Source organism: Chelmon rostratus, chromosome 3 (assembly GCF_017976325.1).
Source record: "Chelmon rostratus isolate fCheRos1 chromosome 3, fCheRos1.pri, whole genome shotgun sequence".
In the NCBI taxonomy this organism is placed as follows: Eukaryota; Metazoa; Chordata; class Actinopteri; order Chaetodontiformes; family Chaetodontidae; genus Chelmon; species Chelmon rostratus.
The window spans coordinates 16,884,262-16,946,204 of record NC_055660.1 but is presented as its reverse complement, the minus strand read 5'-3'; the positions used below and the strand labels follow the sequence as shown (position 1 = coordinate 16,946,204).

The following is a 61,943-nucleotide window of genomic DNA, read 5'->3' as shown; positions in this document are numbered from 1 at the left end:
TCACACATCATCAGCGAGATTGCCATGGATGTGGAGTTCGCCGCTGCAACAAGTGGCCCTGTCAGCTCAAGAAAAAAAAAAAAACGCACCGTGATTCCTCCACATGCACTGCCCTAACAGGATTTTCCCCTCTCACCACATCTCTCTATTCTGGCCGCTCAGCAAGACTCAGCCCTCTGGGCTTCCTCGCGCTGCTAATTTACACTAGCCTGCAGGCTACCTTCACAGTCAGAACAGTGCAATTGTATTTTCAGGCTCATTAAGCAATAGCACAGAAAAGGGGAGCTCTTACCCCCCATCTACTTTCCCGTCCACGCTCTCTTCAGCAGGAGAGAAAGGGGAGTACAGAACAGATGAAAGGTGGGATAAAGAAACGGAGCAAAGTGCTGAATTATAGTCGTGAGGCTCTATCAGGTTGTTTGTGTTTACTTCATCAGTTCATTTGGGAGGAGGAGGAAGGAGGAGGAGGAGGAGGAGGAGAGCCTGCACAGTTGCTGCTCTCGATCTTCTGAGAACCAATCCGGCTGCTCGGTAGCAACCCTATTCAGGATCAACCCATGCTTGTTTATCTGAAAGAGACCCCGCTTTTTCAACTTCCCACCCACCCCATTGTTCGCCTTCTCATGGGGAGGACTTTGAAATTGTAATCTCAGGATATTCAAACACACACATTTGTTCTGACCTTTGGTGCCTGCAATAACATTATTACTATCAGACAGGCATCGCCAATTTGGATCTACGCTGCATTCGGCCGCTCTGACTTCACACTTTGGTTGATTTGTAAAAGATTTCTACGACAAGTTGCATTAAGAAAGCGACAGACATCTGTTTTTTTGTCATTAAAAAATTGCAATTAAAAATGATTGAAGTTGTGGTTTCAGCAAATTAAAATGTTTCTATTTGTCCTTCCCAAAAGTCAGGAGTCCAGCAACAAACGTGGAGAAACATCAGTTTAAACCAGAAATGATCAGCTGCTGCCAGTTAAGATTCAGTTTGTTTTTCATCACTTGATTTTATGATGCAGTGATAATAAATGCTGGTAACTAGAAAAAAGAAAACACTATTAATTGCCACACATTTAGACATGTGAGATCAGGATTTTTCAAATATAAAACTTAGAAAAATATGTGGCACCTTTTTGACAACTGCTCTTATCGTTTTCTGTTATTATCGGTGGATGATTGTTTTCATTTCACTTCTGGATCAATACTGGAATGTGACTGTAAATTAACAAGCATTCAAATCTAAAGAGTGAGTGATCGTCTCAGTGAAAAGAAACAAAAAGAAGAAAACTGGTTGCAACAAATTTCAGATTTTTTTTCTCACATGGTTTGAATAGCAGCTAATGCATTTTTATGACCTGCAAAAGAAAAGATTTCATACAATATATTCCCAATCACTGTCATTTATACAATAGTTGCTGGTTTTGGCCTCACTGGGAGCAGTGAAAGAGAAAATTGATGCTGCTGCTTTGGGTTTTTTTTTTTTCTTCTCAACTCTACTGCATCACAGCTTTGGCTGCTAAGAGCGTATGAGATTGTGGTGACATTCTTCGGTTTGTGAATGAGACCACAGAGTAGCCACACAAAGTTCCTCGTCCCCAGTCCTCAACCTAACTCGCCCACTCGCATTGTCTCTAGACTTTCCTCAAGAATGTGGATTTCTATGGCCGACGGCAAGCCAGACAAAATTGCCAATTGCATTGTCACCTCTTGCGGTTTTTCTCCTTAACAATCTGTATTGGCAGAGCTCAGGAGGAACCCTCTCAACGAAAACATCTGCTTTTGAAGATGCTAGAGAGGGAAGCAGCATTAAAGATGTTATTCAAAAACACAGCCATCGGTATAAGTGCAAATATTAATTTCAGCTTGAGTTCAAAATGCAAATTCCACCACCGCAGTCATAAGAAATAAACCCCGTTGTGTTTAGGTTTGGGTTCAAAACAGCAACTGGAACAGGACGCTTCGTCCCCTGATTGCTTTTTTACAGTCCAAAAAAGAAGCCATGATGAAGGCAATTTGCTTCCTTCGCTCAAGCACGGAAAGAATATTTCCCTCGTTACCCTGCATTCAAACACAGGGCACCCAGATGCCACAAGAGGAAGTGGCTTTGGCAGAAAATGCCAAACCAGCATTTAAGTGCAGGATTGAAGCCGGTCTGATGTGGATTGGATCAACTTGTTAAGTCAAATGAAAGGTCAAGATATTTTTCCACAGCGTTGAGCAACCCCAAGAACAGCTATTTAAACTGCTGTGAAATGGAGAGTGCCATGCTGGTCACCTCCTGTGAGGGAGGCACACAAGTTGAGGTGTTGACAGACGCAGAGAGCTAAAATAATACATAGAAAGACAGATAGTTACCTCTCGCTTTCATTCAGAAATGTTCCTTTCCTACATCTCACACATGACCACTTGAGGCAAACGACTTCGTGCAACTCCAGCAGGTACCCCCCCCCTCTGCTGCCTTCAGCCAGGAGAAGTGCGAGCAGAGTGAGAGCGACGTGTCGGGCCGTCATGTCAGCGAAGTGTCCATCTCGCAGAGGTCTTTGTGCCACTGTCGACACATCTCACAGGGATTGGGTTCCGCGGTTGCTCGCTCCTCTAAATGATCTGTTTGTTTGTCAGAGGGCCTTCGCCACAGCAGGGAATTCACACATTGTTGACGGGGGACAGACACCAGCTCGCCTGGACTCCCACAGACCATCAGCCACCAGTGCACCTGACCAGTCCAGCCTTGATTAGATCGTCTTTTGGCGGAGAAAACAAAATATGAGAATCACGTTATAAAGTCGATCTCTCGCTTGGCTGTCTGAACTGGCTAAGTGGTTTCACCGAAGCATGAGAGTACTGAAAGCGACCCCCGCACGTACATGTGAAAAAGTTTTCATTTCTGGTGCCGGCTGAGGGGAAAGCGCTTCCCATTGAGCTCGCACCGACCTTGAAGGACAGATCTGCTTTCAAACTCACTAACACCTTCTGACACAGTTCACTCGCCTGCATGCTGTTACAGAAATGTCTTTTGGGGTAGGGGAGAGGGGGCCCGAAGCTAAATACACTGGACCAAACACCAGGGGAGCAGAGGTAAGTGTACTTCTAGTGTAGATTTATCTCTGGGTGTACCTGTATCAGATGAATCTCTGTATGGGCCCGTGTGCTCCGCGGGCCCGCTCTCATCCCCCTTCTTGCACGACACCGTGGAGATGAGATAGAGGGAAGGGTACACGGTTGCTGGGATTTAAACCCAAACCAGCTGGGTGACGAGAGGCCCCCGGTGTGTGAGGAAACAGACGGCCTGGCTATGTCAGATAGTGAACGAAGGAGCGGACTCAACATCAGGATTTGCTCAAGCCGAATCATCAACCAAGGCTGTGTCTCTCACCTGATGAGGGCTGAATCGTCCTGTGTGCTTCAGGGCTTTCCAGACGCCGATCATTACAGGTCTCAAGACAGAATATGTCAGTCAAACAACAGCAATCTTTGGTTTTTTGCTGTTTTTTGGGGGGGCGGAACAGCAACAAGACTCCAGTTGCATGACGGTCATGTGCTGCAAGATACAGCTGCAAGCCACAGCTTGTGGTGAACAAGGCAAATCTAATACGTTAATCATTAACTATTTCATCTAATCGAGCAATTAAGCATGAAGGGGGTGATGTCTTGAGGTAAAATCTTCTCACTTATTAACTTCATGTATTCGATAGTGCTGATGACTGTGGAGCTCTCAGTGGGGCCTTGCATTCGACCGGACTGATGACGTCCAGGAGGCCACAGTGTGCTGCTGACACTTTTAATGAGAAGACAGCTTGGACGTGTTGAAAGGGAAGAATTTAAAGACATCATGAAGTTTAAGGGAGTTCACGTCCCCTGATGCAAAGCAATGAGTCTGCAGGGAAATAATTATTATGTAATAAAGAGGAAACAAAGGACAGTGTCCAGTGTCAAGAACTGTAAGTAGTTTTGAGCTGCTTGTTACATTGTGACTTTATACTTCAACGTCACTACACCTCAAATATCAAATATATTAGTATCTTAGTTACTGTTTGCTTCGCAAATTAAGACTTTATCTACAACCTCTAAAATGTAATGTAATAAATATGATAATATGACACTCTGAATGCAATCCTTTCGCTTCAATTCACATCACACTGAACTAGATCCCATCACTTGTTAGTCTTTTTCACCTGCTGCAAAGTCCGCGATGGTGCTGTGATGATTTGATCGTTACCGTTTTACTAAAACATGTCAAGATGGACTGAATCCCCCCCCCCCTCCTCACTTTTGAGGGTAGACGTGAAACAGTTAACTGTCGGCGGCCGCTTCCTCCCTGCTCCACGCAGCGGACTCTGAAATATTTGGAGGACAATTGGTTAAGTGGAGTTAACCGTTTGCCTTTTCTCCCCGAGGTATCTTCCTTTTTGATCCCGCCGAGCCTGGCGCCTTGCGAAACACAACTTGTCTGGCTTATTAAATAGTTTGACCTGCAGAAAGAAAACGCCTGTTGCTTCTCAAACTGGGGCCATTGTGGAGCGAGAAGAGTTCATGACAGGCCTTAAATTGCTGTAATGCTGTGTGACCAACAGTCATGCCTAATCAATTTCTATCCTGGTTGCGCACCTTTTCTTATTTGATTTTAGTCTCGGTTTAATTGTTTTTACTCGTTTTGAATTTCAAAGTCATGTATTGACTTTATTCTGCCTGCTTGTTTATTTAATTTCATTATTCCGTGCGACATATTTCGCTCTGTAATTTTAAGGTATTGTTTCTTCCTCTTTGATGAAAGCATCACTTTGATATGGACATGTGACTCTTTAGCTTTACAGTAGGAGAATAATTCAGTGAATAGTGCCGATGGAGCGGTCGGCTAATGGATGTAAATGGTCAGGAGAGTCCTCCCCACTGGTTAATTGCGCTAAAATTGGTCTAAGCTACTTTGTGAGGCCCATCAATAGCCCCGCGCCGCATGGGGTCTGTATGATTAACTTCTTCTTCCTTTCAAAGGCCTCTTGATGTTCCCTTGGAAGGCAGCGGGCCAATCAAAACCGCACTCGGAGACGTCACGAGGCCGACTTGACGAGCTGATTGGTGGGAGCGGGGAGGGGGAACAGCCCCTGTCCTTTTATAGACGACCCCGTACAGCGCGTAAAAGCTACTGGGCGCCGCTGTCAGCGCGGAGACGCACATTGGACACTGTACACCTCAGTAACTCCATTCCTCTGAACGGGCCGCACAGAGGTGCATGGCCCCATCCCCCTGTATCATGATGAATCCTGGGCAGGGGTCGCCGTCCCAAGACGCCAAACAGCTGCATGAAAAAGAGGAGACGGACACGGAGGGAGAGGAACTTCAGCCGAAAGACATGACCACCGAGAAAGGATACAAACTCCAGCGGAGCAGCCTCCCGTTTAGCGTCGAGTCGTTGATTTCCAAGAAGACCACCTGTCGGACTTCTTATTCCCCCTCAGATTTAGCTCTGGTCCTGCCGAAGCAGGGCGGCGCGCAGTTCTCTCCAAGGACTCTTTACGCGGAGAGGAAGGTCTCCGCGGAGAGCTCGCAGGGTGTTTCCAGTAGCTCCAGCGAGGACAGTCCACAGTTCTGCGAGAAAGATCAGAGCACTTGGTTCCAGACGTCCTCCTTTTCGCCTCCGCCTCGTAAGTCCGTCCCTCTGCTGCTCCGAGGGTGCACAAAATCTAACACAAGGGCACTCTGCATGCGTGTACTCATCATTTAATGTCGATTAGTTAAGGCCGCGAAAATATCGAGTGTTGTTGGTTATAGTCAAGCGAGATGACCATTTCCTGGTGGTGTCACAGTAATGTTGATATTTCCCAGAGCCGCACAGACAGTGCGCACATTTCTTTGGTGCGTCATGTCATGTCTCAAAAACAGCAGCTAAATTATTGTCAAGTGTTGTGCATCTGAGCACGTGAGGCGCATCATTGACTGCTGCACTGGTTTTTCACCAGATTATTCTCTCCGCTGTTTCTCAATAAATGTTATATACTTAGAGATGAAGAAAGCAAGCACATATTCAAAGTGTAAAGCCTACATCGTGATCAAACCTCGCAATTAAATGTTTTAACGACCGGGTGTGTTTGTGGTGCAGATTGACAGAAGAGCTGATTTTGTCAACATGATACAGTAAAGCCGATTTGTTGGTGTGTGTATGTGTGTGTTTACTCGATGTATATCAACCATTCAGGTATGAGGATCATGTGTTCACCTGCTGCTACCATCGAGATTCCCCACGACAGCAACCGAGCTTCAGTTTAATCTAACCTCAGCCCTTTGTCTTTGTCGTTTTTTCTCAAACAGGGAGCTCAAGTCCAACTCCGTGTACTTTAAGGAAACACAAAAACAACAGGAAACCTCGCACGCCCTTCACTACCTCCCAGTTGCTGGCGCTGGAGCGCAAGTTCCGCCAGAAGCAGTACCTCTCCATCGCCGAGAGAGCCGAGTTCTCCAACTCTCTCAACCTGACGGAGACTCAGGTGAAAATCTGGTTTCAGAACAGGAGGGCCAAAGCCAAGAGACTGCAGGAGGCCGAGCTGGAAAAGTTTAAACTGGCCTCCAAGCCCGTCCTGCCCGCTTTTGCGCTGCCGTTCCCCCTCGGAGCGCACATGGGGTCTCCGACATGGGGCCCGTCTAGCGCCTTCCCGAGGCCCAGTCTGCCGGTCCCAGGACTGTTCAGTGGACCCGTCACTTATGGGATGTACTATTTGTCTTAGATTTACTCTGTGTGTGTGCGTGTGTGCGCGTTTTAAGAGGAAAAAAGTGTCTTCTGTCATGGTTGCAGTACTCTTATGAATGGGGATGATGCGTCTTTCTACATCTCGGAAAATGTTGTTTTCAACGTGGAGAGAAATTGTTCTCACCTCCAGAAAAAAAGAAAACAGTAAAAATTCGGGACACATTTTTGATACAGACGGTAATTGTGTGCGTAATTGGGCCGAGTGTGTCCACTTGCTCTCCTCGTTTTAAGACAACGTCCGCTGTGGATTTACAGGCCTGAATAACTCGGGCAATACTCCAAACGCAAATGTCAGGTTTTTAAACGGCATGCCTTAAATATCTCAGCCCGGGCGCTGCGCAGTGTGTGAAGATGGACATTTAAAGTGTGTGCATACACGAAGGCAGCGATCTACTGAGGCGGAGGGGAAAGTTTAAAAGCAACGAAAAAGTACTTAAACGATGCAGTGCCTTAGTGTTTCACTTGAAGTAATTCTCCTCAATCAGCCTCGGCTGTTTCTGGTTGAACTGCAGTTTCCCAGAGTCGCTGTTTGAATATCTGTATTTTCTAGCAGCGGTTCCTCTCACGATCTCTTCAATTTTGTAAACATGGAGCAAAATTATATTTTAGAAGAACACTTGTATTAGATCTTTTTCTTTCTTTCTTTTTTCTTTTAAACTCTCACAACGTGGCCTTTATGGGAGTGATGGTAGGTTTTCTCTGAGGAATTTTGCTGTACATGTAAATAAAATGTGTAGTGTTCATAAAGCCCTGCAGAAGGAAAAGTGGTATTTATTGATTATCTTTGTATCTGTACTGTGTACATACATCACTCTATCTAAATGTTCAGTTACTTGTAAAAACTGATTTTAGTAAATAAACATTATACAAGACCCGAGAATGACTGATTCATTTTAAAAGCTTATTCCAGTCTTGTTGTTTTTTTAGTTTCTATATGAATAATTACTAACAATGGCGCTTTGCTTTGATTAATCAGTGGAGCAGGAGTCTGAAGGTTTGCTGTGGGTTTATATAAAGTGCTCCTCCATGAAATATGACTTTAAACATAGCACAGACTCAGACTTGTTTACCAATGTGATTTTTAATGAAAGCTGCTTCTTGGTAAACATGTTAAACTTCAACCATTGCTGCCAAAACCTTATAGCCTGGCCGACATAATTGTTATTATTATCTAATCTGAAAATGGCCCCATAATTATGTAGATTTTGCAATGTTGCGCCATTTATTGTGCACAAATTTAATTCAAAATAGCGTGCATACTATAATGTACTTATTAATTACTTACGTAATTAATTATAAGCCTAATAAGACAATATTCTTTTGCAGTAAAAAAGGCAATATTTTGACACAACATTGTCCTCAATGGAACATCACACACTAGCATTTATTTTACATTTCAATACAGCATTTGAGCATGCAGATATATTTTAATACAACACATTATAGACATTTCAGACGTGTTGTGTTGTCCCAAAGAACATACACGGACGTGTTTACCTTGACTACTACACACACAGGCTATGCCGACTGTGACTTTCCAGTAAAGAATATTTCCAGTAAGACGGTTTTAGTGCAATTTAAAAAATGTGGCAGGCCGTTATGTCGTTGCTACCCACCTCAAGACGCACATATTCACCTGTGTATAGTACGATGTTATTATTCCCATAACGCTCAGAAATCCTGAGAAACGAGCACAAATGAGCTCTATACAATGGGGATTTATTTTATTTTATTTTTTTATGTGCCCAGCAGATGTTTACCGTGGTGTATCTTATTGATCGACTTTTCTAATTTACCCATTGTTTGGCACACTTGTCACACCTCAGTTTAGCATTGTCACACTGTAGCTTACCAGTAGATTAATTATCGGTTCTCTTAACAAGGCCTAAATAAACCATGTTTAGTACAGGTTATGTCTGAAAATATAAACATGGGAAATGAGTGCAGGTTCGGGCTTTGTTCTCGTCACCCTCTCCAACAAGAAGAGATCTTGTGTGAAGTGAAACCACAGAAACGCCACATACAGTTAAGAGTGTATTTGCATTTTTTCCTTATTAACTGGGAAAACTGCGTTTAAGAAAATGATTTACAGTAAATCATATAGAGTCAGTCTTCCAAATGAGCTTTCGACGAGCAAACGACGGCAATGTGTAACTCGCTGTACTCTGTCCGTCCAGCAGAGGGCGGCGGCGGCCTCCATGACGCTCCTGGTCCCGATGAAGAAAAGGCACTTCCGCCCTGTCACACTCTACGTCTGGTACAGCAAGGTAAGAAGTGATACTAGCCGAGCGGTTTTACTGATTGAAAGAACATCTAATGAAAATCTGTTGAAATTACGAATCGTGCATCTTACACATAGTTATTGTGTGCAAGATTCAAAATCGGACTTGACTTTCAGTTGGTGTTTTTGTTAAAACCCTGGCGTCACAGAGGGACTTCTCTGACCTTGGCTAGCAAGCTAACAGAGCTAGCTACCGTTAGCTAGATTTGCAGGGGTCTTAAGTTGGAACAAAATGTCAAGGGTGTAGTGTCATTGTCTTTCAGAAATCTGTTTCTACTGTCTCTTCTTCTCAGTTAGCCGTTAAAAACAGGCTTTACCATTTAGCGCCTGCAGTTGGGCGGTCTTGTATTGGTAACGTTAACTTACTTGCTTAAAACTGACTCTTAACGTCTTCATTTGTACCTGCGTTTAACGCTAGCTTACTTGTCAGCACGTTTTATCCCACATTTAATTGTGTCTTATCATGCGACACATATCCCGGAGTCAGTCATTAGAAGACACGAGCCTGTATACATGGTAGAAATGACATAGGTACGCAATATTACACCTGCGACACATTGAAATGTTGCAGAAAGAGGTGCCATATCACTTAGCCACACAGACTCAATTTCCAGTGAATTAGATACACCTAGATAAATGTTATGTAGTTTAATACACAGTCCTGCTATAAATCCTAACTCCGTGAAGATCACAATGTTCAAATTACGTTGAAACAGATTTAGAGCAGTGGTGATTCAACCTCATGGTTTGATTGGAAGCTATATTTGTGAGTTGTTGGTGCTTTCAAATCGTTCTAATTATGCTTGTAAGTAATTATGGTTTGTAATATTTATTTTAGCTACTAAATGAAGTAGACAAAATATTGGAAACACATCAGTATAATGTAATACAATTAATTAGAAACTACAGTATCCAAAGTCACCATAAACTTGAATTAAACTAAAATATTGAGGGTAAAAGGTTAATCTTGACTTTGGTAGAATGACACAGATGACACAAAAGCTAGTAAAGGGACCTTGATGTTAGTTTTTTGTTTGTTGGTTTGTTTTGTCAAAATCTCACGTAGTTTGAACTTAAACTGAATTTTAACCTTCACAAAGTTAGCATGTATTGTGCATTGTATTGCACTAGGCTCCATTAGTTTTAACAAGGTGTACCTCTTAAACTGGCAACTGGAATTATTTTGTGTTTTTCATTGAAGGTTTGTCTGGACTAAACAAGCTTTCCTTCTGCCCTTCAGACAGTCAGGATGGCAGGCCGTCGTGTAGCCCTGAAGGCCGTTGACTGGGTTGCATTCGCTGAGCGGGTCCCCCCCAACCAGCGGGGCATGTTCAACGCACTGAAGACTCGCAGTGATGGCATCGCTGCCAAGTTAGTTTTATACCATCGACAGGCTTTAGAAAGAAAGTCATCTTCAGTCTTATAGTCCAGGATTTCATTCTTGGCTAATAACACAGCGGGAGAACACAACAAACTGTGCAACTAAATTAATTGTCTGTTGAAATCACTACTGCTTGGTGAAGGATGTGTTTTCTTGCTAGTAAGCAAAACAGCCTCAGTCCGAGGGAAATGCCAAAAGAGTTTATCATGACGTTGTCTTCCATGTAATGAGAGAGTGGCATATGTCAGGACTACAGAGGTCAAGTGTCCACAGCTCACCTGACTCAAAAGCTGTGCGAGGTGCCATCGCATGTTAATATGTAAAAGGCCATCTGCACACTAGGATGTGTTGATTTACCCTATATAGTTCCTTGTGTGTGGATGTTCTGTGTTGTCTTTAAGAATCAGTATTTAATTCTGGACACTTAGAAAATAATTTGGTCAAACTGTGGGATGTTTGAGAAAAAACAAAAAAATCAAAGCTGCAGACAATAACTAGTAAATTAGTGCACCTGGCATTTCATTCTTAGCTTCTTTCATGCATTGTATAAGGTCCTAATTATCAGTAAATTGCATTGGGCTGGTAATTGGTCTCATGGAAGAAATCTTTCTACAGTGTTTCTCTTGCACACAATATCTAACTAAGTTGCTCCCTTCAGTCCTTCTTTTTTAATTGTTATCAGCTCATGAGCACATTTGCTTGTTCTTCTTTGCCATCTTCTCTCTTTATACCAGGCTAAACTCCCTGCCAGAGACTCCTGCAGCCATTGACTGGAGTTACTACAAGACTGCAGTGGCCAAAGCCGGGATGGTTGACGACTTTGAGAAGAAGGTGAGCTTCACTTGACTGGGTTATTCAGTGGGTCATGAGCATTATGTAGTCTCTCATGGAATGTGGGTCAAAATCCCACCTCTGACACTCCATGGCATCTTTCATTTCAGTTGTAGTTGGCTGAGACTTTTCCAGATAATTTAAAAGCACATTCCATGCTCCAAATTAGTGGTGAATTCAATTGAGTATAAACACATTGGAGTTGTGTGTAGAGCCACAGAATCGAACTGAGAAATATTAGCTTGTCACTTTTAAGATTTCTTGAAAAAAATAACCAGTTTAGCAGGTGGTTGTGGTTGTACAGCTAAGTTATAATTTCATTAGTTTGTTAAGCATTTATTGGATTGCATTACAGTAAATCATAAATGTTCCTCCTTCATACAGTTCAAAGCCCTGAAGATCCCTGAGCCTGTTGACACACAGACAAGTGCCATCAGTGCACAGGAGGCTGAATCTGTAAGTGATTGCATCAACAAATCCATGTATTGCCTGAATTTAATCTTAACCTTTCCGCTGTAAAACATGTTGACTTTAAATTTGAAAACTGTTACAGTTAAACCAAAATTTCTCTTACAGAACAAAGGTGCATCAGCCTACATTGAAAAATCTAAGGCCCGCATTGCTCAGTATGAGGAAGAGGTAAGACAGTCATTTACGAGTTGCTAAAACTTCTCATTGACAACTTTGGGAAATTTTTGTTGTATTTATAACCTTACTGTATATTTTCTGTCTCTCCCTTTCTCCTCTTTCATGTCTGGTCTCAGTTGGCTAAGTTTAAGAACATGATCCCCTTCGACCAGATGACCATTGAGGACCTTAACAATGCCTTCCCTGAGACCAAGTTGGACAAGGTCAAATACCCCTACTGGCCCCACAAGCCCATTGCAGATCTGTAATCCTATAACAGGACATTCACCTCACAATAAAAATTATGTATTTTAAAGACAACTGTTTTATGATTTTTTTTTCTAATTTTGTTTTTGATAAACATCTGAAAAGAAAATATGTATCTGAGTTGTTTGGAAACATGGGTCAAATTCAGTAAAGACACCTTGTGATGATTTAGGCAGTGCCCACAAGGGGGCGATGTTGGTTTAGTTTTTCTGTGAAAGGTAAACATGGTGGTAAAGACTTGTATTTACCAAGATTTTGACATACACTATAAGGTTATAATTAATCTACTGTCGTTTAGCATTGTAACCACTGTATGGTGAAAGATTTGTGGTACCAAAGCTGCTTTGCTTCTGTGGGCATCAAATCACTAGAAATGTTTTCCTGATTCAATCAGTTGCAGTTCTGTGGTACAGTAGAGCCAAATAAAAGTATTTACATAATCACTTTAATCAGTGATGAGGCTGATATATATTAGCACATAGTATGTTATACGTGAAATATTAAGTGATATCAAACGTTCCGCACGTCAAAGTCTGATAGAAAGGCCCTGGAGTTCAACTCACTGTGTTAATCGTTCCTGATATTATCCAATCATAGATCGACTAGTTGTGTCCCTCAATAATCATTGGACACCGACAATTTATTTAGGCAGAGTGGGTGGGACATAGGGCCTTTGCATTTTAATTGGTCCTCCCCAGAAGCATCTCAGTTGTTGATTGGACAGAGTTCCGGGGGAAGTAAAGCAGGAGGGGTTGCATGAAAGCTGATTTCCGTCCTGTGTTGCTTGACCGCCAGTGACGGTTGACGGGAGTCCATCATCTCAGGTAAACAGCTTCTTTTTAATAACCTATCTGTAATTTAATGGCATGGTGTTAGTATGATACGTTTTATCTCACGGTCCTGTGATTTACTGAAAGAGTTCGTTTAGCATTGGTAAGTAACCAGTGGTGATAACAGGAGCTATGCGTGTGTCGGTAACGTCAGATGCTCATGTGGAGGTCAAAACGGGAAAACAAAAATCACTAGAAACCATTTTCGTTTGACAGTTGTTAATGGTTTTGTGTCATCTTACTTCCGCATCCGTGAAGATGACCACAGTAGACCGCCATCAGTAGCATCGATAGCTAGCTAGCGTTATCCAGTGACAATGTTAGCCACAAGAGATTACGTTGTAGATGGGACGGTCAATCAGGTGCCGTCTGCCCTGGACGGTGGAAAAATGTGTAATTCTGTAGTTTTGAACCACACAGATTTCGCCAAAGTCTAACAGTAGTGTCACCCTGACACTTAATGTCTCCCCAAGTGGAAAATCTTACTCGTCTGAATGTAAACAATAAGGCCTAACTAACGCTGTATGTATTTAGCCACAATAACCTATTGGCTTCATATGACTGTTAGCTAGCTAACCACTGCGTCAGAACACCCTCTGAGTAACTGGTGCGAATTAACAACATTTCCTTCGTGCTTCAGGTTTACTGACAGAGCACTCCACTTTTTAGTTTTCTATTAAACGGCTCCCCGCCGGCTTGTTGTGTTTACAACACAACTAAACAATCCTGCCAAGGGATTTAAGAGAAGTCAGTAAGGCAACACCTCCGTGGGTGCAAATGATGCAAAACTATTTTGGCTGGAGGGAAATATGAGCTGTTGTCGTCCTCTGAGTTCACCTTGGTCAGTACTTCGCTCGGTATGAAGTGAAATTTAACGAGGTGGCGTGACTTCCAGGGTAAAAGGTGACAGACCAGCTTGTGCTAAAGCTAGCTGACCCAAGTTTGTGTTGAGACCAAAGTCGTGGTCCGCTGTAGTTATCCCCTTCCACTGTTAAATCATTACGATATGGATGGAATGCAGAGTCACAGCATTTTGTGATTTCTTTCCAACCATGCATCATCCAAATGATGGGTTCAAACACATCATAAGACCCCAGAACCCTACGGGCTCGTTATTGTGCATCTCATTGCCTGGAGTGTGTATTGTGTTAGGTGAATACAGACATGGCTGTGTTAGTAGTCAGCCCAGGTCTGCCCCTGGACAGTAGAGTCAACACTGGCTTCATTGTTGACGGGGAACAATGGCAGTAGGCTTGTACGCCGGGAGGCACTGCTAGGAGGCTAGAGGTTGGTGACTGTCTCGTCCCTAGGGGATAGTAAGCCTGTGTTTTTTTTCCAGTGCTGTTACAACACAGGAGGCCATGCAGAGATAAAGAGAGACAATCTGGAGCAAAGTGTTACATGTAGTAACAAGTCTTGGTCGACTTTCTTCCTGATGATGATGATGATGAAAGTGTTGTTACAGAGACTTCGCCACAAGAGACAAAGTCAGAGAAGTGTTTTACAGCACTGAGGACAACAGTACAGTAACTGTCACGCCCCCAAATCAACAAGCTAGGTGCAAATGTTGAACAGGCAGTTTTAGAAAAGAAAAGGTCTTTTGAATTATGAGTTGTGACCTGCAAAAAGCACAGTAAATGAAAACTGCAGCCAAAATTTGCTCACATGTCAGTGGCGCTGATTTCCCATTCTGAAAAAATGACAGACATGTATCAGGTCAGTACAAGGTGTCAAACCCAGACTTCCATTCACTGACCTTAATCATTAAGGTAAAGCATAGCATGCAGCATTGTGACATCGCCTGTATTTAAATTTTATTCAAGTTTGTGTTTAAAATGAAAACTCATTTATTACATAGGAATAAATATAAACATTGAATGACTGAATTTAGTTTTAACTTAATCATATTTTAATGAACAGGCTGTAGTCAGTATTAATGCTGATTTTGTTTTCATTTGAAAGATTATGGTCTTGAAACTGTGTGTCCCTGGCACCAGCTTCCTGTTCTGTGGTTTGTTTGTGACTCACACTGTTACTTCATGTAACATGACACTCCATCCTCAGCCTTTCACTGATTGAATTTCATCCATGCAGCAGTACAGCCACCCTCTCCCAGCTGCTGATGTTATGGATTGAGCAGGAAATACACAAGACAAAAAATGCATCTGATGCCAGATTATGTTGTTATTTCATATGTAGGCTGGACAATAACTGGGACATTGCTGTATCAATGGCAGAAATGTTCAGCAAATATGCTGCTGCTATAGTAGTGCAACTGACGATTATTTTCATTATCAATTAATTTACAGATTATTGATAATGGTTACAGATATTTTTTCCTATATTTCTGCTTTATAAATGACTGAAATGATGTATTGATTATCAAAATAGTTAATTTAATTCATATCAATTATTTTTCCGTTGATTGATTTAATAGATGTTCACTGCAGCCCATCCTCAGATTATGATAAAAATAGCAAGCATTATCTTTTCTCTAATGGTCTTCAAGTTTTGACTATTAGCCATGAGGCGCTTGCTTGTTTAAAGGCTTCTTCATGCAACTGCTGTAGCCTACTTTGTATGCCCTGAGGAAGCATAAAGTCTGTTTTGTTAGCCAGCTTGTTTTCCCCCCAGCCTCCCTTTCTGCTGGAGTCCTCAGAGTAGGAAATCTGTGGACCCCAGCGAGCTAAGCTAGCTGTTTATTTGTCCGTAGACAGTGAATGAAGCTTGTTGTCCCAGCTACTGCACATACGCCTGTGTCAGCTGAATCAGTCTGTACTGGCAGATGTGGGCAGGGAGGTGGTATGTAGCCGGCCTGGATGAACTTTAGAAATTATTGCTTCAATGCAGTAGCTCAGTGACCAGCATCAAAGGATCCTGGTTATTCTGGGCTACTCCCAGTAAAAGTTAAATGACTCTAAAAAGGGACCACCTGGGTAGGTAAAATATTACAGTATATAGAAGCATCTGTTTCTTTGCAGGGGCAGCAAAGGAAAGTAAGTGAAAATTGGTTGTATTCATCAGCAGTCCATTTCTCACAGGGATAAGCAGTGCAGGAACTTTCAAAAACAAAAACATTCTGGTTCTCTACAGCAGGAGAGAACCAGAATGTTTTTGTCTCATAGAGAGTCTCATACAGTCTCATAGACATCAAGTTGTATGCTGGTGAAAACCTCTCCATCACTACTACAATAACAAGCATTTAACTTTTGTATAGTGCTACAGCAAATGTTCTCTCTAAATCCCCAATAGAAGTGGTAGCAAGTAATTGGAACAGTAAGAAGATCATCTCATTGGGAAGTGAATGGAGAGGGAGGGAGGGATAGAAGGAGGGGAAGGGGTAACCATCTGGATAGGTTTTTATCTGTTATCTAGATAGCCTGCTGTGTTTGTGTATGTGAGAGAGACAAAGCCTGACCCAGAGTCCTCTGCAGTGCGCTGCTGTAGGATCATGCAAAATTTGATCCTCCTCAGATTATAGTGACCAGAAAAAGTGATTTTAAGGACAGATCAAGTATGGTTTTTACAACCAGACCATTAAGAATATAAATAGGGACTTTCAAACCCTCTGTCCCAGGTTAGGGTTGTTTGCTAGCAGCTTCATATTCCCTCTCTCGTTTAACCACATTTGCTGGTTTCTCCTCACTCGTTCTGCAGTAGCTTGGAGCAATTAAGTGTTTACAGTAACAATAATGCATTTTCTTGATAGGAATAAAAGTTGTCCGGAGGTGATTTTATAGCTCACAGGAAATTAGAAAGACTTTGGCAGCCAGACGTTGGGCAGAAGCTGCAATGAAACCCTGATGAGTCTTGATGTGTGAGTGCATGTTTGGTGATGTTGAGTAATTAAGGTGGCATCTCTCCATTGAGGCATCTGACAAGCCAGGAGAAAGATTCACATTTCTGTATGTGTTTGTGCATGAGTGAACATAGGCATGTTCTTCCTTTTGATAGACCTCTTTCACAGCAGTAGAAAAATCACAGGTCTTACTAATAATATTAAAAATGGCTCCTTTCTATCCCTAGTAAGATGGGACAGTGTGACAGTGAGCCTGCAAGCACAGTCGCAGGAGCACTTAAATGGAATTCAGCCATCACTGATTTTCATTTTCACACCTTTCCCACTGTGACATGTCAAATCATCTTCCATTAAAAAGACCTTTTGAATATGCATGTCTGTGTTTGTTTCCAGTGGCCGTTGATGGACCATCCCTATGAAGAAACAGGGTTACAATGGGACAGAGTACCTTGGAACAAGAGGTCCAGGGAGACAACCCTGAGGTTTGTTTGTTCACTCTATTTATTTGCATAATGATACAACGCATGCAGTGCCTACAAGTACAGTGAATGCAGCCCTTTAACAGGGGTGTGCCATCGGTGAGGGTGCTAACAGAAGTTGGTCTTAGAAAAATGATTAAGCCCAATTTGTACTCACAAACTTCATCATTTAAAAGGAAACTGTGACGAGCCATAGTGGTCCTGCACCAGAACTCAAACTCTACACTGGTATCTTGTATTAGCTAATGGGGAAATACTCTTGGGTTACATGTTTAGTGGCAGTTGCACTGCACACATTGCAACCAACTAGCAGCACAGAAAACTGTAGCAGCTCACAATAGCAAACATCTGCCTTACTAACATCAAACTCAACATGCTCTTTAGCAGAAAGAAATGTGGCTGGTCTTTCCCAGCTGAAGATGACAGTTCACAACAATCACAGGCCATAAAATTCCCACAGTGAAGCAGCCCTTCCCCAAGTCATTTGGGATTTTGAGCCTTTGAGCAGTCTAATGCAGTGCAGAGGCTATGCTCTCTTTCTTTTTCCTTTTTTCCCATCCAGACGTTGCTTCTCTTACTTTGAGAATAACTTAACCAGACATTTAGCCCAAAGCTGTACACAACAAAACGTCTTGAAGTTGACCCAAAACTCCAATACATTGTGCAGACCCATCAGGCTCAAACAGAACTTTACACAAGAAAGACGTTCTCTCAATTAGAATCCAAATAGACACCTAAAAAAATATAATAACATGAAGGTAGCGATGCATTGTATTACATATTTCTTCTGAGATTAACCCAAAATTTTCATTTTCATTTGTCATTTGAGAATACAATGCATTCATGCACATACCAGCAGCACCTGACACTTGGCCTTCAAGCATTATAAAACTATAGAGAATTGTGCCAGTTTTTTAGTTTCATTTTCAGGTTGTCAGTTTGTTGGAGCCATGACAATAACAGGGTAAATTGCACATGCGTAAACTTTCCATGCTCTCACTCATCGGTCAGCCCCTTTATCATTTTCCCCAGTGTCCACTCTAGGCCTTTTACTGCCAAAAAACCCTTAACTCTGCACACACTAATCAATAACCACTGATAACAGACATGTAGTCTCATTGGCAGTCAGCCAGAACACTAAAAACATAGTGTTACACTCCTGCTCTTGCAATGCTGTATCTGAGAGCTAGCAATCCAAACACACACACACACACACACACACACACACACACACACACACACAGTGAGACAAACAAGCTCATCATGGCCACAGGATCTTTCCATTCCCTGCACTGACAGTCTTCTGTTGATGAGTAAATAAGTGCTGAGTTTGATTTTACTGAACTTAAGAGATAAGTATCTTTAATCAAGCCAAAAGGAAAAAGTACTTTGCTTTCAATGAGTATACGTTCTCTGTTTAGCTGCTTGTTGTTAGAAGACATGATTAGAAACAAGCCGTTACGTGTTTGTTCTTGTGTTTTCCTCTGATGTTTTCTTCCTGTGTTTCTTTCATGCTTAGTTGCATTTTGTCTCCCTCGGCCTCACCCGGAGTCCAGCTCCATCAGTTTTCATTATATCTTGTTGTGACTGTGAGCCTATGGGCCTTGTTGTTCTGTCGAGAATTGACATCCCCTTATAGCAGGAGACCATACCATTTTCTAGAACCAGACCAGACTGCCTCAACCACTGGATAAGTTAGGAATCAGGGGAGTTCTAGGCCTGATATTCAGCGCAGGTTATCTTGCAGAGTGACTGCAGACTGTTTTTTTCAGGGTCATTTAGAAATAATCAAATTTAGTGTTATCTGCTCTCTCCAGATATATTGTATCAAAACAAACAAGTTTATCTTGGCCAGAGGATCTGTACACTCCCTACAGTCACAGTTTCTTTTAGATACATTATTGGAACAACTTCACTCATCTGTGCTGCACCATCCAGCCCTGCTCTACAGTGTGCCAGTTTGTAGCGTGTGAACCCAGAACCCTCAGTTTGTACATCAGGAGAAGAGCAAGGAAGCTCAGAGTGGTACCCTGGAGTAAAACGTGGAAGTGAAGGCCTTGGAAATATTATTATGCATGTAAGGGCAAAAGTGTGGAGGAGATCCGGAGATCATGTAAGACGTTACATCTTCATTAAGATAAGATAAGATAAATAGGATAGATAAGATATTCCCTTGTGCTCTCATTTTCCTGCCTCGTAGAGTCAGACATTCCTGCCTCCAGGGCAAATCCTGTATTCTCACATTCCATTACACTACAATGGAATTGAAGCCTTCAGGCCCAGACTCATGCAGCGTTTCAGTCTCACTGTACTGTAGGAGGTAGCAGCCAGCAGTTACGCTACTAAGCAACTATCAATTTGTCTGTATTTCTCTGTTACATTAGGACGGGTTTAATAATCTCAAGACATTTGTGGAGGAGGAACTACAGACGAGCATGGTGAGTTCCATTGAAATACTCTGACCTTTTGCCATTGCATGCATTCACTCGCTGTTGCAAGAAATCGTATTGCTGCCATGCATGTTTCACAACGGGAAGCGCAAGTCAGAAAATACATTTTAGCTCAATGATATTTAGAAAGCATAAGCATGTAGATAAAATAATGAAGTACTACTTAAGTACTACTTAATCCGTTAAGAATAAATGAATGAATTAGTTAATAAATATAACTTTAGTGCTGCAGCCAGTACAAGCCTTACACTTTGTACCCTCTACACAGACCAACGCTCTTCCTCTTTTTCTCGTTTCTCTTCAGATGGTGGGGATGGTGATTGGTGCGGGCATCGCCATAGTCCTCATCGCCATCCTCATCTTCTTCATCTTGCGGAGGATCCAGCTTCGAAGTTAGTGATCCCTTTCTCACCAATGCCCTGAGAACATGTCGTGATAGTTATGAAAAAGGAGATCTTGTATGTGCCTGTATGGTTATTTGTAATTTCTTCTATTTCACAGACTTAGAAGCTCAGGAGGCACCCAAGTACCGCTTTCGCAAGAGGGACAAAGTCATGTTCTACGGGCGAAAGATCATGCGTAAAGTGAGTGTGTGGCTGACAGAAAAATGCTAATGCTTCAGCTGCCAGTATGCAAATCAGTGTTGTAGTTATCATGGACTGGCTTTGAATTAAACTCTGTTTGCCATCAGGTCTCGCAGTCTACCTCTTCCCTGGTGGGTACATCCTCGTCCTCTCGGCCACGCCTAAAGAAGAAGCAGAAGATGCTCAACATTGCCAAAAAGTACACCTGGAAGCTCACTCTCACCAATGATGAAACTTCTATTACTGTCGTGACTAGTTCACTGTTAGTGGTTCACACTCTTTCCAATCTCTTCACCTCATCCCACTGTTTTCCTGTCTCTCTGTTGTGAAGGATCCTGCGCTTTAAGAAGGAAGTGCCCACCCTGCAGGCCAAGGAGCCCCCTCCCTCAGTGCTAGAGGCTGACCTCACTGAATTTGATGTGGCCAACTCCCACCTCCCTTCTGAGGTGCTCTACATGCTCAAAAACGTCCGGTAGGTTGGTCGTCTCTGTCACATCTGTGTCGTTGTCCTCTAAAGGCCCAAATGTGTTGGTACATTACAGAGTTGATTTGCATGATTCATGAGCACTTCCTGTGAAACACGAGCATCACTCCGACACACGTGCCTTTGAGATGTGTGGTGCTGTTGTGAAGCAGTTGCCTAGCAAACTCTGCTCATAAAGCTCAGTTAATAGCATTCCACACAACTGAACACAGATTAAAAAAGCAAACAAAAAAAAAATGCATTTTTGAGCATATAAAACCCGGACAAATTTATCCCTGTGTACACCTGTTTACATGTGTGTACAAACCTCCTAACCTCGGTGTTGTCCTTCACTGCAGTGTGCTGGGTCACTTTGAGAAGCCCCTCTTCCTGGAGCTATGCAAGCACATGGTGTTTGTGCAGTTCCAACAAGGGGAGTATGTCTTCAGGCCAGGCCAGCCTGACAGCAGCATCTACGTGGTTCAGGATGGAAAACTAGAATTGTGCCTTACTGGAGCGGTAAGCATGGCCTGATCACCTGTGAAATCGATGCATGTAACAGTTGCTTTTGTATTTGAGAATTATATGGTCTAAAGTGTTCAGCAGTAGAAACTTCTGGGAGAAAATCTACTAAAGAGCTTAACTATGGGAGCTCTGGCTTTAACAACGCATTAGCATCTATTAACATTTGATTTAGATAATCTCATTAGGGAACTTTGGGAATATGGCTGTTAGCAAAGGTGGCTCTCTTAATGACTATAATAATAATAATCCTACAGTATCCTACAGCCAGCCTCAGTGGCATTAAACAAGTCTTAAATATGATATTTGTCCTGTTAGAGACTTTAATCCAGGTGCTATCTCTATCTGTAGAACTGAGTGTAGCTCCTCAAGTTCTTGAATGTAGGAGCACGAGTTGCTTTATGTGTGCTCAGATATTCATGTCTTATTCCCATGTTCCAGGATGGCAAAGAAAGTGTGGTGAAGGAGGTTTACCCAGGAGACAGTGTCCACAGCCTCCTCAGCATCCTGGATGTCATCACAGTAGGTCACACCCACGTCTTGCTACACACACCAATCCACAATCCAAAGGGTGCTGCGTCACACCTGTACACACACACGCAGACTTCCCCAATACACAAATACACCAAATGCACACTGAATGAGATGCAGTACTAAATACTCCCCACGTCATTCACCAGCTGACTCCCCCAACCTTTCTCCACTGGCATACAAACGACTTCTACATTGATCTTTAAATGTAATTCAGTGAAAATCCAGTATAAACTGACTGGAATCAGTATGAAACCAGTATGTATCTTAATTGAACAGGGTTAAAATGATAGCTGTTCGGATTTCGGATTAAGGCTTAAAATAACATCACTACAACAATCATCTAGAAGAGGCAACCTCCCACATCAGAGCTTCTTAAAATGTGAACACCTTGTGAAGTATTATGTGGGATGTTTGTGTGCAGGGCCACCAAAAGCCTTACAGAACGGTGTCGGCGCGGGCTGCAGAGGTTTCCACTGTTCTCCGTTTGCCTGTGGAAGCCTTCCTCTCTATATTTGAGAAGTACCCTGAGAGTCTGGTGCGGGTAGTACAGGTGAGTCGTCTGCGTAATTTGTTTGATTTTAGATATACACGTACATGTATTTTATGGGTTCTGTTTTAGTACGCTGTATAGTTTTATGAATGCGTGCACTCACAAACCTGAAGTGGTTTGATAAAGTCATGTGTCAGTTTGCATGTGATATGTCAAGTGACTTATTTCCTGTTTTATCTCTTCAGATTATCATGGTTCGTCTCCAAAGAGTAACAGTCTTAGCCCTGCACAACTATCTGGGACTCACCAATGAGCTCTTCAGCCATGTGAGTTTATCACACACACTCACACACCACACACAGCTTACCAGACAGTCCCATGCAAACATCTGTGGGTGATGTGGTTTGGCATTTATCAGGAATTCTGCATCATTAGCTTAGTGCACATACTGTTTTGATTATGATTTGAGTCACTAAATGTTAATGCGGTCTCTCTCTTTCCACCCCCCCCCCATCACACACACACACACACACACACACACACACACACGCACACGCACACAAACAAACACATAACATACCACGTACCACTCGCACTTGTCCTACAGGAAATGCAGCCCTCACGTCTCCCACCTCCGTCTCCTCACCCAACTCGCACCAGTCCCATCCGCCATGGCAAGCGCTTCGGCAGCCTGACGGTGCCTGAGGAGCACCGGGAGGCTGCCATTAAGGGCGAAGCTGCAGGTACAGAGAAAAAACCAGAAAGACTATAATAGTATGATTGAATGCTGTGTGTACAAAATTAACTCTGTGAAATACAGCTGAGGTCACTCTGAGAGGTTGAGGAAGTTAATCTTAATTATGTGTTTATTGGTTTCTGTCTTGGCTCTCCGTTTCCTCCAGTGTTTTGTATTTCGTTGTTTGTTAAATTCTGTGATTTACTGTATGTACAGGAGGGGAACAAGGGAAGGATGGTGCAACAGTGCCAACACTTAGCAGGACCATCTCCATGCCTGTGGACATTGCTGGTGAGGGATCTTTTGAGAGAGAGATAATGTTTTCTTAATAATAAAAGGAACAGGATGTGGTCCTACATGTGTTCTATTTTGAGAAAGCACTCTCATGGAAACGTTGCTGAGATGCCTGAGGAAGAAAGAGAGAGACAGAGAAAGAATGGAAAGATTATTTGTTGAGTTATCTGACCCTGGCACCACAAAGGGTTTGGCACATGTGTCCTAAAACCACCCCACTCAGCTCTTGTTATACTCCACTGTGGTCATATCTATCTATGATACAGTACACGTAACTGGTCTTTGGGCATGTCTACGCCAGTCATATTGAAAATATTTAATTCAAGCTATGGACACCCTCACTGTAGCTGCTTGAAAAGACTAGTCCCTGTTCTGCCGTTAGAAAGGCAAACAGCGCTATCTCAACCATCTGCACGTTACAGCATGTTGGCACAGAGAGATTTATGGCCATGGAAACCCAGATGTTGACATGTGATAGCATGCAGTGTAGTCATACTTAGACAGCCTGGCATGACAGAATGAAGTGAGGCCAAACTGTAGTCTTTTTGCTTACTTCTGCTCACTAATATCATTATGATAATAGGTTGATCATGCTAACTTTGGCTGAAGTTAGAGATTTCAGCTTGTCGACCACTTGCCCCTCTATGTCCAAAATCTCTCTAGACTCAGAATGAAAGGTAATTCGAACTGTCCCAGAAACGTATTAAAAGATTTGAGTCATCTGTTTTATAAATGTTGTATTTCTACCCCTGTTTACACTACAAAAGTGAACACAGGTGTGTCTCAAAAAGGCTCATAGGATAATAGTCCCCCTGGGCTAAAGAAAGGTGGTTTTGAGTTTGGACCATTTAAAGGCGTTTCTTTTGTCTTTCTTACACTCATCATCACAGTTTTAGTCGTAGTTTCAGTTGGAATCTTGTGGATCCAATAAAAAAAAAACACAGCACACATTTAACCTCTTGCCCCATTTGGGCTGTTAAGCTGTTCTTTTGTTCTGCTAAAACACAATAATCACTTAAAGCTAAGATGCATGTTTCTCACCCTGACGAAAGCTGAATGCTGATTGAAGGCTGAGGAAAACTGTCTACGTTTTGTCTGTGCAGGTATACAGAAAAGTCTGAGATCAGACTTTGACATGGCGTACGAAAGGGGACGGATCTCTGTCTCCGCTGAAGATGGCAACACTCCTCCTACTTTTACTCGGGTCAGTACACTGCAGACTCTTGAGACACATGAGATAAGGTTTTATTGCCATGATATTAACGTGATATTAACCTATTTGTATTGTTTCAAAACATTATATCAGTTTTGAACATGTAAATGTGATTTCTAGTGTTCAGTATATCAAAAAACACAGCTACATGTTTAATATTATTTGACACTTGTATGCTCAAGTCCTTCTTTGTCATCTTACCATGACAAGTCATAGTTTTTTGTCGGAACAGATGTCCCATTTTAAACAGGATTGAGCCTCATCTAACATTTTATTGTGCGTGTATCTTTACAGTCTGTATCCCAGGACCAGCGGGAGAGGAGGGTGACAGTAGATGAGGTTCCCTCAGGGATCTATCTGTATCCAGAGGAAGAGTCAGGAGTGGACAATATTTTCACACCTGTTTCCAGTCGATCCAGCACTGCTCTGTTTGAGGAGGCTCAGAAAGAGGTCCTCAAACTCATGAGGATTGAGGTTTGTTGATTTTTTTTCTTTTTTTTTTTTAATCAACACTGTAATAGTATCACATGGCACTCAAGAAATATACCACCGACACTACTGAGAAGACAAGAAAAAGATCCTGTTCATTCAGTGTTCTCCTAATCATGCTATATACTGCAGGACCAAATTAAGAAATAATAATAGGCTCCAATTCATTGTTCTTTTTTCTTTTTTTTTTTTTTTTGCATGAATGAGCACATTGTTGCAAATCATTACGCAGCATCTGCTGACAGATTATGAAAAGGGGTCAGTCAGCGGAGGAGCTGCGCCCAGTCTATAGATGAGGGGAGGGAGGGCTAGCAGTGTCTAGCCACAGAGGAGAGCTATTCCTGTGTGTTTGGTAATATATAAGAAAAAAAATGGTAACAGAATATGTTGGCTAAATAATCTTAAAAAGAACAAAAAACAAATCCATTAAAAAGCATTTTGAGTTCATCTGAGCTGGATACTAATACCTAACATGTTGCATTGATCATTAAGAGTTTAATAGATTTAACACACTCAGCATCTCTGTTGAATCGTAATGCAGATTTTAGCCTGACACTAAATCGTCTAGAAAGTTGTCCACATGACTTTGATGGAGTATGTGGTAAACCCTCTCTGTGTGCCTCTGAGTAAGTATTGCTAGACCTAATATTTCAAAACACCACGTTGGTGGATCTAAGCTGATAGATGGAATCAGTGTTGCAGAATGAAGGCATTTCATCCACATTCCTCCTCCACTGTGACTCTTTTATCACTGCTTGACTGTAGTTTTTGACTTCTGTCCTTCTACTTAAATCCAGGACCCATCCTTGTTAAATGGGAGGGTGACTCTGCACCATGCAAAAGCTGGAGCCGTCTTAGCAAGACAGGGAGATCAGGTGCGTAACACAAGACACACTAGACCAGGCATGTCCAAACTATTCCATAAAGGGCCGTGTGGCTGCAGGTTTTCGTTCCAACCAAGGAGGAGCACACCAGCTTAATTAGCTGAGCTCAGTCTTCAGCTGATAACTCAGTGATCCCTTGATGTTGATTGGCTGGCCTGGTGTGCTCCTCCTTGGTTGGAACGAAAACCTGCAGCCACACGGCCCTTTATGGAATAGTTTGGACATGCCTGCACTAGACCATTTTTTTGAAAACCTATAATGGACTGGTCAGTTTGTCTTTAGCTGTATGGTATATTAGTAGTAGCAAGTATTCAAATTATTTTAGTTTTTCCCTGTTTCTTTTCACCCTCTTAGGATGTGAGTCTGCACTTTGTCCTGTCTGGTTGCCTGCATGTCTACCAGCGGATGATTAGCAAGCAGGAGGCTGTCTGCTTGTTTGTGACCCACACGGGGGAGATGGTGGGTCAGCTCGCTGTCCTCACTGGAGAGCCCCTCATCTTCACCATCAAGGCTATCCGAGACTGCACTTACCTCAAGATCTCAAAGTCGGATTTCTATGAGTGAGTCGATCATCATACAGGCATATTGACCTTCCAAACTTGTTGGAGCCATTCAGTTTTATTATGAAGCACCTGCTTACAAACAATATAACTACTGGATAGTCAGTGTTGGTCAAGTCTGTGCCTGTGCTGTATGCTGCCCCCTGCAGGATCATGAGGGAGCAGCCCAGTGTGGTGCTCAGTGTGGCTCACACTGTGGCCATCCGCATGTCCCCTTTTGTCCGGCAGATGGACTTTGCCATTGACTGGATGGCTGTGGAGGCTGGTAGAGCCCTGTACAGGTATTCTACTTGTTTCTGGCCTAAACGTGTGGGCACATATTTTTTGTGCAAACTATACTCGGTCAGTTCCGTGTGTTAACATCTCGTCCTTTGTGTTTTTTTTCTTCACATCTACAGACAGGACGACCAGTCAGACTGCACGTACATTGTTCTGAATGGACGTCTGCGTTCAGTCATACGCAAGGCCAATGGCAAGAAAGAACTAGTTGGGGAATATGGCAGAGGAGACCTCATCGGAGTGGTAAAAGATAAAAGATATTAAAAGGAAATCATGGAGGCTGAAAATGAACAAGTTAAAAAGGGCTATTATGTTTAAGCCTTGATGAGCTACAGTTGCAAGTTGTGCAGTGTTTTTGTTTCAGACTTCTTGTAATGATGTATGGGTGGATCTTACCACATGCCGCATTACTTAAACTCTATAATTAATATTTTAAGATATTTTTGCACTATTTTGACTGAACTGACAAACCCAATCATTTTGTTCAAATTGTTGAGTAGTTATTCATCACTGTTATTTCCTTCTTTCTTTAAATTAGTTTTTTGTTTTATATCTTTTTTTTATTTATGTTTTTTAATTTAATTTTTTCCCATAATCTTGCCTTCTACTTTAGGTGGAGGCCTTAACCAGACAGCCAAGAGCCACCACCGTCCACGCTGTGAGAGACACAGAGCTGGTCAAACTGCCCGAGGGAACACTCAACAACATTAAAAGACGATATCCCCAGGTCAGTGACCTCGTCTTGATCTGGTCGTGCTTGTGTGTACGGATGAAACAGTGCTGATGCTTGATGTCTGTTTAGGTGGTGACGAGATTGATCCACTTGTTAGGCCAGAAGATTCTTGGAAACCTGCAGCAGGGTCGCGGGCCTTTCTCAGGTAGGGTGATGATTAGGAGCCTTTCATGTCTTTGTTAGTCCAGCCTGATGCATTTGAAGCACAGCATATTCCATTTACACACTGTGTGACACTGTCTTCCAGGTTCAGCCCTGAGTCTGCCCAGTATGACAACCAGTGCCGATGTCACCAACCCAGCCAGCAACCTCTCCACTGTGGCTGTCCTGCCTGTGTGTGATGAGGTGCCGATCAATGCATTCAACCTGGAGCTCAGCCATGCCCTCAGTGCCATCGGTAAGCCAACAAATCATTCATTTGTCCACAACAGCCCTTTTTATATCTTTCTATATTGCTGGATTTAGATTTAGTTCCTGGTTTTACCAGAAATATCCGTTTTTCAGACATTTTACACTACCTTTGTTTGACACTTGCAGGGCCCACTCTGCTATTAACCAGTGACATAATCAGAGAGCGACTGGGTGCTTCTGCCTTGGACAGGTCAGTCTGACAATCACAAAAACATCTTTGTCTTACCAAGCATCATCCCAAAAGCTTTCCAACTGCAGCCCTTTTTACATTTTCTCCTTCACTCTTTTTTTCCCCCATCTTAGGTTTGTCTGTATTGATTGCCATCATTCCCACTCCCTGTATCTCCCACTTTATTCTTCCTGTCATCATAGCCTTTTTTCTATTACATGTTTTTGTTCTACCTGTTGATTTTCTTTCCTCTCAGTTACTGTCTGTGTCTGTTTTGGTGACTTGAAAACCTGTTCCATGTCCTCATCCCTGCTTTTCCCCTGTATTCATCAGTATCCATGAGTACCGTCTGTCTGGCTGGCTGGCCCAGCAGGAGGACATCAATCGGATTGTCCTGTATCAGACTGACAACAGCATGACGCCGTGGACTCAGCGCTGCATCCGTCAGGCTGACTGCATCCTCATCGTTGGCCTGGGGGACCAGGAGCCTACCTTGGGAGAGGTATGCGTGTGTCCAGGAGAGGAAAGAGGAGGGGAGATGGAATTTTCACTAACAAGCAAACTGGATACAAATAACTTCATTTTCTCTGTGTATCTCTTTTCTAACTATTGTTTCCCTCCTTCTCTCTTCCCCTCAAGTTGGAGCAGATGCTGGAGAACACAGCAGTTCGGGCACTGAAGCAGCTTGTCCTCCTGCACAAAGAAGATGGTCCAGGTCCCTCCAGGACTGTCGAGTGGCTCAACATGCGTAGCTGGTGCTCTGGGCATCTGCACCTCAAGTGTCCCCGCAGGGTCTTCTCCAGACGCAGCCCCAGCAAACTAGTATGAAGCAAACATTACTGTCATTTCTGCTTGTTTTTTTAATGCATTTGTTATTATTTAATACATATATGCAATCAGTGATATCTTGATTTTTAACGGGAGCAACCCCCTGCCCCCACACCAGCACACACACACACACCCATGTGCATCTCCCGAAGGACATGGCTTAGTCTGGAGTTGTATTTTATTCTATTTTTAGCAGCACAGAAGCTGCTGAATGATCATAGAAATATTATAGCAATACTATAGGAATAGTACAGGCAGTACTGTGTCTCTATGATCCTCGCACTCTTCTGCAAATACACGTTGCTACTTGTCACTTAAATCATGAAGGTCACGGTTCTTTATTGTGTTTATAGTCTCAATGTAGTATAGAAATTAGTATTTAGAGTGTATATAGTCTAGAAAATGTTATGAATCCAAGACAAACTGACAGAAGAATGGGACTAAGAGAAAAAAGCACAATTACAAATCTGTCTCTTACTTCAGCACCACGGACAGCACCATGGATTTATTAATACACACCACAATTAAGCTACTGATATTTCAGAGCCATGGTCAGGGTCATAGATTCTAACTCACACAAACCTCAGTCAGATAAAGGATCAATGAGTCAGGCAGAGTAAACTGACATTCAACTAAACCACTCCTCCGCCCCTGCACTCTCTCTGCTACTAGGGGATGGAAAGCGAGGATGGCAGGTTAACAAGGTGGATGCATACCTTCATTAATGCAAACCAAGAACACAGCCATGAAATGATAGTCTGATAAATCGGTGAAGCTTTAACATGAAAAATGTGCAGGAAATGAACACTGCTCTTGTGTTGCGAAATATTAACGTGAAAGTTGACATGTTTACTGTATCTTCACGTGTGTTTGTGCAGCGGGAGGTTTATGAGAAGGTGTTTGAGAAAACTGCAGACAGGCACAGTGATTTCTCTCGGCTGGCCCGAGTCCTGACTGGAAACAGCATCGCCCTGGTGCTGGGAGGAGGAGGAGCCAGGTGAGCACAGCTACCAGTGCAGACATGTGGAGAGCAGCTTGTGTCTTACAAGTCTTAGTGTTTTCTAAAATTAACAGTGGAGTCTACCCACCTGGTGGGAATATTATGTAAGATGTCAGCAGCCCTAAACTCCCTTTGTCCAATGATTTGTACTTTTTTGTTACAACTACATTCTGAAGATGAAAATGTTCCCTTTTATACCAAAGAAACATCTCAAATCATTTTTTACCGCCATGTGCAGCTTGCAACTGATGAAGTTGTCACGTGTAGCTGACTGTTGTTTTCCTTTGTGCAGAGGCTGCTCTCATGTGGGTGTGATCAAAGCTATGGAGGAAGCGGGGATTCCTATTGACATAGTGGGTGGGACCTCGATCGGCTCATTCATTGGTGCGCTGTATGCAGAGGAGAGGAGTGCTGTCAGAACCAAACAGAGAGCCAGAGAGTGGTCCAAGGTGCAGCACACGTCGACTCTATGTCCATTATTCAGTCATTTCTGTCTTGCTTGTATGTGTAAGGTGGCATTTTTAAACATTGCTCTTAACATGAAAAAGGTTTAATTTACCGAGCAGCCTTCAATTAATCTTCTTTCCGTGTATTGGGAATGCCAAGTAAATGATGAGAAATAATAGACTTATGACCAATTTCTCTGTAATTTCTTGTTTGACAGGCAATGAACTCAGTATTTAAAACAGTCCTGGACCTGACCTATCCCATCACCTCCATGTTCTCTGGTTCTGCCTTTAACACCAGCATCTATAAAGTGTTCCAGGACAAGCAAGCTGAGGTGAGAGATTACAGTGTACAAAATCTTTAAGTTCACTGCAGTAAGGTCTGCCACAACACAAGTGAGTTATGTTTTTGAATCAGTCACAGGGAAAATAGTAGTAAAGTTTATGACTCTGAAATACTCTGTGTGTCTCCAGGACCTGTGGCTGCCATACTTCAACGTCACCACTGACATCACAGCCTCATCCATGCGGGTTCACCAGGATGGTAAGTGACAGCTGAGCTGACAGCAGGGGACAGAAGTTTTAAAAGCTTAGCTTTTACAAGCTCAAGACTGTACTTTCTGCTTTATAGTACTTTTACAGCACTTTTTAGTACAGTACATTATTCAATAGCTGTAGATCAGCACGCATAAATGCAAACACACATAGATGTACACGTTGAAGGGCATGAGTGATTGCTTCAGTCTTTCTCAACATTTAACACAACTCAATTAATAATACTGCTCTGAATGACAGAGAACTAATGTGTGAAATTGGCATTAGCATCAACTCAAGTAATGAAACAGTGAGTCAGTTAGAGGTAAAATGCCCAGTAACTAAAGCTTTTATGACCTAAGCGAATATACTGACATGTCATTGCCGTCTCTTGATTGCAGAAGTGACTTTAGGCTCTCCAGCACTTTTTTTTTATTTTCTATAAATATTGTCTTAGTAGGCACAACTTGGAGCGATACACAAAAATTTAACTGGCTCATCCGTCATGTAGAGTGACTGGACTGCATGCCCTCAGATTAATGGTTTAAGGTGGGTGTACTCCAAACTAAATTGAAGTCGGTGTATTCTCAAACTGCTGTTAATAATGGCCATCATAGTTACTGAGACTCTAGGTGTATCGGTTTAATAGTTTCCATGCCAGCTGGAGGAATCTCAGTGGATGCAGGAAAGTTCCTCACAACAAGAAGGTGAAACATGTTATAACCAGTAGAATTTAATGAGTACGTTAGGGAGTGATTAAAGGGGAATGCGTCGCAGCCATCAAAGTATTCATCAAATGCATTGCTTCATGTTCATTGTAAACCCACTATTTTGCCTCTACAAACATGCCACTTTCAATCTGGTTTGGAGCGTGCCCCATGGCCAAGGGTTTAGAAAGAGATTTCATTAAATATGTGCAAAAGAAAACACCATGCAGATGTTTATATGTCTGTGTCTGTATTAGCTGATATAAGGGCAAATGTGTCCTGTTTGACTGCATAAAAATGCACCATCACTAACATTAGCTAAGTAGATTTAGTCTGAAAGGACCCCCAACCAACCCCACAAATCCAGTGTGTCCAGCCATTTTCTATGCTGTGTAACATTTTAGTTTAATCACTGTAATACTACCTTCCAATATTGTGCATCAAATTAAGGCATTGCTACTTCCATTGTAAAGACAATGTTTTGAATTATAATAATCCAGACTGATTGCTAGATTTGAGGGGGTTGCAGGCCTGAGTGCTGCAGGGAATGTTTGCATCTTGGCATGTGTGTGAACTAACTGCTGGAGCAAAGCCTTTTCCTCTCTCTATCTCATTGTTCCCATCATTTGCCTCTCTTACTTTACTGCACTAGTTTCTTTCTTCCTCCTTTCTCTCCTTCTTTCCAGTGTTTTACCATCTTTCTTACTGTTTCTAAATCTTTTCTTTTCTGTCTCTGTTTTTTTCACCATCCTTCTTAACTTCATCTTTTCTTACGCTAAATTGGTAAAGCTGTAGCTTTTTCATCGTGTTCTTATCCCTCACATCTGTGTCTAAAACTCCCAGATTACGTCCAATATACTGTCTATATTTGTAATTCCCTTATGTCAGGTCTTTCTGTACATAGATAGACGTCACAGAGCTTGTCCATCTATAGATTATGCCATAGACAAAATAACCTGTGTAGTCACTGACCCCAAATTGCTGATTTCCCTCCCATTTCCATGTCAACATGTAGGATCCAGAACACCCCACCTTGCCTCCCTCCTTGCTCCTTAATGACATCCAATGTTGCTTCTCTCACTCCATTCTGTGCTTTCTGTAGTTCTTTTCTGGTGTCAAACATTGCTAGGCTGGTGCTATTCTGAATTTATCAAGAAATGAGTAATTGTATGCCCTTTTGATGGGTGTGAGGTACACGGTGTCAAAGGTTAGCATTACATCCTTTGGTTCTCTTTTTCATTAGAAGCTCAAATAACATAATGTCTGTCAATACTTTTTGCTAATAAAGGTAAAGTAAAGGTTAGGAATAACAACAGATAGTAATACTTTAGAACAGTGCCAGCAATACCCCACAGCAGTTAGCAATATCTCCAGGAACGCTACTTTCCTCCTCTACGCTACCACAGAAAATAGCTACATTTCCATCATATTCTAGCCCAGTAGCTGGACAAGCTGTTAATGTATTAACGCCTGTTAGCGTCTATAGCCCAACAGCTAATGATGGCTACGGCTAATGACCCCAGTGAAGTCGGGAAAAGCCCAAAGCTTTGTCTCTGCAGCAATAAAATTTACCCCATGTGTGCAGCATGTCAAGGCTTATCCCAGCCGGCATTTCGATGGCCTGGCCACTCTTGCACATTTGGTCATTCATCAGGGTTCTTCTCAGAACAGGGCTCCTTCCTTTTGAGGAAGGCCAATAAGGGCTGGTTCTATGTTATTTGAGCTTCTAATGAGGTCATGCAGGTGCCGTTTCCATAGTGACACACTCACTCATGCTAATCAGAGAACTGGGGTTACATCTATCACCTTATGTTTTATCCAGATTGAGATCTGAAACTAAACACAATAGCAGATCTTCCCTCTAAAACCTTCTCCAGATTCCCTTCTAGTTTTCTCTTCATTCTACAGAGTTTAGTTTAATGCCCAACAGCATTACTTGAAATGGTGGTCTCTCTCTCTCTCTCTCTCTCTCTTTCTTTCTCTCTCTCTCTCTCTCTCTCTCTCTCTCTCTTTCTTTCTCTCGCTCTCTCGCTCTCTCTCTCTCTGTGTCTCTCTGCTTGTCTTCCGCCCACCTTGCTTGTCGGACCAGACATCTAACAACGCTAATACTTGGTCTTTTTTTTTTAATATGCTCAATGAACACATCAAACAAACCTTGCATCACTGTTTTTAGGTTGCAGGTTGTAATCGTTTATATCACATCCTGGTTTTAGTGATACTTGCTTATTGTGTTGGTTGTAGCACAGTCTCAAAATTTTATCATGTTTATAAGTCACAAAATCTATTATACTTTCTTAATTAGTCATTGAATATTTTACTTTGATTGGCCATACAGTTGTCCTAAAGTATGCTTTTTGAAATTGGCCTCATACTAGAATTTACTGCATTTGGTTAAAAATAAGTCATGAGTACATACTTTTGTTGACATTGTATTCCCCTTCCTCTCTGTCTTGCTCCTGGCAGCTTCTTGCGCTCTTCTTATCTATGTTGCGGGCATTTCTTTCTCTCAATTTCTCTGTCTCTCTCTCTCTCTTTGTACTCTCTCTGTCTTTCTCTCTCTCTTTTTCCATCTGTGACATGGAGTCAGGTCCATATTTGATGTGTTCCTCCTTCTCCATCTCCATTTCCCGACAGGTTGTGTCTGGCGCTATGTTAGAGCCAGCGCCTCCTACACCCCCTATTTACCTCCCCTGTGCGACCCCAAGGATGGCCACTTGCTTGTGGATGGTTGCTATGTTAACAATGTCCCAGGTCAGATTTTAAACACCCGCTCACCAAAACCTCCTCCCCGATCCCTAAGTCGACAATCGAACACTCGGCTACCCTCCTCCTCTTTCTTGTCCTCTCCCTCCCGAGTTCTCACTCATAACTAACCCCACCCGGACCAGGTGGACACTGGGAGCCCATGGTTTGGAAGGAAAGACTAAATCCACCATATGTCTTAGGGCTGATCCAATCAGTGCCTCATCATTCACTGAATAATGCCCAGTGGGACATATTTTTTCCAGCTGGCTTTTTGTTTCACACACAAAGTGCACTTTCTCCATTTGGCTTGGCGCCACCTTTGAATACAACCTGACCTTGCTTAATATAAGCTGACCCTGACTTTCTTATTAAATGTGAGGTTTTGCTCATGCATGTCTGGACATCTATGGATCACAAAGAGATGCATGATGGTCTGGCTTTTCCTGGTCCCCTATATTTGCTAAAATCTTCCCTTTCATATCTTTAAAGTTTTGGGCGTGGCTTATAAACACTGATGTCTTCACACACCACTGTACTTGCTTATTTGTATAATCAAAAAACATTTTTTTTTTACAAAAACACAGCCACTCACTTGCAGGTAGCTCAGCTTGACCAGCGTAAATCAAACTTGAGGATTGGATTTAGCCGGATTTTCAGTGTGAGATCTGATACACAGACCAGACAGTACTGTGTGCTTGGATTAAAAGAAAGCTAATAGTGGTGAAGGTGACACTTCTGCCTCACCAGAAATACAGTAGTGAAGGGCAGCAACCATGTCAGCATTGCATCGTCTGTTGTTGTGGATCACTGTGCGTTTCGGTGGGCCTAAATGTGTCTGTCCTTTAGCCTGAACTGCAGCGTGTTTCCCATGAGGTCCCATGAAGAGGTTCATGTGAAATTGCTTGTGTTTCATTCATCACATCTACTGACAGGAACATGTTCAGTCTCTCCTACACAACACCTGTCCTCTCCCCTGGCTTTGCTTGCTTCTGTGTGCACGCCAGAGTCACCGGGCCAATCTATATATTTCTCATGAATATATATTGATGGCATGTGTTACCTTTTTTTTTCTATTTGCTTTGAATCATTCAAGGATATGTGTTCTGGATCCTGCTGTTGCCAAAAGTAGCTCAGTACAAACTGAATAAGGCCCTTAAGTTACAATAAATCTAGAGTAAATAAATAGGAAGCTGTAGGTCCCACTAAAGTCATATTTCAGCAAGATAATTCTGTCTCAGCATTCACATATACTCCATGCAGAGTTGCACCCCTCGCTTTTCTCTGCGGTGCTCCTATCCTTCCAACCCATGCAGCACCCGGCCTGCTCCTGCCCCCTGCTGGCACTGAGGCTGTACTGAAAGACTGGGCAGGCTGGGTGCTTCCCTGCCATGTTCACGGTGAAGGATCTCCAAACATTGTCACAACATCTGCCACTGCTCTTTCTCTGATATATGGACAGTTAAAGTAGGTTCACCTCAATATTTTTAACTTCTTGATTGGTTTCAGCTTACATGTACAGTATCTGTGGATTTTGCAGGAACTTCAAAAAGGAGCATATTCATTTGATCACATGTTGCAAAGTGCTGTTGTTGGGAAATAGTTTGGAGATCCATAAAGCCTTGGTGCTCTGTGATGGTTGCCATTTACTTTTTTACCTTACGCACAAGTCACACAGGGTCTCTGTGCAAGGTAATGAGGTTTGCAGTGGTGTACAACAGAGTCTAAAGGAAGGCAGAACTACAGTCCTAGCCTTTGCAGGGATCGGCTACCTCCTTTGTCCGACCTCCCTCTAGTGGTTGGACTGCGGTCTGTGTCGACACTAACCTGAAACGTATAGCAAACATTATTGAGATGTTATCCACCCCCTCCCTCCTCCCTCCTTCCCTCCCTGGTGTGTCAGGCTCTCTGTGGCGTTATGTGCGAGCGAGCATGACCCTCTCGGGGTATCTGCCGCCTCTCTGCGACCCCAAAGATGGCAACTTGCTAATGGACGGTGGCTACATCAACAACCTGCCAGGCAAGTAGAGGTGGTACTCCCCCCACCCCCTCACCAATACACAATCCTAAACGTCCACCAAACTCCTGTCCCCCTAAGGAGGGGGGAGGTGGAGCGAGGGACGGGGATTGTTTTTAATTAGGGGTTTTTATCAAGGTGTTTATAGTCAGGGTAAGTATATAGACGTGGGCTTATCTTAATGCTGATGGAGGGAAGTCTGGTGGTAGTGGAGGAGTATGTTGAGTTTTCCCGGTCTGGATATTGAGCTGGGTCAGAGCATCAAATAAGACTAAGTGAGTCTTAATCAACCACATTTTTAAAAAAAAAGATAAAAACTGTGTGAGTCCAGTGAGGAATTGATCTTTAGAAGACCCTAATATACTCTGTATTATCCGGCTGGGAAAAAGTCAGCATTTAGAGTCGTGCTTGGAGTGGAGTGAAGTATATGACAAGGTTTCAGTCAAACTAAGAAATACCACATCAGATAGGGGAGATGTGGTATTTGTCAAACAGCCTGGTGTCAGAAAGGTGCAGAATTAAAAATGTGGGGAGGGATTACCACGAGCATCAAATTTGGCCAGAACCTGATTTAGCTATTTTTAATGCCATAAGACACCAGTCTGCTTTGAGATTGAAGTGTGGTTCCCCTCCTGTCGAAATGGGCACTTTTCTGTAGGGCTGGGCAACAATTTAATATTATTGTATGACTTTCAACAGAATCATACCGTGGTGATGTTGTAATAATAATAATAATACCTCTATTTTCATAGCACTTTTTAATGCAGAGATGCTGCCCAAAGTGCTGAAAAAAACAAGGTCAGATGAAAATAAACAACACCAATATGAAAAAAAAACAGCAATAATAGTAATAAGTGAAAGGAGAAATAAGCAAATAATCATACGATATCATGTTATCATTCTGTTGTCAACAAAACAAAATGAGTTAAATTCAAGTTTTTGTTTTACACCTATGAAGACTAACACATAATTGATACCAGAAAACGCCTTTCTTCATATGATGATCATGATGATCTCAACTGTATTGCCCAGCCCTACATGTTTTGCTCATTACACTGAAGCTTAATTATAAAATCAGTATTCCATTTCAACCAGAGGAAAAATGAGTGGTTTGTTTAGAAAGAGGGCAAGAACTGTTTTTAGTCTGCAGACCGTTAAATACATCCTCATTACCTGAAAGCATTTTAAAAATGTACTAGACTATATGTACACATTCCTGTAATGCTTACAGAGGTAAGACATAAACTGTTTTTAGCTTTCATTATGGTGTGCAGATGAAAACTCCCCTGAGTCTGTTCTCTGCGTAGTGATAAATGGAATGTACTGTACTGTATTTGACAAAGCTCTGGACTGAGCTATTGTACTTTATATGAGAATCACGATCCATTATCTCCCAAGCGATACTCATTCCCAAGTCATGAGGTTTGTGAAATACTGTGTTTTCTGGGCCCAAAGATTGATCCAGCTAAAGTGAGCCTTGTAAAATCAGCATTCTTTACTTCTAAATTGTGTTCCTCTGCCTTCTCCCTGAAGAGTTTGTGCTCCATCAGCTGCATTTACAGTTGTTCTTGGCACACTGGATCAGTGCTTTGGGCCTGTGGAATGTCGTCCTGTTTCTGTCTTTGAATAGGCTCGTACCACAAAAATGCTCACTTCCCCATCATTCTTTTAAACACTAGCAAGTCAATGAGTAAGGTGATGACCTCATGTCCTGTGCTTATTTGCCAGGAAATTTGTTTGTTTTTTTGTTTTTTATAAATGCACTATTTTGTTTCACCCATTGGCCATAGATGCTGTGGAGCGTCTGACAACTTAAAAAGCTGATGATTTTGTGGTGTGAGTCTGTTTGAACACTGTGACTCCTAAAATCAAGGTATAAAGAAATCGATATTAATGTTGAGACAAGCTTAATAACACAGGATTCATTGTCTTACCATCTCTGCTGCTGGATTTTGTCGCGCTGTGTTTGTACGTCTGTGTGTGTGAACGCTGGTGTACACGCTACACGTCCAACAGCGGACATTGCAAGGAACATGGGCGCCAGGACGGTCATTGCCATCGACGTGGGTAGCCAAGATGAGACAGACCTCTGTAACTATGGCGACTGCCTGTCTGGCTGGTGGTTGCTGTGGAAACGGATCAATCCCTGGGCAGAGAAAGTAAAGGTACGGTACGGGTTGGAAGCACAAGGCACTGGTAACTATTGGTGACTCAGCATCTTAAAATAAAGAAGGCTGCATTTTTAATGCTTCCGATCAATATTTAGCAGAGATGACTTTGCTTGAAATATTTCTATTGGTGAACTGTGAAAGTATTCTCTCCCCGTCCTCTTCCACAGGTGCCAGACATGGCAGAGATCCAGTCTCGGCTGGCCTACGTGTCTTGTGTGCGGCAGTTAGAGGTCGTGAAGAAGAGCGCCTACTGCGAGTACATCAGACCTCCCATCGACCGCTTCAAGACCATGGACTTCGGCAAGTTCGATGAGATCTATGTGAGTAACTTCATGAGTATTGCCTGTTTTTATTCATCTGGAGATATCCAGCATTTGCGAACATTACAAGTTCATCGTGATACCTTAATTTAATTATTGCAAGCAAATGAGAGCATTGATTTTTGTTAGTGTGAACCCCATTGCTTCATTCTGCAAAGAGAATGTTGCCACTCTTGCATCTGTGTATGTGCAATTGTCTTGAAGTCAACAGCCATGTTCAGACAGTTGTTAGCATCATATCAAAACAATGAGGCCACTGTGTCGATGCAGCATGATTGCTGATGCTGGGTGCTCCTGCAAATAAAAGGCAGGATCGTCTCTAAAAATTAAAATCCCACAAGCTTAATTAGCTTGGATGATATGTTACCAAATAAATCCAAATAAAAATTACAGATCAATTCCTCAAAACACGTGTCTACTTCCTTTATCTAAAGTACCTCGCATTTCTGTTTAAACTACTTCAGGATGTGGGCTTTCAGCACGGCAAGTTGGTGTTTACTGGCTGGGCTCGAGGCGACATTATCGAAAACATGCTGAAAGACCACCACTCAGCCGACTACAACGACAACAAGAGAACTGACGTGAGAAGAGGGCATGCAAGCACAAGCACACACCATAAATTAAATGCAATGTGGTTGATGTAAAGCTACGTATATGTTCATGTACAAAGTTTATACGCCAGTATATAATCATAATTCCTTGTGTGTGTGTAGTCTTGCACGTGTCCAGGAGCTGACTTCACTGACCTTGCTGAGATTGTATCCAGGATAGAGCCGGTCCAAAGCTACGTAGCTGCAGAAGGTGAAGGATCACTTGCCAATTTATTACTATTTAGAAATGATTCCTTATATATAGTGGTCAAAATATGTTTTACACAGCTTGCACTCATCATGTTAGAAGTCTTTGTTGCAGCAGTGTCCCCCTCTAGATGTACAGTTTCCCTTCAAGATCATGTTGGATTCATTCAGTGCAGTAAATAAATCGTCGTAGCTTTCACCTGGTCCGTTTTATGGAAATACAGTAGGAGCTGTCTCCGGTTGTTTATGGGTACAATCTGGGGGGTGTCATTCACGCAATAAATTCTTTTGGCAATGTCTCCTCTAAATCTTTCCATTCAGCAGAGGAGTCGGACTGTCTGACAGAGTACGAGGAAGACGGGATGGACACGGTGAGAGAGGAGGAGGGGGAGGAGGAGGAGGAGGAGGTAGAGGACCCTGAGGACCACTCCCCTGGAGAGTGGGGCCAGAATGGAGTCTTTCAGACTGTAAGTACACACAAAAACATAAACATACAGTGTCTTCTTCAGTGTCATTAGAAAACCGAGTCATTCGGAAGTTCACATATCTAAAATTTGGGGAAAAGAGAGTATTGGTTTAAAACAGTTTTTAAAAATTAGTATTAGCAGATATCATGAGTTGAGGTATTGGAATCAGTAGCGGGAGACAAGTCAGATTGGTGTATCCCCAAACAAAAAGACAAAAAAATACATGCACACAGGTATTTCAGTCTCAATCCCTCTTTTATTCTACATGGACAGCACATGTTGAAACATTGTCATGTCCAATAAAAGAAGAACTGGAAATGAGAGAGGAGCATGCAGGTAGTTTTCATCAATGTCCTGATTGGTGGTACTAGAGGAAAAGGGGCCATGATAAGGTTTTATTCAAGCATAGGTTTTGTCTATTTAATATTTTGTGTGCAGTAACAGAGAGTTCCAGTAAGCACCCTTTTTAGATTTCAGCTGTACTGAACAGGTGACAACAGCACTCTGCTCTGCTCTGCAGGATGAGGAGAAATCTGTGAGACAACGCAGGAAACTCGCCAGTGACTCCAACACCTCCGAAGTCTCTGACTGCTGACAGAGGGCCACGGAGGAGTGAAGGGAGTTTTAACAGGAACAAGGGCCAAATTATGGGTCCATAAACTGTCTAAGCTAAAGACTGGGATGCCACACCGAGCTCCTGCAACTTCTGAAACTCGTCAGAAGTTTGTTTTTGCTTTTCTGGATGAAATCACTGTTCATTCTCTAAATTATTGAACCTTCTTTGCATCAAGTGGCTTTTTCCTCGCTCTCACACTGGCTGCATCTGTTCACATTCTGACCCCACCATCAAAAATGAACATGTGCTTTCTCAAATAAGAAAAGGTCTTTCAAGGTCTGTCCCGCCCAGCTGTTTCTCTCGTCGTTTCACACCAACCTGACCCAGTGCCAGAATCCCTGCCTGCCAACTCCCAGTGCTGCCAAAACTGGGTCTCCCCAAGTAAGCAACACAACAAAACAGGGACACTTTAAACTTCCAATTCACTCTCAGTTTCAAGTGGCCAAAAGGACCCCCCCGACATGTCCCATCTGGTCTCTGAGGGTACAGTGACAGTGCCGCGAATGCAGGTACATGACGGTCGCCTGCTGATGCGAAATGTGTCAAAGTTCACCAAAGTTGAACTCCATGCGAAGAGAAGATGCAAATTTGCTCACATGCTTCACGCATATGTGACTGTACCCTAAATCTTTGTATGTCTCTAATGTCAGTACATCTTCATTGCACTCCATCATTGACGGTTTGAGACATTTCATGGTCTATTGGTTTCTTTCGTTTGCTTGTTCGGTTGAGTGTGTATGATGATTGGTCCAGATGTTCAAAGTTGCGATTTGTTGAAATAGACAAGACAAGAAAGTAAAAAAAATATATACAGTAGAGCTGTAGCTAGTAGCAGTTATGTAAGTTAAGCCTATAGTGTGTCAGGTGTAAAGAGAAAGACTTGTTCAAATGTAGACTTTATGTTGAGTGAGCTGAGCAGGACCAGTGTTAGGAAGCAGACTCATAGACTAGGAGGCTTTTAAAGAGAGAGACATTTTGAAATTTAAGTAATCAGATAAACGTGTGTAGACAAGAAAAGAGATGGACCAGTGAGTAAAGTGTTATTTTAATTTAATTTAATTTATTTAAATTTCACCCACGGTAGAGTAGAGTGAGCTTGAAGCGCCGTAGATAGACTGAACTGAACAGAGGATGGGTGGAAAATGTGTAATGAAAACTTTGGATGACTGAGATTCTTTCAGTGACTGGCTAACATTGTGTCTGTGTGCTTGAAATTGTTGTGTTTCAGCTGTTTTGTTTGAGATAAAGACGATGCCTTTTCAACCAGTGTTCGATCCGCTCACAGTGAACAGTGACCGTGGAGGAGAGAGAGCGATCATTTGACTGACACTACACAATAAACCAGTGTGAGCCCGCCTCTGCCTGCCCGAGGTCACACAGTCAGTACTCAGGGTTCCTGCTTATGGTGGACAATATGGTGTGTAAATCTTAAAAAACTAGCCAATACAGTAGTGTCAAAGAATAAGTCATTTTGAGATGGAAAATAAGCAGAAACCCTGAGTAATCCTTAACTTCAAATGGGCAGAAACTCACCTCATGTAACTATTGACAGTTAATTAATATGGACCTCTTGTAGAAATTGTATCAAGATTATATTATAATATACACATTGTTGATATTCATATATGTATATGAGGTGGAAATTTGTAAGCTGATGCTTTGCTGCAAGACAAGGGAACCTACACCAACGAAAAAGTTTTCCTCTCTAAAAATCCATTCTGTTTTATTTATACATGTTAACTACTGGCTTTGTAAAGATTTTTTTTTTTAATTTGAGGTTGGGGGGTTGTCTTATTTTAATTAACTTGGCTTTAGCTGTTTTGCACTGAAATATTTGAAGTATTCCTTGCTCAGAAGATGTTTGGTTTAATAATAACCATCCACCTCGAGACACCAAGAGAATCTAAAGAATAAAAACAGATGAATTTAATATGCATATTGGAAAATAAAAATAATATGCATCATGTTAAGTGGCATTTGAGCTTTTTTTTTTTCTTTTCTATACCTTTTGGTGCATGTTATGAGCTGAACACAATCCTAAAAATATGTTTGTTTATGAACAAAACACATCTTAAACTGACTTTACTGGACAATATACTGTACATTAGCTAATACGACATCTTAATTAATTATAGTTTATGTGATTTATAATAGTTAAGCAAAACAAGAGTCTACAGCCATGTGGTCTGTATGTGAGGCTGTGCTTTGGCAGAGTGGAGCTTTTTGTTAAATGCTAACATTGTAGTGCTAACATGCTTACAGTGACAAGGCTAACATGCTGATGTTGTTTAAGAGGAACATTTTCGACCTTACTGTCACAGTCACATTTTGTTTGTCATTGAGGACAGGGCGTATCTGGCGTTAGCCTTTCAGAAAGCCAGACAAGCGAGAGTAGAGGAAGAAAAGAAGAAAGTGTCCCGCTTCTGTTGAGACCATGATGGACGTTGAACGATAACCTCCATCCCTGAAGCATTTTTACTTTATTTTCTGTCTGCGTAAGGTAAATAAACTGAAACCGTCCAAGCTCGGTGTTAATGCAAGAAGCGGACCCGAGCAGGCTGCCCCGACCTCGCAGTCAAGTGAGCAACACGGTGAGGAACATGTGAAGCTACGGTGGGAAGCTAGCCGAGCTAACTGGGTGTCAGGTGAGGCTTGTGCCATGTCTTGTGTTGTACAGCAAGCCGTTTTGCTTAGGTGTGGCCTAGAACCAGCTAGTACAGCCACAAGGCTGAGTGGTAGTGATGGGAGGATGAAGCTATGGGGCTTTCTTTCTATAAAAAGATTTGAAGTATGTATTGAATGATTTTAATAGCATGTGTGCAAGAGAAGTCCAAGAACCCTGCGCATTATTACTGTAATATCTTCCAGTAACATAATTAAAAAATGCATTGTCCAACAAGCCTACATACAGCTATACATTATGTTGTTGTTGACACAAAATGTATGTAATGCAATGCAATGCACCTTATCGGCATGTTTTGGGTTTTTTTGGCTTTTTTAGATGTGCGTTTATTTTGAGTGATGCTGTGTCAGTTATATATAAAGGATCAGGACCCTGATGCAGAGGTCATGGCTGCTCACCAGTGAGGCATCTCACTCATTCTACTCAGAGAACTGGGGTTACAGAAGTAACCTGAAGTTACAGAGTGTAGAAAGTAACTAAGTACACTTACTCAAGTACTGTACTTAAGTACAAATTTGAGGTACTTGTACCTCATTTTAGTGGTGGGGGAAATTTGCAAACTACCCAGCAGTATGTAAAGTAATGTATAAAATATATTTAGATAAATTGAAATTAGCGCCACATTGAAGCTTTTTTCAGTTCACTGTGAAAAGACATGATACAGAACTCAATAACAAAGGAAACCACACAAGACTAAAAGGGATGTTTTAGAATGGAGCATGACAAGAGTATGAGGCATGAACTGTAGCATTCACAGGTGCTTCAGTAGCAGCCATGCAGGCTGAGAAATTATTCTACACAACATGGGAATATTCACACCTGCAGGATTAATTCCATGAATTCCTGATCTGCTGTGAGCAGGTATGTATGGGCGTGTGTGTGTGACTCTGCATAAATAAAACAACTTTGAAGATAAAGTAAGGATTGGAGTTGAGGGTGTGATCAGAGGAGTAGCCGATGACTTTGTAAGCTTGTGAATGTGCATGGTGGCTGCTCATTAAACTGCAATTTCAAGTCATTTAAATCCAATTCAGTATGCTAAATTGGCATGAATGTCAGGTGAACACATGCCAAAGTGTCAAGGATAATGCATTTCAGTAATGACGCGAGAGAAAAAGAAAAACTACAATTCATTAAGTTAAAAAAAATGCTGCTATGACATATTTTATCTGTGTGAAGCATGATGTTGAAGCAAGTGAGGAAGGGGAAACTCTTGTAAGATTTAAAAAAAAAATGCTGCTTGTTGCAGTAACAGTTTGGGACCGTTTTGTGCAGCTCAGTCACTCTGTTCACTCGCACAGTTTGTGACTTTGTGTCTTCTGGCATGTACATGAGCATCATCACTGAGACTGGCTGCATCCCGATGACCTTCATGGCCTACTCTCCAGCACCGGAATGGACCGCTGTCAGGTGAGAACCTAAGCTCACACAGCAGCATAGAAACAGCTAAATAATCAACATCACCATTCAAACTATTCATATTAACACTTATCTGTCAACACCTAATTAACCCTTAACATTTCTGCGTTAGTAGCTTCAAGTCTAGACAAATTCCCATATTCCCAACTGTCTGTCACTATCATATATGCTGTATTATTATACGTCTGCAAGTTAAAATAAAATGAAATCTAAAGTAGAGTAAGTTTGCAGTGGCAGCCAATGGTGTTGAAGTGGTAAAAAATGAAAGTGAAAGGGTTTAAGCACCTTTACGGTAGAACAACACACAATTCCCCAATCAATTATTTTTATTGTTCTTCAGATCGAACAGTAACAGGCGACACAGCACACACTGTGCTGCACGCAGCCTGCTGTTCATCTGTAACTGCCCTCCTGTTCCATCTGTGTGAACGTTAAACAATCGGCAATGATTCTCAGACAGTAAATATTTGTTTATATTTCACCACTTTCAGCTGGGTATTGGGCAACACAAACTCCATGGATGGCTACTTTCGTCTCTGCAAAATCTAAACAGGGAAAAGTTCGACTTTGTGGGTCATAATTTTGGCTTACCATTAGTATATTTTGCATTTATTAGTTCTAACCTTTTATAAATGTTCCCCGTATCTTCCTGACAGAGTGAGGCTTCCATAGAAAACAGAGGTACAGTGTTTATTTTGACTCCAATCAACTGGATTTCTTTTTCAGTCACAACAAAATTTTGTCAACACAAAAGCTAAACTTTCATTTAGAGTGAGTTATTGACTCTTGGAAGATCTACTTGCACTAATTATTTTGGGAATTATTGAGATATGAACATCACTTATTAATGTGCCACAGTATACTTCATGCCTCGGTATGAAAAACCTCTTTGAAATGGATTCAGCATTTATATTTTACTTATTTGATACTGTGTACTGTTCTATGTCCTATTTGATTGTCATTTTGTTTCTGCTGTCTTTTTCACTCATCCATTCAAGCATCCAGCTCCAAAAAAGCACAGTATTATTCAATGCTTCTGATTGATTTTATTGAGACTGACAGAGATAGAACACATAGCAGGGGTGCAGCTACAGGCATTGCTACTGGATGGTCTCCTGTAATAGTTCTCACTGTGCACTGCTAACAGTCAAGGTTTGCTCTAACCGTCTTCCCAGCTTACGATTTCCTGTCATGGAATAAGGTGTGTGGGTTTCATCCCATCACAACAGTTCAAACAGGGTCGAGTGACATATCAAGATTCGATAAGGGTGTAAAAAAATGACTTTCACATACATCCCTGCCACTTGTTGGTGGCTTAGCAGGTTAAAACAACCTTGGAATTCATTTTAATCTAAATAGCATTCCATCCCATGATGGATCCCATCACTGGATCATTAGTGTCGATTTAGCTCTGCTACCCTGATGAGAGCAGTATCGGTGATTGTTGTGTCGAGACACTCCGGATGTTTACTCCTCTTTCTTGGTCTTCATGGCCAGAGACTCCAAAGCAGTGAATATAGTGTCTGGTCTCTCCGTCTTCTCCAGCTGAGACTTGGCGCAGAAGAAAGGAGGGATGTAGTCCATGGGGTTTGTGTTGCCAATGACCCAGTTGAAGGTGCTGAAATATCAATGAAAATGAGGATTAGTGTTATTAACGCGATTGTTTAACATTTGCATGTCGCTCGCACAGGGTTAAAGTTTCACAGATAAAAAAAGTTGCAGATGCAACATGAACAGGACTTCATGTATGAGGAAGAGTTGAAGATGAACAGCAGACTGCATACAGCAGTGTGCACCATATCACCACAGAAATGTCTTTAACTGAGGTTCAGAGCCAGGAATACTGTGTCATCTTAAAAATCAGATAGTTCCAACGTGTGGCCAATTGTTGCCCACACTGAATTCCTGTGTATAAGAAAAAAGTTGATATTTGATCATTGATCTGAGAATTGATTGGGTAGCAACCTGTTGGTGGACAGCATGGCTAAATTGAATGTCTTTTTGGCCACTGACTGCAATTGCAAATTAATGCTGTGCAGCCAAACTCTGTTTAAACTCCAGAACTTTAATTTAAAGTCTAGTAGAGTTTGGTTAGGATTAGAATATTTGATTTAGTAATACTTGAATTATGATGCTGACAGACAGTTGGGAATAAGGGGATTTGTCCAGGCAGAAATGTTAAGGGTTAATTAGGTGTTGACAGATAAGTGTTAATATGAATAGTATGAACAGGTTTTCACCTGACAACAGTCCATCCAGATCCTGGAGTGTAGCCCATGAAGGTCATCGGGATGCAGCCAATCTCAGAGAAGACGCTCGTGTACATGCCTGAAGACACAAAGATAAGGTAAAACTTTATTTATCCCCAGTCGGGGAAATTTGGGCAAAGTCACAAACTTTCTGAGGGTCCAACAGTGAACAGAGTGACTGAGCTGCACAAAACAGCCACAAACACAAAAGTGTCCTTCAACATTTCCACAGCCGCTGCACCCACAGGTCTCATTTTTAGCACACTGAACAAAAAATGTGAAATGCACAAATTAAAAGATAGTAGATCAGAATATTATCACACAAAAGACAAACAAAAAATCATGTCAGTCACAGGGAAACAGAATATGAGCTCACTGTCTGACCTAGACACACACAGCACACACACATCTTTGTGATCTTCAATCGTAGTGCCTTTATAAGGCCAGTAATTTCTATGGAGGTCTGGATTTTTGTAGCAAGTTGCCGGCCACATTCCCAGCCTTTGATTGGCCTTTCGTCATAGCACCAGGCGCTGCTCCTTACCGTTCTGTGGCAGGCTTCCATACCAGGTGTTGATGAGCACACCCATTCCCCAGGAAGAAGAGGAGCCCATGAATACCTGACCCATCAGTTTAGCATCAGAGGGAACTTGCATGGGAATGAAGCTGGTATCCAGTGGTTTCTTCTTGCAAGAGAGTTTGCTCCAGTCGATCTCATAATAGACTTTCTGAAAGGACAAAGAAAGACTGTGAATGCTGTCCCCTCACTTCTCCTATGTTTGTCTGTGTGCTATCTTAGCAGAGAGCTGTGTCTTTAAATATGTCCCCAGTGTTATTAAGTAGTAACATGTACTTACTCTCCAATATCGTGTTTATGGCGATTCTTTTTCAGCTTCTTAAAAATGAGAAATTTACGCTTTTCTTTCAAATCAGTGTAAAGTGAAAATTGCTGGGTTTTAGATTGTTATACAAATCTGTGTTAGGCATGTTTTGTGCTGCTTTGCACCAAACTATTCAATGTGTAACACTAGATTGGCATCATTCTGTGCACAGCTGCGTGTGGTTTAATGATTTTAGTTTAGGTAAGCCTGTAGAGTATTCATAAGAGGTTGTTGCATAAGGTAGGAGCAAAGACTGACCTAATTGACTACGTGTAGTACTCTCCATTGTTCAAATGAAATTCTGAATGTAGTAAGTACAGATCATCATTCATGGTCACGTGACACTGACTGGATTTCAAAAGGAGAGGTTGAACATGCTGATGCTGGAGCAAAAGGGAATTCAAGAACATGTAGCGAACTTCCTGCTTCACCAGTTCATGGGCTTCAGTACCAGTTACTGTGGCCATGGTAACAAATAAGCTGTAATATGAAATGTCATTGTTGCAAAGCCCACTGAGCACATAGGTAAGCATTGGCAGAAACACTTGAGTTAAATACCTTGTTGAAAAGCATCAGCTGGTCCAGAGTAAAGGTCTGATTACCAGCAACTCCGTAGTTTCTAGTCCTCATCCTCTGACCAATAGCGTCATAGGCCATTGTTCCTGTGGACATGATGAGCCCGTTGGCACCCATCTGAAAAGAGGCAGAGAGCAGAAAGTGAAGGCAAAAAAAGAGCTCGCACGACATGGGTTCATCCAGGAGACATTGCAGTGTGTGTGTGTGTGTGAGACATGTGAGCAGACTGACCAAACTGAAGGCTCCGTTCATCAGCCCTGGAACAACTGTGGGAGAAAAAAAATAATGAACAAATGCAATACTTTTATAGCTGTCTGAAATTAGCAGCCTGTCTGTATTACTACTGCTGGATAAAGAATTGATTTGATAAAGATGAAAACAGTTTTTTGTTTTTTTTTGTCCAACTCAGATAAACTGCAAAACGCTGAAATCAATTCACCCAAAATTCTCATCTCTACAGCAACAGTCAAAAAAAACAAAACAAACAATGCACGGACATAAAAAACAGTATTTTTCCGTGGTGTCCACACTCACCACAGGGTTGTGGTTCCTGGGCGAAGGCAGCAGCCAGCAGCAGGCTGAGGCAGGACAGCACACTGATGAAGTTCATGTTGAGAAGCTTCAGGAGCTGGACGAGTCGCGCTCTGGTCTCAGGGAACGACGCACACCTCCATATATACCTGCTCCCATCTGTTCACACTCACATGCGGTTTAGCCGACTCTTCATCTTTGCTGACTGCTCCAAATAGGGAAAATATGACCAAATGTTTAACAGCCCACCAATGGTTGGTGTGACATATGACCATTGATAAGATTAAGCAATGCATCACATGCTAGTTTTTATGTTCAGGCACCAAGCTCATCAGATATCATGGACGCACTACGTTTGCCCTTTAGTCTGAGTTCACTTTGAGATGTGGATTCAGATTATTTTTCCACATTAAAAAAATAATTACTCTAAATGGGACATTTTGGTCAAATACTATATAATATTCCACATAATATATAGTTTTTACAAACACGTGAGTTCTGAAAATATGAATAGATGTTAGGAAGCCTTTGGGGAATTTGGAATCAAATGCAATACTAACCTCTTGATTTATGTATTTCTTTAACATTAATGATAAAATGTACATTTAAACTTTCATTCATTCCTTTGTTTAGCATCCATAAATGTCCAGTATAGTTGTTCAAAAGTACATTCAGCTGCAGATCAGGAGTTCATGGAGTTAAACCTTCCAGTCCACGAGTGTATAGCTCCAGCGCTCTGACTGCAGGTGTGAATATTCCCATGATGTTTTTCTTAGCCTGCATGGCTGCTACTGAAGTACCTGTGAATGCTACAGTTCGAGCCTCCTTACTTTTGCTGTGCTCCAAAAAAAAAAAAAAAAAAAGCTTCAATAACACAAGTAATAAAGTAGATTTGTATTTATATAGAGACAGACATACAGTATGTATCATGCAATTATGTCTGTGTTATATTTCTTATATTTAATGCAGAGGCTACACATACTGATTAAAATCAACAATGTGTGCAGGGAATGTGCAGATTCCATTAACAGCCCTAATCATGTGAAAATTGTTCAGGTGTAATAAAACAAAAATAGTCATAGTCAGGTGCACCACCCTTATCTGCAGGTTCAGAAAGTCACTCGGAAAAACTCGACCTCCACCTCAGTCAAGATCGTTGTTTGAAAAGCTAAATCATTCCAGTGTGAGAGAAAGAATCCCTGCAAGCGTCTTGTGATGTTTCAGTTTAATGTTTTTTCCTTTTTTAGAATATTGCTAAAGATGTTAAATGGTGCTGATGTGTGGTGGCTGTGGAAGTGAAGCCAGCAGTCCTTCTGGATAAACACTGACACATGTTGATGTCTTGTTAGAAATGAAGACGCCTGTTCCTCCACACAAATTTGAGCCCTGATGGATGATACGTGAATGGAAACGGGCAGATTTCCTGCCACCAAGCACAGATGACACATCATCATCTCCATTTTAATGGACACGTTTCTGTTCTCAGGATGTCTCCATAGACACAGACCTGATCTCCAGGTGATTTTTTTCTCTGTACATGAAAATGTCTTGGTGTGCACTGATCTTCACTGTGTGTTGATGCCGATTCAGGAATATATGAGATATTTTCTATTTCTAAGGAAAATTATCAACTAAAAACTGCTTCCTTCAAACAGCTGTTCTTTTTAAAGTTAAAAGAATTAAGAATTAATTGGTATTAATATGTCATGTTAGTAAAAGTCAGAACACTCAAAAATACTCATCAGGTAAGCCGTTTAAAGCCATTTTTCATGGTAAAATCTGTATTTTTGTCACAATTTAATCTATTGTCAGTATTAGCTGATTGAAATAGTGCATTAATTTTGGGTAAATAATGAAAGTTTAAAAACTCTCAGTCTTTTGTTTAAAGGTGAATATAAATACAAATTTAAACAATCAGCAAAAAATTTATGCTTTGGAGTAAAAGGACGGTGTTTGTAGTTCCAGGTTAACAATCTAAATTTGCTCCAGCAGCTACATCTGGAGAAAGAACATCAGCCAAAACCCAAACTGGATTCATTAACTTTCATTTTAGGTTTGTTCAATTTTCCACATTCCAACACCATGAAGTTAAACTAGTTAAATTTTATTGATATATCACACTTACAACATAAAATTCAACACTGGGGATCTTTAGTTCAGTTTTAAATATACTGGCTGATGTCAGAATTAAATGGGATTCATTTTATTGTTTGAATACTTTCCATTTATCTTGATCTACAGTATATTGATGGAAAGATTTTTCATCAGAGCACAGTTGCAGCTCCACATTGGGTCAAAGGAAAAAGGCTTTGTCAGACAGAAAACATCACATGAACGTTCAGAGGTTAGGTCTTTTGATAATGATCATAAAAGCTGTTAGCTCAGCGTCAGGTGCTTCATCTTTATCTGAAGACCGACAGCAGACGCACAAACATAACCTACTACAAGTATCCACACTCCACGCTCAAAAAGAGGTGTGACGTGATTTATTCATTGATCCTTATTTTCTGACACTTTTTGATAAACAGCATGGCTCTGTGGAGATGTTGCTCTGTTGGTCCACAACTCTGTTCAAGGCTGAAATATCTCAACAACTAGAATTACAGTCAGGTTCATTGTCAAGTAAGTTTTTACATAAACGGGTTTGTCTTTGCAAGTGCTGCAAAAGCTGAGAGGTATAAATAGAAAACAGAAAAACTGACAATTAAAACATGAAACAAATTAATTCCTGATGAAGTGCATGCTGATTCTAAACTGAGCATGCGGCATCAGGATAGTCATCAAACTCTCTCCAAGAAAGCAAATAAGCATATTTCTCAAAATGACAGATTATTCCTTTAAAAACACATCATCCTTGTTTCATCTGTGGCTCTGAAAGTATAAATCTACACCAGCCACAGATTAAAAATCCATAATGTGTCCAAAAAGTACATTTCTGCTCCTTCTTCAGAGCCTTGAACTGGGAATTGAGCCTCACAAACTCCATGGGGGCAGCCGTGGCCTAGAGGTTGGAGAAGCGGCTTGTGACCGGAGGGAAGCCGGCTCATGTGCCCTTGAGCAAGGCACTTAACCCCCCTGCCTGATGCGGCCTGCCCACTGCTCCTGTGTGTCTCACTGCATGTTGCATGTGTGTGTTTCAGTAAATCAGTGATGGGTGAAATGCCAGTTTGGGATTAATAAAGTGAATAAAATTAAAAAAAATTAAAATGAACAGTAGAAACTGTGAAAGTGTACAGTAATAAACTTGCTAAACATGTCACAAGAAATTAAGCATACTGGTGATGAGCTAATCAGTGATGTTCACCCCTCAAAAATGAAACCACACAAGTACTGTGCATATCTTCTTTACAAATGAAGGAGTTGCACCTGTTCAGTTGTAGATGTTTTCTGTCTGTAAAAAAAAATCCCCCTGAAAAACCACTGCAGTACTTGTTGACCTACAGCAGATGGAGGCAGCGCTGCTCTTATTTCAGCCGTTCCTACTTTGATTTGTAGAATTGCCCAACTAGTTACTAAATGTGAAGGTTTACTGAAAATAATTAAGGCAAGTTAATCAACCTTTACCAGGAACTCAAGAGGGCAGTAACTCTTTTAATCCACATATTTATAATTTCAAAGCAGTATAGAAACAGTACAACACTTTATACGTCACTAAGTAGAGATAAGATAATCTTTAAGTGTTCACTTTCTAAATGCATTAATTAACAATTGTCAGTTTATGTTAGAGTGAATTTATTAAGTATATACAGCTTAGAAGTGCTACAGTGTTACCCACAAGGCAATGTGCACTTAAGACCTCTACTACATATATCACATTTTACAGATGTAAGAGGAAAAGACATCCAATTAAAAGTTATCCTTTGTTGTTCCATGTTTGAATCTGTTTAAAAACTTCCTGAGTGACTGAATCACTCCACTGAGTCTCACAGTAATGGCTGACTAACCCACCGAACATCAATAATAAGAGCATCTCTTTTTGTCATTAGAGGCTTCTCACACTTGTTTCTCCTTTAGGGATCTGTGAGTCATCTTCCAATAATGAACGGCAAGGTGTTTGGAGGTGGCCACCTCAACGCGCTGTCAAAAATTACTCATCTGTCCTGTGTGATTGAAGAGATGAGAGCCTGCTCTGGAAGCATTAGCAGCGGTAATAGCCTTGCTAGTCTGCCCAATTATCAGTCTAATGATTATCTAGGCATGCTGGGACTTTGGCGTAGGTCTGCGCAGGGAGAGACGGGGCTAAGTGTAAAGTCCCTGTTGTGACAAGGAAATTACGCTGTTAAAGTCAGTTCCGCCTCCCACTTTTACCACATTTATCTGGACCTAAATGTTAAGGTGGGAGACGCTATATGCAGATTTGTTAATTTTTTGCCTGACTGCCAGTCAATGACAATGTCAGTGGAAAGCAGAGGCAATTTCAAACCCCGACGCCTTAAAAATCTCACGTGTTACACGAACAGGCCTAAAATAAAGCTCATTTAAACAGCACAAGAACCGAAAAGGCACAGAACTTACACACAAAACACTGCATGTTGAACATGTAATGTTTATTACACTGAAGTGATTTTGTTGTCAGTGAATCAACACTAAGCTGCGGTTTGCAACAGGGTGCCGACAACCACAGAGAAGATTTTCAGCATATCACAAACCCTGCTGTGATTTTAGACAGTGGGACTGGCTGTCGCATAATTTGGCCCCTCAAATAAACTGATAAATAAATAAAAACACAGAAAAAGCACTGACGAGATGAATGAAATTTGCTGTGAGTGTTTCTGGTGATTCTCCGCACCTTCCTTGTAGCACCACCAAAGAGTTTATATGTCCTCTTGCAAAAAAATAAGAGCATATAAAGCATACACAGCATTTTAGCCCCACTGGCAAGGCGCTTACCAGAATCGTCAGTTAAGTTCCTAATTCAGGTAGGATTTTAATATGTGCTCTATATGTGCTCTATTTTTCTTTTTTTTAAAAAAATACTTTCATGTATTGCATTATGTGTGTTTCGATTTTTCTTTCTGTTCTTATTTACTTGTTATTACTGAACAAGCTTGAAAATATGAAACCAAGCTAGCAGCTCTATGAGGCTGTACTTAGGTGCAGCAGTACTTTGAGCTAAATGCTAACTTCAGCATGCTAACATACTAAAAATGATAACGCTAACATGCTAATGTTTAGCAGCTATTGTTTATCCTTGCCCCCGTCTTAGTTTACCTTGAAAACATTAGCTAATCAGCAGTGGACACAGTACAGCTGAGGCTGATAGGAATGTTGTAAGTTTTGCAAGTATTTGGACGTAAATCAAAGCACTGGACAAATTAAAATTTGACCTGATAATGAGCAATTTTGCCATGCTGCTAGCTTGGCCAAAAGATAATAGAATTGGGCACCCATGCAAAAAAGAGTGTTGACCTGTCTGTATAACTGGCTGCATGATTGCATGAATAGCACTTATATAAAGTATATAATGCACATTAGAGACACTTCCAACACTGGAGTGAAAGAGTGTTAAAATTCAGCCAATACCAGGTGTTGCATTCTTACATTGTTTTATTGTTTGTTTTTTGCACAAGAGCCTGCAACAAAATGGTTTGGATTTACAATTACTCTTTGTGCAGAGTAATTGTAAATCCCAGCAGCTCCAGTGATTACAGGTTTCCTCATCCACAACTGACGCTTCATCAGATATGTCCAGATGCAAATTAGTGCATGCTGTCATTTGGAGAATTTTAGTGACTTATTGAGCAGCCAGCACTTTTCCTCGATTAGAGTCTGCCCCACTGTCTCAGAGAAAAGGGAAAAAGTCCCACAGGAGCCAACGGAGGCAGTTAGCTTTGGGTTCATGCAGGTCGAATGAGAGTGACAGTTTTTCCATCTGAGCATATTTGGTCATGCCCGTAATGAAAACCTGTCGTCTGTTGGTCACATTGCATGATGGATGATTGTCAAACACTGGGGCAAAATGTTGAGTGTTCAGAGAGGCTCTAGCTGTTTGATGCCAACACCCAAAGTGTGCATACAAAAGCTCTTCCCTGATGTAATATCATCTCCGTGTTTGACCAGTTAGCTGGGACAAACAGGCCCAAAAATACACATTACCTGTTTTCAGTATCTATTTTTTTAATCAAATGCATCTTTGTCAAATTTTCTTGTAAAGCCACTGTTTGCAGCACTGCATATTTCAGTGTTTCATTCCCAACGTGAAATCTTCACATCTCTGCATACCTTAATCCCTCAACGTTACGAAACACTGTCACATGAACCAGCCACTGTGTGTCGACTGATTCCACTCTGTTATTGTTATCTATTGTTTTACCTGTTCTGACAGGTTAACTTCTGCTCTGAGGAGGAAAGGGGAAAAAAAATCAGTAAATGCATGCATGCACCCACTCATTCACCCACCACGCACACAACAAACGCCTCAAACACCTCTTTTATTACTATTCAGCATACTTATTGAGTACTCATCCAGCCTGATCAAAGAGCTCTAATTACAAGCATTAGCTAGCGAGTGACAACTCCACTGAGTGGGTACTACACATACAAATAAGACTCTGTATGCAAGGCTACAGGCTTTAATGTGTGCGAACGAGAATTTGTGTGTGTCGTGTGTGGGTGTGTGTTTGAGTTTGGAGTGTGAACCGCAGTGCAGATTGGTGATGCAGCTGCCCCTGGCGTTAGTCACTGTCACCCCGCTATTCAGCAGAGGATGATGGACGTCGAAGGGTCAGCCACCAATTATCCTCTTTACGCTGATGAGAGAGACTGTACGCCCCGCCCCCCAGCAGATACAGGAAGTTCATAGCACCTAAAGCTTAAATAAAGCCTTTGCAAGGTCACAGAAGGTCATTTGTCTTATACTGTCTTCTACACAGTTCATCTTAAAGCAATAGTTCAACATTCTGGGAAATATGCTTATTTGAGAGTTTGATGAGAAGGCACCACTCTCATGTCTGTCTGTTATCAGGCTACTATGAGCAGCCTGTTAGCTTAGCTTGGCACAAAGACTGGAGACAAGAAAACAGCTAACCTAGCTCTGTCCAAACATGCCATAATCACATGTCCCTGTTACTCGCTGGACTTGGAACAGTCACCACAGTTAATTAATGAGCTTTGGAGGAACTGGTAGGCGATTTGTTTTATCTTTGGACAGGACCAGGCCAGCTGTTTCCTCCTTTTTCCAGTCTTCATGCTAAGCTTAGCTAAATGGCTCCTCTTATGACTCCCTAAAGGGCAAGTTTGGCACTGGAACTGGTGGTATAACGACTCTGGTGTTTATATGAAAATAGGTAACCACTCAGTATTTCTTACAGTTTAAAAAAAATGAATGCTGCAGATTGATGAACTGCAATAAGCAAGTAAACTGATATTAATATCTGTTCAGTTCAATTTACTGGTTTTATGGAAAGTAAAAACAAAAAAGACCCTAAAAAGGAAGATTTAGGAAGAAATATATTTATAATTTGCTTATTATGGAGACGCTGGTGGTTGTGGGACTCTGAGCAGCCACTTGCTGGGTTTATGCCTGTTAGCCAGTTATGTGTTACAGGAATTCATTTTGACGTATATGCTGCATATATACAGGCAGGAGAGGGATTAGAATTTGAGCTGAACTGGCCTCATGATCCTGCTGTTGTGATGATGAAACCATCCTCATGTTTGACTGCTGTGTCTTCTGTGCTTTCATTTGCACTTGTTGAGTAAAGTGAAACCATTTTTGAGAGAAAGCAGGATGGAAGGTCGTCGCTTTGTCAATGACATTTTTTCATGAAATGCTACAATACGGTAAACAACTGCTCTCCAGAAATCTACATTGTTATTGAAGAGGAGAAAAAAACAGACATTAATGGGCAATAACACACCCTGTGACTTTGCTGAGTGGCTAGTATTGTGACACATGTTTGTTTATTCAGGCTCAAACATATTGGCACAGCATATGGTCATTAATATGTTTACGCACAGCCACATGCAGAATCCTTGGCTGTCACACAAACCTGACATACACGGCGTCTGCCATCTGGAAAAAAGGAAAACGGACGTTGTTATTCAATTTGCATCACAGCCAGTGAAAGGGGTTCATGATGTATTGTTCATGCGCAGCTGTAGTGCGTGGTCGTGGAAATGAGATGTGAAACCCACCGATGAAGATTGGAGGGCACAAATAGTATAAACCGTGCCATTAGTCTTTTTGGATCGTCGCAGTTAATAAACGTTACTTGTACTAGCTGACAGGGTACAGCACTTACAGACAGCCCCCTGGAGAAAACATTTTGCTCCCTTTTTTACAATAATCCAAGAAAATCTCCCCATATGAGGACCCCCATCTGAACCTGTTACCTCCTCACAGAGGGTGACTTTTAGTTGAAAATTAAACAGGATTAAAAGCAGCTTTTCCAAATGCCTACGATTAAATTCAGCCACAGGCAAAACATCTTGATAGAGAGTTTTAATCTAATTACATGCCTGTTTTGAGGTCTCTCTCCCAACGTGATCAAGCTATGCCAACTCTGCATATAGATATGAAGACGTAGCAGCACAGATGAAGTCACTGCTGCAGCCTAATTTGGTACTGCATGCTTCCAGATTACCGCTTCCCTTTTCTTTCCCCCTTAACTAAATGGTTAATACGTGTTGCTTTTTTAGCCTAAATTGTGAGGAGTGTTCTGCTTAATGAGCTGCACTCTGCTTGGATTCAACGTATAAGGTTCAACAAAAAATCATAACTGTTTAATTTCACTGCATTTTGCTAAAAAGCCTCAAAACTGCAGACAGAATAACAAAAACAAGCAGGTGCTTAACGTTAGCATGCAGGTGTTTAGCAGGTATAAAGTTTACCACACATTATAAGGCTATCCATCCAATAGTCATCGAGATGTTTCACTCAACACCACAAACATCAACCTTGTGTACCAGAGGAAAAGTCAGAGGATCACCGAAGGCATTAGGATCCTGTGACATGAATGTCACAGTTTTCCTTTCCTGACTTTTAAGACTGAGGCTGCTGAGATGCAGTTTTTAACCACAGACGGACTGACCAGCATTGCAGAACCATATCGCTAGCCTGGCTAAAAATGTTTCTTTAGTCAGTATTTCCATCGAGTTAATAATTAAACCTGTCAATGTCACTATCCTGACATTAATAATTTCTCTGAATCATTTGAGATTCATCGTGAGGGGACAGGTCAGGTTGAATCTGCAAGGCTAACCCTTCATTCACAGCCCCAGAATGATTACACCATTTACAGGGTCCTGGCCCTGTCCTGTCCTCTGTCGCAGGTATGCATGCCAGCACCATCAGCCCCAAAATGAACAGTGTAATTGATTTGTGAGGTAGAGTCTGAGCACTCTGTGTCATCATCAGCTGTGGGTACAAAAAGAGAAGCATCTGGGTAATTGCCGAGGTACACTGCAGGTCTGGAGCGGTCCACTCTCGTTCTCTAATTACTTATGTGTCTCATTATGTCTCTGTGCGTAAGTGTGTGTATGTGTGTGTGTGAGCATAGTAGTCATGGAAATGAAAAACACCCACCACACTGCTGACACTAATACCTAACCCTTCATGCAATATAATGCCCCAGAGCCTTTCATCTCAGTCGACCTAAACATTAGGAATTTAACAGATTTTACACTTGTTGAAAGTCCACACTGGTATTTAAACGTCGAACACATTATCACATTTCTTTTTGCTCCCATTTTAAAAGGTCACTCAGCCACAGTAACATACCCAAAGTCATTTGAACTAAACCCATTACTGATAAGCCATTAGAAAGGTTACAGCAACACTCTGGGCAGGTTGAGCCAACAGGCGAGCAGGTAATAACGTTTCAAATGGTAATGAGAAACTGCAATTTGTATCGTGCAGGTTACTTAAAAAAAGAAAAAGGAGAGCAAAAAGAAAAAAAGGCATTTATCTAATTCTCTGACATTGTTTCTCCTCTTGTTTCATTGCTTTCAATTGTCTCTCTTCAGATTCTCTCTACACACACACATACACGCACAATAACAAAGACTCAGTGTTTAATGTGGCACTCACTGTTGACTGTCCCACAGACGCTCCCTTTAGACAAATGAACACGCTGTGCAGACGCTGTGGCCCAAGACGCTTTGCTCTGCGACTCACCATTAACCTGTGCGGTCGCTGATTCACACGCTGTGGAGTTTCTGTTGATTTATGAACCTTTACTCAGCGGGCAGCGGTATCACACCGTGGTGAGGAGAGATCCGGCCTGACATCCGTCTTCCAGGGCCCATCACTCATGATGTCAATGCTGCATAACAAATTACAGCCTTTAGAGCGACTCCAGTCTGCATATGTGTGTGTGTGTGTGTGTGTGTGTGTGTGTGTGTGAGAGAGAGAGAGTATTCGATTTCTGTTTGTATTTGCACTGGGACAGAATGTGTTTGAGCATGATTGTTCTTGGTTGTTAGTGTGGGAGGATTTTGTTTTAATACTACCAAGGTCTATCAACGTACTCGTGATAGCTGTGTCTACACATTTTCACAGTCAACCAGTAACAAGTTTGCAATGAAATATCAAGTTCAGTCAACATTTTTATAACGTAAAACTGTGAAAAATTTAAAACTTTAGCATAAGTTTAAATATCCAATCTGAGTGACACCTACAAAGGCCAAAATGAAGAAAGGCAAGGCAGGCAATTAGCCTATTTACTACAAAACATGTATATTTAATGTTATTGCTGAACATTTTCCAAAGCTGTAGTGTGACTTTTGGATGTCTCACTTTAATCTAATTACACTCTAATATATGTATTAAATGATAAAACTAAGCTGTTAGTCATCACACCTTTGTCAGGGCCTTTTCACCTAAAGTGTGGCGTTATCATTGAAGACTATGAAAATGTATTTTCACAACCAGTTTTTTACTGTGAGCGAGACAGAGTTTTCTGCTGGAACACTTGCATTTGTTTTCACATTATGTGTTTGTTTATTTTTTCTCTGCTCCTCTAATTGGCTTGTAGTCGGGGGGCTCCGTTAGAAAAAGCTGATGCCATGTACTTCTGTGCACCAGTCAGGATTCTGCAACAGTTGAATCAAAATCTCATGACAGTTGCTGCTTTGTTTGCTTATTCTGTTTGGTTACTGAATTAAATCTGATCGAAGAACAGCCAAACAGGAGTTTTAGAGTGTCAAACTCTTAATAATGACTACTACCAAAATATGAGGAAGTGAGAAATAAGTGCTGTGGTTGGACACTATGGCCTGTTTTGGAAATGTAGTGGTACTGTAATGTGTAGCATCTGTCATTTGTAGAACATGCACTGCCACTGGTCCTTTAAAACATGTAAAATGAACCAAACACGGCATAAAAAGGAATTTGAATTCCTGAATTTGTCTAAACTTCTCAGTTTTCTTATATCTTTTTTAGACGCCACAGGAATACTGTTTATAAGAATGCAAGAGGACGAACGAGCCAGGGTCTCTTCTCAGCTGCTCAGACTTTACTTGGACCTACAGTAAAGGACCCTGGGCCAAAATAAAAACACCCACCATTACCAAGACAGCAATACAAACACCCAACAGCAGATGATGGAAGAAATAATGGACCCAGCCCATCAACAACATGCCATTATCCACTCGTTAGTCCTCACATATCGGTTTTAAGATCTGCTTTTGTGTGTACGTCCCTCTGCATGCAGCTGCTGAAATAGCCCGCTGAGTAGATGTGTAATGGGGAGCCAAGGTTAAGAATGGGTGGCCTCCATTACCTGAGCTGCTTCTGCTCTCAGCCAGTTTCGTTCAGATGTTTGTTCAGACGGCCGTTATGTGCTTTGCATAAAGGAGGTGAGGGTCGATCCAGAGCCGGTTGCAGATGACCCCCGCACCTTCCTCCACCTTCTTCTAATAGTGTTTCTGAGGTCGACTCATGTCTTATTTAAGTGTTTGTGAGGTCCACAATGAGCTCATTTCATATGTGCATTAATTTGCATGAGTCATGCATGATTCATCACAGTAATCTCCTGGTGGAATGCTGCAAAGTTACAGAGACAGGGGCCATGTCACCCATATTACTTTAGCGGTTGCCTGGTCAAAAAGGCCAGATGGTGAGAAATAGAGAGACAGACCTATAAAATTCATAAAAATGTAATACATTTAGAGCAATAGGATTTTTACAGGAGGATTGGAATAAGTATTTGCATCCTCTGCTAAAGAAAAAATAGTAATACAGTGACTTCCCTGCAGTTGCTCTCCAGTTTCTTCTCGTCCCTCTACGTTTATAAAGCAGATTCACAAAGACCTGCGATTTGCACATTTTTAAAAATAAAGCTGAAAGTTGTCTTTGACAGTTTTGACACCTCTAAAACTCACTATATAGTCACAGTCACACACAGTAAGACAGGTGACCTCTGCCACGCTGCTTCACAGCACAGAGCAACGAGACTTCTCTTACCTGGTGTGATCATGATGACTTGAAAAGGAGAATAAATGGATGATGCACCCTGAGCCGAAATAAAATCTGTCACACATTTAGTTAAAAAATACAACTAAATGTTGTATTACACAAGTCTCATCACTGCAACAGACACACGCACACACACACACATAGTAAGTAATACACATTATTGCACACATTCACACATGCAGAAGGACAGCTGACACTCTGCAGATGGTGTCCTGTCTCGCAGCAGAACAACATACATATGCAGGTTAGAACTCAGCCAAGTCCTCTACACTGAAACCTGGCAGAGCCATGCAGGTCTGCAGCCAACTGACTAACATTTACAGGGAAATCACCCACCTGCACTCACAATCCAGCCACAGATGGTGCTGAATTTCTGCTCAGGGAAAGCAGAAAGGACGTGCACCACCGATTCCATGAGCCGCATGTTTGTTTACAGACATAAGGAAGAGACAGTCGGGGCTGACGGATGATTACAGTGCGGCCTTTTGGGG

General features: G+C 41.7%; 4 protein-coding genes across 6 annotated transcripts; 3 read left to right on the top strand and 1 right to left on the bottom strand.

Annotated features, from left to right (window-relative positions):
* The first annotated feature begins 5,232 nt into the window (after window positions 1–5,232).
* Window positions 5,233–6,721, top strand: LOC121604497 (homeobox protein MSH-C-like). Its single transcript, XM_041934029.1, has 2 exons — window positions 5,233–5,644; window positions 6,309–6,721. The coding sequence occupies exons 1-2, from the start codon at window positions 5,233–5,235 to the stop codon at window positions 6,719–6,721; spliced, it is 825 nt and encodes a 274-aa protein (XP_041789963.1).
* A 2,254-nt stretch (window positions 6,722–8,975) lies between these two features.
* LOC121604164 (ATP synthase subunit d, mitochondrial-like) lies at window positions 8,976–12,185 on the top strand. The gene is made up of 6 exons (XM_041933603.1): window positions 8,976–9,011; window positions 10,266–10,396; window positions 11,141–11,237; window positions 11,622–11,693; window positions 11,814–11,876; window positions 12,002–12,185. The coding sequence occupies exons 2-6, from the start codon at window positions 10,275–10,277 to the stop codon at window positions 12,131–12,133; spliced, it is 486 nt and encodes a 161-aa protein (XP_041789537.1). The 5' UTR covers window positions 8,976–9,011; window positions 10,266–10,274; the 3' UTR covers window positions 12,134–12,185.
* Window positions 12,186–12,899: 714 nt separating this feature from the next.
* pnpla6 (patatin-like phospholipase domain containing 6) lies at window positions 12,900–42,647 on the top strand. Of its 3 annotated transcripts, none has more exons than XM_041966424.1 (36): window positions 12,900–12,955; window positions 17,154–17,242; window positions 19,624–19,677; window positions 19,994–20,081; window positions 20,191–20,273; window positions 20,381–20,472; window positions 20,605–20,745; window positions 21,096–21,255; window positions 21,700–21,780; window positions 22,214–22,342; window positions 22,528–22,608; window positions 22,890–23,025; window positions 23,235–23,309; window positions 24,416–24,516; window positions 24,820–24,999; window positions 25,812–25,889; window positions 26,253–26,458; window positions 26,608–26,739; window positions 26,857–26,980; window positions 27,351–27,464; window positions 27,540–27,615; window positions 27,718–27,867; window positions 28,008–28,071; window positions 28,384–28,552; window positions 28,690–28,872; window positions 29,757–29,875; window positions 30,171–30,327; window positions 30,543–30,659; window positions 30,799–30,868; window positions 36,211–36,327; window positions 38,341–38,489; window positions 38,663–38,815; window positions 39,280–39,396; window positions 39,529–39,616; window positions 39,937–40,079; window positions 40,600–42,647. In XM_041966424.1, the coding sequence occupies exons 2-36, from the start codon at window positions 17,195–17,197 to the stop codon at window positions 40,672–40,674; spliced, it is 4,050 nt and encodes a 1,349-aa protein (XP_041822358.1). In that variant the 5' UTR covers window positions 12,900–12,955; window positions 17,154–17,194; the 3' UTR covers window positions 40,675–42,647. The 3 variants fall into 3 exon arrangements, with proteins under 3 accessions (XP_041822358.1, XP_041822352.1, XP_041822366.1); XM_041966418.1 differs by having other exon boundaries at window positions 39,934–40,079; XM_041966432.1 differs by lacking the exons at window positions 36,211–36,327; window positions 38,341–38,489; window positions 38,663–38,815; ... (2 more) ...; window positions 39,937–40,079; window positions 40,600–42,647 and adding an exon at window positions 34,200–36,202.
* Window positions 42,648–46,264: 3,617 nt separating this feature from the next.
* On the bottom strand, window positions 46,265–49,113 carry LOC121604869 (ependymin-like). The gene is made up of 6 exons (XM_041934511.1): window positions 49,038–49,113; window positions 48,735–48,769; window positions 48,486–48,620; window positions 47,591–47,774; window positions 47,038–47,125; window positions 46,265–46,415 (listed from the first exon to the last, which is right to left on the bottom strand). Exons 1-6 carry the CDS (start codon window positions 49,111–49,113, stop codon window positions 46,265–46,267), a joined length of 669 nt encoding a protein of 222 aa, XP_041790445.1.
* Between the last annotated feature and the right edge of the window lie 12,830 nt (window positions 49,114–61,943).

Excerpts from the sequence above, each read along its gene's own strand:
- LOC121604497 (XM_041934029.1), top strand. The coding sequence starts at position 5,233 with ATGGCCCCATCCCCCTGTATCATGATGAATCCTGGGCAGGGGTCGCCG. Across the intron at positions 5,645-6,308 it reads CTCCTTTTCGCCTCCGCCTC|GGAGCTCAAGTCCAACTCCG; the intron begins GTAAGTCCGTCC and ends TTTCTCAAACAG.
- LOC121604164 (XM_041933603.1), top strand. The coding sequence starts at position 10,275 with ATGGCAGGCCGTCGTGTAGCCCTGAAGGCCGTTGACTGGGTTGCATTC. Across the intron at positions 10,397-11,140 it reads AGTGATGGCATCGCTGCCAA|GCTAAACTCCCTGCCAGAGA; the intron begins GTTAGTTTTATA and ends TCTTTATACCAG. Across the intron at positions 11,877-12,001 it reads TTGCTCAGTATGAGGAAGAG|TTGGCTAAGTTTAAGAACAT; the intron begins GTAAGACAGTCA and ends GTCTGGTCTCAG.
- pnpla6 (XM_041966418.1), top strand. The coding sequence starts at position 17,195 with ATGGGACAGAGTACCTTGGAACAAGAGGTCCAGGGAGACAACCCTGAG. Across the intron at positions 22,609-22,889 it reads CCAATGAGCTCTTCAGCCAT|GAAATGCAGCCCTCACGTCT; the intron begins GTGAGTTTATCA and ends CTTGTCCTACAG. Across the intron at positions 30,328-30,542 it reads GAGCCAGAGAGTGGTCCAAG|GCAATGAACTCAGTATTTAA; the intron begins GTGCAGCACACG and ends CTTGTTTGACAG.
- LOC121604869 (XM_041934511.1), bottom strand. The coding sequence starts at position 49,113 with ATGAACTTCATCAGTGTGCTGTCCTGCCTCAGCCTGCTGCTGGCTGCT. Across the intron at positions 48,770-49,037 it reads CCAGGAACCACAACCCTGTG|TTGTTCCAGGGCTGATGAAC; the intron begins GTGAGTGTGGAC and ends TTTCTCCCACAG. Across the intron at positions 46,416-47,037 it reads TCTGGATGGACTGTTGTCAG|CACCTTCAACTGGGTCATTG; the intron begins GTGAAAACCTGT and ends TTGATATTTCAG.